This window comes from Tamandua tetradactyla, chromosome 1, assembly GCF_023851605.1.
Source record: "Tamandua tetradactyla isolate mTamTet1 chromosome 1, mTamTet1.pri, whole genome shotgun sequence".
Lineage (NCBI taxonomy): Eukaryota > Metazoa > Chordata > Mammalia > Pilosa > Myrmecophagidae > Tamandua > Tamandua tetradactyla.
In genome coordinates this window covers 164,448,236-164,520,324 of record NC_135327.1, presented here as the reverse complement: position 1 = coordinate 164,520,324, position 72,089 = coordinate 164,448,236, and the positions used below count along the sequence as shown (strand labels likewise).

The window sequence follows — 72,089 nt, the reverse complement described above, 5'->3', positions numbered from 1 at the left end:
GTTATCCAAACAGGAAGAAGCAGCAGGCTTCAGAGAATTGTGAGGTTTGCTCCCCAGTTTTCAGTTACTGCTTCTCTTGAAAGCATTTCCCCTCAAATCATTCTCCAGCTTTACTCTTTCTCTGAATATGGTCCCAGCAGCCTCAATTCGGTTTACTCTTCCTAGAGATTATTCAATATAATTGGTTGTTTCATGGCTTCTGCCAGTCCCTCCCATTCTCTTCCCTCATCACAGGAATTAGCAGGTGATTTGAGGGCTGGAATGTATAAAATGCACAAAAGAGGGTTTGGAATTTTTATATGTGTGGGTTCTAAAAACTTCTATGTTAATCGATACTGGGGGATGGGAAGCAGTGAGAATTCCATGGGCTTCATGTGGGTAATAGCAAGAACAACTTCACATTTCTGTCCTGCTTTGTTGTGACAATAGGCTTACCAGCCCATAGAATTGTTTTCTACCAAACTTTTTCTCCAGAGGGCACAGTCAACACCTGCTTACTTAGTTTGCAATTCCCAGTATAGTCTGCTTTCTGAATTCTCCAAGGTGGTATCCCCTGACTCTGACTCCTTTCTGCAGATGTACCTGTAATATGGGCACTCACCTGGCTTCAAACTGGACTGCTTTTTGATGATAAAATGAAGCCATTTTTAAGGGCTTTCAGAAGTTCCAGGACTATGCTCCATTCCCAGATCTTTCATCACTGGATGTTTCCTTTGAGAAAAATGTTTAAAAGGATCCATCATAATACTAGCCAATATCCATCAGAACCCTTACTAAGCATTGGGCACTGAATGAAGTCTTTTTTATGAAGAAGGTATTATCCCAATTTTTCAGCCAAGGCAAATGATGCTCAGGTTAAATAATTCGTACAAAGCTAAATGGCTACCAAGTGGCAGAACTGGTTCTCTTTATGAAAAGTAATGAGCTCTTAACTACGGTAGCCCCTGCCTGCCAGTGGCTTTCGGACACTAGTGATGGCCTGGGTGAAAAAACATCTCCAACATCTTTACTTCAAATGTAGAAGGCTTGGAATTTTTTCTGCTTCTGCAGATGCAAAAACTCAAAGGGAATTGCTGTCAGTCTCTGTTTTCCAAAAAACAAGACTATAACAGAATGAAAATATACTGTAATCCAATGCAACAAAACACCAGCCACTAAAGCAATACAAATTTTGTGATTAGAGTAATCTCAGATTTTTAGAGGATTCAATGAATTGAATGTCTTTTGTAATTTCTCTTTGGTTTGCTCTTCCCCAACTCTCATCACCTCCTCCAACACGGTTAAAATATTTTTTTATTTGAAATATTAGATTGGGTAGGTGGAATGTGTGAGTAATCCCAAATGCTTAATAAATGATTACACAAGAATTTATTTTGAATTACCTCAGAGGCCTCTCTGTGAACTTAAAGTAGTCTCTGCCAGTGTGTCTTACTTCCTTAAACATTCTCTGTTTAGTTCTTATTTTTGACAATCCAATAGTAATTTTAGTGATTTTTAATTTCTGGATGACATACATGGGACACAAGTTGGATTTGCTTTGCTATTTTTTTTTTTTTTTTTTTTTTTTTGCTTAGGTTAAAAAAAGTTTGATTTTGTTTCTTCAGAAACAGCTTTTATAAGTGATGGTTTCTGGGTAAGAGGATTGTGTATCTGTTACAACAAGTTCAGACAGGTCAAGATTCCTGTTATACTCTCCACAAAGAGTCAGCAAAAATTTTTGGCAACATTTAGAGAAAAAGGATGTTGGTGAGTATTACCTTGCCTCCCCTGAATGTGACATTCTCAGCTTTCTGCTGGTCTTTTTCACAGTCTCCTCCACTCCTAATTGGTAGCATGCAAGAGCTGTAGAAGATTGAAGTATAACCTCTAGAAAAGCATTGACAAATAGGTATAAATATATTTTCTCTCTGACTCTTCCATGTTAAAAACAAAACAAAACTTCATTTTCCTAATTTTGCTTGCAGCAATAGAGTTCTTCTGAATTGCTATTTGTTCATATAAATAGGTGAATGGATTGGACTCTAACCTGGCGTGTTTTGCTGCCACCGCCCCACCTCCAGGCTTGAAGAATTATTCCATGATAAAATCAATTTGCAAATTGTATCCTCTGAGAGTGACATTAACATAATTTATTTTTATGTTTAAGTAACAGGCATTACAGGATCATCTGAGATTTGATAAGTAAGAAATTTATTAGTTTGTACTAGTGACAAGAGTGTTTTGATTAGAGGAGACTGGTATGCTTTTCAATTACGTGCCTAATTTTTAAAAATTCTGAATATATGACCCAAAGATTAAATGACCACCACCACCGCCACCAAAAAATTAAAAAAAACAGTTATATTGCTAACAAACTAACTTTGTATAAAGACTGTAAGGCTAATTATACAACAATGTTTCAGTCTGGAACAAGTGATTAGTTGTCTGATAATTAGTACAGAGTAGCCAGTACACAAACAAATAGTATGTAAAGTCAAAACTTCAGCTTTAGAGTAAAAATTTGTCTAATAAAATCATGAGCGAGGGTTTTAAAAATTGCAATTTTAAAGATATAATTTGACCTCATGATAGTTTATTTAGACAATAGGGCTTCTATTTTCCAATTGTCAGTCATTGGCTTGCCCAAACACTCCCCACTTCATACTATAAACAGCCTTTGTCTACAGCTCCCAGATTAAACATGGAAAAGGGATGAAATCTTTGGGGGAGGAGGGCTAGCGAGAGTGGATACCAGATATTCTTAGAACCCTGATCCTAAAATGTGTACACAGGGAGTTGCCAATTATTGGCTGATCCTTAGCAATATATTCTCTGGAGCAGTTCACCTCCAGGTATAGGTCCTACCCTGCCCTAGACCCTGGGTACAGTCTTGCCTCTATCACCTTGTTTTACAACCATGTTCTTCTCTGATAAGCATAAACATTTTGATTTCAAAGTAAACATTCTGAGTAAAAGCAAAATTGAGGACAGCTGATTTGTTTTCAATGTATATAGCGCATGCCAAGACTTTAATGCACCCTTTTCTATTCCACCATCCTCCAGCCCCAACTTCTACTGCTGGGAAACATCTTTCTATAAGGAGGTCTAGGTCATATGCTTTTGAACTACCAAAACAGGGCCAGTGACTTGTTACTTGTTTTGTTATTATACTCTGTTCTATCACATCTGACTATTTCCCTGGCTCCTTACCTGTTCCCTGGTTTAGATCTGGAGTATGGCCTTACCTTGTCCTTTCCCTGCCCTTTTAAAATGTGACAGTCAAATGCCTCAAGCCCCATTACCAAAGTCTGTGTCATTTCTTGCTCTGGCAGGCCCCCACCCCTAACACAAGGCCTATTTGCTAATGACTGTCCTTTCTGGGCAAGAACTTTTCTTTGCTTACTGGATGGTCCCCACACCTGGCCATCCAATTGGACTATCTGTTCTCTATTCCAGGGCATTTCTGATTTAGCTTACCTACCTTTTGCCAATGGATTGAGATCTCAGTATCCTTTCTCAGGAAATGGAAGCCATGGAATACCATATTAGCACAGATTCCAATAATAGTAAAAACTAGAGGTTTTTCAGGTAAAATCCTTAGTATCTATTCTCCATTTTTAGCCCAGAAATGTTTTAATGTGTCCACATATCTGATCTAACAATATGGTTTTCAAAAATCACATCTTTTCTGTCATGAAGCTCCAAATAGAGTGACTGATTGGAGCTTTTTTCATAGCTAAGTCACATCATTCATGTGATATCTAGTCATTGCACAAAGGAAAAGGATTCCATACGACTGTTGGCCAACCTCCTAAGGTGATGTTTTCACCTCCTTGGCTTGCCGTTCTTGAAATAAATATCTTATGTAATATCTCACCCAGTAGGTTGACAAAAGTGTGGAAGGAGTGATGAGATGACACTGTCTCAATGTCTCCTCACTGTTGTTGAATAGCTAACAGTCTCTATCTATTCAAATGTATGTGTTGTGTGTTTACTATTTATAAGGTACAAAGATAAAATATAGTTCCTGATCTCCAGGTTATACCACCTAGTAGAAAAGTAGCTGAAGAGATTAAGTTAAGCATACAGGGAATATAATGCAAGGTAAAATGTGGTAGGTACCAAAAGAGATGTCTGAGCAAGGAACAATGAGAGAGAATGGAAAAGATAAATTTCACAGGAAAAATGGACCTGGAGAAAGGAGTAGCTTACTGACTCTAGGAAATGGGGGGAAGGGCATTCTGAACTGATAGAGCAGCATAAGCAAAATCATGGAGGTTGGAAAGCAAGGATGGCATTTGAGGATCAACATCTGAATGTCATGCTGACTGAAGGTGTTGAATGAATCAGAAGTTTATATATCAGGCAAATCTTAGTCACTGTGCAGTATCAGAAATACAAAATGTTTTTACCATGAAGGCCACCATGTGAGGACAATATTCTTTTTTATTATTTTTCTAAGAGATATTTATCATCCACTTAACAAACATTCATTGAACTTATTAGACCCAGGGACACTAAGTCATGATATAAAGAGCTCATGATAAAGTGAAGAAGGCAGAATACAGATAGATAATTAGAGCACATCAGTGAAAGATTTCTTATCTTATGCTTATGCTTGAGCACAGGGCACATGAAGGAAAGTGATGAAAGATGAGGCAGAAAGATAATCAGAGTTGTGTTTGCCATGCTGGGGGTTTGCACATTGTTCTGCAGAAAATGGGTTACAAATGAAGAATTTTAAGCAGGTGACTGATGTGATCAGAATTGCATTTTGGATAATTGTCTCTCTAGCAGTGAGCAGTGAGTTGAAGATAAAGTGAGTGAGAATGGATACAGGTAAACTAGTTGGGAGGCAACAGCAGTAGTTCAGGTAATAGATTGTAAAGTGGTCAAAGGTGGAGGTAACATTTTCCATAATAGGGAAAATTCTATTCACAAATATGACTTTAGGGTTGTTCCTGTTAAATAAAAGTCCCTTTTCATCTGCTGACCACATCGATCAGTTTAGAAAGAAAAGTAGAGCTAGAGCTGTCTTTTGGGAGGAGGACATAGAGCTGAATTTGATTTGCATAACAGTTTGGAAAGAATTTGGAATTCCCAATTGTGAAAGAAGGAAATGAGGAAAAATGAGAGAGGAAGCAGAAAGGAAGGGAATAACTAGCAAGAAAGTACAATCTATTATGTGGGATAAAATAGCCAGTGGGAAAAAAATCTCTAGTGGATTGGTGGCCAAAGGATTTTTAGTAACAGTGATATCCCCTGTTCAAATTCAAGTCATTTGTATTGCTGTACTGGGAACCCCACCTTTATTTGCCAAATTTTCATGCAAATGGAATGTTGCATTTTAACATCTGAATGTTACAACACTCAGATATTGATCCTCAAATGCCATCTTCGCTTTCCAACCTCCATGATTTTGCTTATGCTGCTCTATCAGTTCAGAATGCCCTTCCCCCCATTTCCTAGAGTCAGTAAGCTACTCCTTTCTCCAGGTCCATTTTTCCTGTGAAATTTATCTTTTCCATTCTCTCTCATTGTTCCTTGCTCAGACATCTCTTTTGGTACCTACCACATTTTACCTTGCATTATATTCCCTGTATGCTTAACTTAATCTCTTCAGCTACTTTTTTACTAGGTGGTATAACCTGGAGATCAGGAACTATATTTTATCTTTGTACCTTATAAATAGTAAACACACAACACATACATTTGAATAGATAGAGACTGTTAGCTATTCAACAACAGTGAGGAGACATTGAGACAGTGTCATAAATGTTTCATGCAATGTAACATTGAAACTATGGAAATCAAGGAAAAAGAGAGCTGATAGCCACAGTAAGTCAATGTGGTTTGGAATGGGGATGTTAATCATAGGTTGGCAAGATGCGGGCTTGGAGCATGGAGGGAAAGATGACTAGAGCAGATAACCCCCAGTCCCCACAACTACATCCCAGGAACTCTCACAAATCATGTAAAAGTCTTTGGACTATTCAGAGAGATAGAATGAGGTTTCTATTTGACTTTGTCTAGGTCTTAGTTTATATAAAAAGATTTTTTTTATTCATCATGTCAAGTAAAAACAACTCACCAGGAAAAAGTGCCTTTTTTTTTCCCCAAGACATGTTGACCCTCCAACTCTGCACAAGAGCAGCATGCCCACTGTTTGGAAGCCTTGTACTATACTGCTCCACTCTTGGTGAGCCATGCCATTCCATGCCTGCCATCTGATTTCTAGCTCCACTGCCCCCGTGACCTTGCTCTCACTAAGGCCAACAGTTCGAGTGAACACATTCAAGCTCTAGAACTCTGTGGAATTTTATGCTCTTTACTACTCCTTCCTTATTGCCATTCTCAGCTTTTGCCACAGGACTCTCATCTGGATTCTCTCCTCCCTGCCTGGTCATACTCAGTCTCAGTTCTCTGCCACACCCTCCCTGGCTGACTTCATCCAAGCCCACATCTTTAAATGCCATTCATACCACATGACCCCCAAATCCTTAATGCCAGCAGAGATTCCACTCCCACAATTCTAGAAGACACATCCAAATAGACAGGTACCTTAAGACACAATATATTTAAACTGAACTCATCTTTCTCCTCCAAAATCTGCTTCTCCTATATTCTCTATGCCATTTTGTGGCACCACTATCCACCCAAATGGCCAAGGCAGGAATGTGTGTGTCAATATGGACTCTTCTCTGTTGTTGCCCCCTGCCACCTACATCTGTTGTAACTAGAACCTGTGGAGTACAGGCTTCTCAATCTCTGCTCCATCTGTTCTGTCTTCTTTATACCTATACAGCATTCACAGTTCAAGTTGGTGTCCCTTCATTCTTTGATCACTTTAATGATCCCTAACTTGCCCTTCCTGCCACCAGCCCCACTGAGTCTATTTTCCTCTGTTACGTAAGTGATATTTTTAAACCCTATATAAACATCATGTTGCTCCTCCTCTTGAAATCCTTTGATGCCTCTCATGACTTTCATAATTAAGTCCACATTCCATAGCTTACGCTAAGTTCCATGAATCATAACCCATCCCCTGATATTCTCTCAACTCAGCCTTTTATTCAGCTGCAGGAAATTTTCTGAACTTTTGAAATTCATCTCACTAATTCATGCTTCTCTGCTTCAGATAGGCATATATTTTGACTGAGAGAAAAAATGTAAACATGGTAGGTTAGTTAAAACCTGATTTCCAGTTTTGGTGTTCCTCAATTGTGTCTCACAACTCTCCTCTATCAGGGAGTTGGATTTTAGCTCTGGTTTTCAGAAAGCCATTCCTTTTCTGGGCTTTTTAGAATAGTAAAAAGTTAGAATAAACTCAAATTAAGGGATTGGTTGGAACAAATTAAATACCCAACAATAAGGGACTAATCAAAATAATCTAAATATCCAACGGTTGTGGAAATCGCTTAAATAAAATACGGTGCATAATACAATAGTATGTATGCTCCCTGCCCTTTTAATGTTTTCAAATTTTTTCTGAAATAATTTAAAATTTAGCAGAGGCTGCAAAAAAAATACAGACCCCATTCACAGAACTCCAATGTATCTCCACCCACCCCAGATGAAATACCTCAACTTTTATCTGGAAATGTTTTAATCCCTCCCTCATTTTGAAAGATGGTTTTTACCAGATACAGAATTCTTGCTTGGCAATGTTTTGCTCTCAGAATTTCAGATATGTCTTCCCACTGCCTTCTTGCCTCCATGTGGAGGCTTCCTTTATCTTTTGCATTTGACAATTTAATTATAACATGATACAATGTGGATTCATTTGGTTTTATCCTGTTTGGAGTTCACTGAACATCTTGGATGTGTATGTTCATATCTTTCATTAAATTTGGGAAGTTATCAGCTATTATTTCTTTGAATATTCTATCTGTCCCTTTCTCTCTTTTTTTCTTCTTCTGGGACAATGTACATAATGGTATGCTTGATTGTGTCCCACTGGTTCTTCATTTTCAGTTCACTTTCCTTCGTTCTTTCCTATTTCTACTCCTCAGAAAAGATGATATCAATTGTTTTATCTTCAAGCTCACTGATTCTATCTTCTACCAGTTCCAATCTTCTGTTGAGCCCCTCTAGGGAGTATTTTTCTGTTTCTGCTGTCTTCAGCTAGGTTTTGTTCCTCTTTATAACTTCTCTTTGTGTTTATCTATCACTTTCTTGATTTCCTTTAGTTTTTACCCATATTTTAGCTCTTTGAGCATATTAGGACCTTTTTTTTTCTTACTGTCTTTGTTGTAATGACTTTAAAAGACTTTTTAAAGTGTTTGCTTAATGACCAGGATTGATCTTCCTCATTGATGGTTTCTAAAGCTTTAATCTTCCCCTTTACTTGAGCCATCCTTTGTATTTTTGTAATCTTTTGTTGAAATCTGGACATTTTGGTATTTTAATGTATTATTGCTGGAGTTTAGACTCTGAGACATTTGTTCCTTAAGTGTGTATCAGCTAGTATGATGACAGAGCTTTCTTCAAAGGCCAGGAGCGAGTAACAACAAAAAGTGATAAAAGAAGGTAAAAAGAAAACACCTTCCCCAATCTTGGAGATTGGCTTCTGTGAGTGCTCTCCTTCAGGGCTTATCCATAAAATGAATGTAAAGCATTGCCTCGGGCCAAACTCTAGGGACCTCCCTATTTCTTTCTGCACGTGCATCTTGTTTTGAGCATGAGTACGTGTTTGACCATAGGAATTTTCCTTTTTATTTGGTTCTGAATGCCTCCACTTCCCCAGCATTTCCCTCACAGTTCTGGGTTCTGCACTGTGTATCCTACAGCCGTCAATCCCTTGCCTCAGGTAGCCACTTGATTGCTCTCCTATAGTGTTCCGAGCTCCAGTGAGGCACTTCTTACTTGCAGGGCAAGTTCTGAGACCGGTTGTCCCTTAGGCCACAACTAGACAGATTTGGCCTGATATACATGCTCCCAGTATGTGTGCAAGGGTTATTTGGCTCACTCTGGAACAAGGACCAGGGATCCACCCTGGGAGCACAAGATGGCTCCAAGCAAAGCTGGTAAGGGTTAGAGGAGGGACAGTAAAGGCACTAGGAAATCCTGTCACTTTAAGTAACCTTTTTCTTGATTGGGCACATGCCCTGCTACTGCAGTTTGTAGCTTTGAAAAAGATGTTTCTGCCAGTTCTTGCTGTTTTTTCAATGTTTCTTTCAGGCATGGAGTCTTGAAGCTTCTCACTCTGCCATCTTAATCAGGGCAGGCTATTTTCCCCTTTTTGTAGAAAAGCTAATTATATATGTGTACAATATGCATTAAGAATAATTGAAAAGGTCAAACATTAAAGGGTTATCAGTAGCTGGTCTATGTGAGTGGGCTTATAGCAATTCTTTGTGTTCTTTGGCTTATCTGTATATTCTGATTTTTCTTAAGGATCATGTACTATAAAGGAAACTATACAGAAGTCCTATTCTTAATCCATCAAAGTTACCACTACAATAAAAATGAAATGACTGAAATATTAGCTTTTTATCAAATCATTGTTTTCACAGAATTACATTAACCGCATGATTTCTTAGACATTTTCTATACTACCCTTTTTCTGTAAGTGGAAATATCCTATCCCATTCCCCACCCCTCATTCAACTCTTTTTCAGTCTGGGGATGCCTCTATTCTTTAAAAATCCAAATCAAGTGTCGCCTTCTGTAAGATTCTTTCCTTGCCCCCTTGGTCTGTTTTAGATCAACAGTCTCCAGTGAACTATGGTCTACAGGCCAAACCCACCCAATACCTATTTTTTGCACATGAACTAAGAATGGTTTTTACCTTTCTAAATGGTTGGGAAAAAACTCAAAAGAAGAAGAAAAAGATTTTGTAATATGTAAAAACAATAGGAAATTTAAATTTTAGTGTCCATAATATGATTTATTGCAACACAGTCATGCTCATTCATTTACATATTGTCTACAGCTATTTTTTCCACAACCACAGAGTTGAGTAGTTGCAACAGATACCATATGCCCCACAAAGTCTAAAATATCTACTCTCTGGCACTTTACAGAAAATTTTGCTGACCTCCTCTTCAGATGATCAGACTTTCTCAGGTTCCACATAGGAAGCATCTGCCTCTAAATCAACTCTTACCACACATTCTGTAACATAGGTTTCCTTAGGATTTCCCGCAGCTTTGAGGTAGAGTCTCCACATTGACTTGGTCTCCCCAGTATCTAAAACAGTACCTCACACAAAAGAGACATTTGGTAAATAAATACATGCAAGTGTGTGTATGATCCCTCCACTAGAATGTAAGTTACACAAAGACAGAATATTTTCTCATGGGTTCACTAAATATCTGCAGTCTCTAAAAGATTTTCTGGAGCATGGTAGGCATTCCAAAAATATTTGTGGAAGCTGTAAAGTGCATGACTGTTGATAGAGTTTTATAGCTCTGAGGTCAATTATTTTATGTCATGCTATTTAGTGATTGACGAAAATAAAACTCAACCTTCAGAGACTCAGAGAAACATAGAAGACAGTTTTAACTTTGGCATGAGAGGAAGTAGACATGAGACCCTTTCAAGAACATATTGATTTACCCCAGTCTTTAGTGTATCCCAATATGGGCACTTCATCGTGTTATTCTCTCTTCCTTTCACTCACTTTTAGCAACTAACTCAGGGAAGGTATTAAATCAAGATCTTGCTGACACTGAATTATTAAATGATTTGTGGCATCAGGGTTGGTGAAGTGGAGTGACACTCAGCATTCTGGCTCCATTTCAAATCAGGGTGAGGTGTACTTTAAGAGATTAATGTGCACGTATAAATCATAGCCTAACACTAAATCTGGTCTTGGACACCTGCATCTCAGTGAGCTGAAAGCGGAGCTCATAACAGCTCTAAGAGTTTGCATGGAGGATAGACTAAGAACCCTGTCCCAAGCTAAATAATGATAGTTATTATATCTTTCATGTTCACTATACAATATCCTGGCATAACATGTTCTAGTCCTGAAGAAATGTTTTTCCTTAAGATAAATATGCACACTTAGTATCTGACTAAGCATACTTTACTTATTATGAGCTTTAAACTATTTTGTTTCGTAGCTTGAGTGTGAGGTTCCCTATCTTTGCTTAAATTTTGTAACTCCTTGGTGCTCCCTCCTGAGCCCAGCAAGACAGCTTTTTAAAATGTCAAGGAAAGAATATCTATGTCCAGTCACTCATATCTGGTGAGAAGGCCTGGCCCATCTCCTGGTAACACTGGTGCTAGTTTTGGCCTCCTCACTTGAGGGGACTGGTGTTGCACATCCATTCTGGGTTTCGTGCATGGGTTCATCAATGACCCAGTTTATCAGCAAACATTTCCCCCTCTGCCACATCATGATACATTTGGAAGCTGCTCACCTTCCACTCTTCCTCTAGGAATAGGGATTTATTTTAGAAAATCCCTATCCTCAGTGCATACACAAAGGTCAGGGAAATGAATGTTCCATCTTGGCTTTCTATTCTAAATTCACACATACACAGACACGCACACACACATGCACACACAGTCACACTCAGCCAAAAATTCTTTAGTCCAATCACTTTAAAGAGTCTTTTAAAAACTTCAATGTTCGCTTTCCTCTGTTTGAACAATAATAATGCACATGATTGTGAACACTAATGGAAAGAGACAAAAATACTGAAGTCACTGTTAAGAAAATTGTGAAATCTCCACTGTTCTAAGAATGAAGAGCTGTGATGTGGACTGAGTATGAGCTTTGCAGTCAGAGATATACAATTTCACCTGCCACCTTAATCTCTCTGTGCCTCAGTTTCCTCATCTATGAAATGGGGATAGTGCCTTTTAATGTTGTTGTGAAAATTACATGACACAATTTAGATATAGTGCCTGACAGATGATAAGAGTTCGTAAAATATAAGTCACGCTGCCCCCACTTCATGCAGTCAGGAAACTGATTTAGCTCAGGAGCTTCTGAAATCATCTGATTATATCAGTTGTCCTATTGAATAATGGAATGGCTGAACAACAGAAACAGATGAAAGGAAATAGACTCAAGAACTATTGGAGAAATTTTCTAGTAAAGCTCAAAATGCTAAAATCTGTGGGATGCAAAGGATGCACTACTAATTATAGCTCATACAGAGAACTTTAGAAGAGGTTTATAGCTTTCCTACATTAGTAGAGTACTAGAGTGGAGTGAAGGTAATCTCTGATGTGTCTCTCTTATTGTGTCTCTCTTATTTGAATTCATATCTTCTTTCTAGGGAAAGAGAGAAGAGGGGGGAATGTTAGCTGTAATTTCATGTCCACAGGAGTGTGTCATAGATGTTCACATCACTGTTGTGTGGCACCAAAAAAAAAAGGCTGAGACAACTAAACTTAGTCTTTGTCCTAGAAGAGTGCAAAAGCAGACTTAAACAGTGAATCTTTAGCATTCCCCAAAGGAAGCTCCAAATTCAAAGGCTCCTCTTTGAGATGTTTTCCTAACATTTATTTCCTTCCCACCAAGAAACTTCTTAACTTTGATTTTTTTTTCCTTCCAGAAATAATTGCTGTTAATGATAAATTAATGACTTGAACGCTGGGTACCTACCACACTTGTGGGAATTCTGGAGTGTCATCTGCCGTCCTCGGTCTAACCTCACAGTGTCCAGGGAAACGGTGGCCATGTTGGGGTCTTTCATTGACCTTTTTCTTACTATTGAAAGAGGCTTTTATGAAAGCTCTTCATTCCAGTACTTTAAAAAGAGATCTCATTTGATTTTGGAGGGACATGAAGAAACAAAGAAAAGTAAACGCTGTCTCCCTCTTTGAGTTGAGAGTGTAATGTTTTTAATATGCAGCAATGTTACACACACACCTGATGGATGTATCAACTTGCTTAGTTTGGTTTTTAAAAAAGGAAAAAAGCGTCAATCCAAATTTATTGGGATTACAAAAATAACAGCACATTTCATTAATTCATTACAGCTCGGAGTAATCAACACATCTAGAGATATGAAGAGCATCTTTAAATACACTGCCTCTTGTCAATACAAATCTCCTGACATAAAAAAGTTTATTTTCATATTTACAGAATAAGCATGCTGACAGCTTCTTAAAATTCTCTTCGGAATTAACAGGTGAGGCTATTTTTAAAATCAGGGAACATTTCAAAATGAAGAAGGTATTTTAGAAAAGCATCTCACAATGCTTTTTTTCAATTCTGCATCCTCTTCTAAAGACTGTGATTTTATCGCAGAGCTTCTGGAACTTCCACCTACAAAATAGGGGACTTTCTTTCAATAAAACAACACACATGATAAAATAACACATATCTATAGGATATGTAAAAGTAAACTTTGGGAAAGACTCAAATTTTACATGATGTATTAAGTTTTAAAAGCACTTGCAGCTCCATGGTAAAACTTTTGAAGAAGAATGAATCCTTTCAGAATGAAATTATAAGCTCTGATTTTCTTATAAGGTTTTGGAGTTCTCATATGTTAGAGTGTCTTAAAAGGGGCTTACAAAGAAGTTGTAACAAGGCACACCTCCCAAATGGAAATGTACTCAATTGTGTGCCTGCCCCTAATGTTTCAGATTTGTATGCTTATTCTCACATATTAAATACTTAAGATACTAATAAGTATCTTGAAAGGCAGCTTAAGTACCATAATGCAATGGGAGCCAATTCATTTACTAAATCTGTGCCCAAATGCCTGTACTGAGGTTACTTACCCGTTTTAACTGTTTTATGCTGCTTCCTCGGATTGCTTCCATGAGATTATCATGAGCTGATCTCTGTGGAGTAGAAGGTCGGGAACTGTCTTCCATTTTCTTCTCTTGCACTGACCTCAGAGAATTTTTTACTTCCTTTAAGATATTGTTTGGCTGTTTCTTAACCTTTTTGCCTTTCTTCTTTTTCTGTCCATTTTGTAAGGCCCGTTGGGCACTCTCCTGTTGTTTGATGACTTCTGCAATGTTGCGAGTGATCAGCTTTTTCTCTGGGAGTGGAGGAGGAGGAGGAGGTGGTGGAGGAGGAGGTGGTGGTGGCAGCACTTGGGGTGGAGGAGGTGGTGGTGGTGGAGGAGGGGGTGTGGCGACAGGAGATGGAGCATGGCTTCTCACAGTTCGGACTTTCTTGGGAAGTTTGGGGGATGACCAGGGAGAGTGCCTGGGTGATGCATAAGGCGAAGAGCCAGGTGTTCCTCTTTGCCAGACTTTGGTCCTAAGATTGGATCCTCCATCATATCCCTCATGCTGTTTTTGCTCCTGCATCCGCTTTTGCCTCTGTTTATCCATATTTCTTGTCAAAATGCTTGTCATGCTCATTCTTGGTCCTGGGAGCTCAAAAGGGTATCCCAGCCTCAGCAGCGTTGTGTTCTCCTTCAGCAGCTTGACTATCTCCATCTCCACCTGGCTGCCCATGATGTGCCTTTGGTTGTGGAAACGCAGCTCGGTGAGCACCGTGTTTTGCTGCAGAGCTCTCATGATGGCCAGGATCCCCTTTCCTGTTATAAAGTTGGACTCGATGTTTACATTGGTGATGTGCTCATTGACTTTGAGCATCTCTGCAATGGCCATCGCCGCACTGTCATCAGCTCGTGTATTGGCCAGACTGAACGTCTTCACCGTCATGTTGTCCTTGAGGGCTTCAGCAAAGCGAGTGAGGGTCTGTGTTGTGATGTTTTCTATATTGTTCAAATTGACTTCTATGGTGTCAGGGTCATTGTTTTTAATCTTTTCCAAAACTTCCTCAATAACCGTAGGATTTCCACAAGGGTGAATGGTGGCAGGTGACTCTGTGTTCCTTCCACTGTGGCCATTGGTTAGAGTTATGTTTTCTATTTGACTCTTAAACGTCATTGGCTTAGAGTTGTCAGAATTAACACTGCCATCGTTTACTGTTCCGTTAATACCTTTGGCATTTTGAATTGTTCTTTCTTCTTCATCGCTGTCTTCCTCCTCTTCCTCCTCTTCCTCCTGGGACTCCTGCTCTTCCTCCTCCTCTTCAGTGTATACATCCTCAGAAACCTCACTGTTACTTTCAGTAAAGATAAGCTCTTCCTCACTCTCCTCTTTGTCTTCTTCTGCAACCTAAAGAGTATGGTAGGTATCATCACTAATCTTTTCATTTTTAAGTATGTTCTTTAACTTACAAAAGCAACTCGTGGCAAACAATATGTAAGTGTATAACAAAAGAAATTAATAACCTCTTGTTTCTGTTCTTACCCATTCAGATGACCAAGGTGAATATTTTTGTGGCATATTGTTCAACAGCTTTTTCTACAACTGCTTCTTTTGTTTTCTACAGAATAAGTATCCATAATTCAGTTTATTGAGTGAAAACACTATCATTTTGCCAGAGTCAGAAATTTAGCTTTGAAAAACTGCTTGATAAATTTGTCATTCTCTCAATGATTTGACTCCTAGTAAACTGAGAATTTAGCAAGTCCAACTCTTCCTTCTGTAATCACTCCCCCATCTTTATTTCTCCAAACAAAACAAATGACAACAAAACTATGCAACATGTTAATATGTTCACTTTTTTAATGTTCAAAGCATCTTCCCCAACCACAATGAGATACAACTTTACATCCATTAGTATGGCTATTATTAATAATAAGCAAACAAAAAAAAAAACAAATGTTGGTGAGGATGTAGACTAATTGGAACTCTCATGCATTGCTAGTGGGAACATAAAATGGTGTAGCCACTGAGGAAAATAGTTTGCCACCTGTTCAAAAAGTTAAACAGAATTACTAAGTGACACAGCACTTCTACTTCTAGGTATATACCCAAATAATTGAAAATGTGGACACAATACTTGCACACAGATGCTCTTAGCAGCATTACGCAAAATAGCCAAATGTCGTTCAACAGATAAGGTAGTATTACATGCAATGACATATTATTCAGCTATAAAAGGGAATGGCATTCTGATACATGCTATAATATGGATGAAACTTGAAAATATTATGCTAAGAGAAAAATAAGCCAGACACAAAATGACAGATATTGTATGATTCCACTTGTATGAAATATCTAGACTAAGCAAATTCATAGAGACAGACAAGGGATTAAAGATTACTGGGAGCTGAGGAGAAGAAAGAACAGGGAGTTATTCCTCAGTGAGTACAGAGTTTCTGTTTGGTATGATGGAAAAGTTTTGGTAATGGGTCGTGGTGAGGATAATGCAGCCTTGTAAAGGGAATAAAAGTCACTTAATTGAACAATTAAAAATGATTAGTGGCAAATTTTGTTATAGATATGTTACCAAATAAAATTGAAAAAAAAATTCTTCCCCAACTTTGCTTTCAACAGCAAGCAGAGGCACCACCAAAATTTACTGCCCTCTGAAGCGGCAGCCCGGCATGAGGACTCCGACACGCCACACCACCTGAGAGTGGCTGCTGTACCTGGCACTGCTCTGGGAAAGGGAGGGCACAGGGCTGCTGTTTAGGAGGGAGGGAGGTCAAAACTCAGCTCTATGCAGAAAAACATTCAGGTGACCCTTTACGGCAAATCAACTTGAAACCTCATGCTAGAGCAGGGTTCAGTGAAGGGGATTGCAGAAAACCAAGTAGCAACATTAATCACTCTTGGCACTTAGTGGATTCTAACCATAATGTGGAACAACAGACCAGCAGTAGAAAATATGAAGTCATTCACTGCCTCAGACTGATGGTCTTAAATTATTTAGCATGTATCAATTATGAAAGGCTTTCTGGCAAACACAATTTCATTCTAACTTGGTCTGTCTTATTTATAAAACACTCTGTACAAAGAAGCCAAAGTAACTCTCTTCTCCTTTTTTCTTTTTCTTGCTATTTTTTTAAAATTCTTTAAAAAATAAAATCACCTAGAAATTGCTAAGTCTTTTTAGTCCCTTCTCATCTCTAAAGCCTGAGGACCCTCTCCTGTCCCCAGAGCCTCTATATTGGCAGGAAGATTTTTGACCCCAAAGACTCCTGCTGCCTGAGCCATGAGGAGCAAACTTGGGAAAACACTACACTTGTTTAAATAGAAATCTGTCTCCAGGTTTGCTTGCCCAGTTGCTATCACAAAATAGCCTCCAGTTATCCACTTGTTTGGAGTGGCAGGCACCAAGTGATGCCCTGGGGAAGAGGTCAGCCACTCCAGGATGTTTTGTCCTGTCTTAATTTACTCACTTATTTAGGAGAGGAAAGGAGAGGACACTGTGTGTGTGTGTGTGTGTGTGTGTGTGTGTGTGTGTGTGTAAGCACATGTACGATAGAGAGAGATGTAATGCTGGGTGGCAGCTAGCTGCCGGTCACACAGTAAAAACATGAGAAAAAGAGAAGGTGATGGTTCTAGTCAGGTTTTTTTCATATATGAGGAGAGGGTGGAAGACTCATGCAGTGGGGTAAATGGATTACCTGGAGAAAGGAAAGAATTAAACCTAGGTTCTCATCACCTCCACCTTCCCCCCACCAAAACCCTCTACATATCTTCTTATAACATGCCAGCTGGGTTTAACTGTTTCAGTATTTGTAGGAAAAGGGTTTGTCTCAAAATCCAAGATATCTTGCTTTCATTCTACCATTATATCTTTATCCTCTTTGGCTCTTTAAAGACCTTTAGGCTCTATCTGCAAAAGATGTTTTCCACTCAAAAAGTACTTGGGAGGATTATATTCTGAAACTGTTACCCAACAACACGAATTATCATGTAACATCTAAATGGCATTTCTTCCAGAAAACCTTCTTTGACATCACCTCTAACTCTCCCTGCTATGTGCTACCATAGCATTGTATTTCTCCTTAATAGAGCAAGTCACACTTTATTTTAATTACTTGCTTGTTATTCTATTCCCAGTAGACTGTTGGTTGGGTGAGAAGAGGGATTGTGTGTATTTTGCTCACCTAGCACAGGGCTTAGCATGTAGTAGAGCTCAATAATATTTGTGCATTCATGTATTTAAGTTGGCATTAATTAACAGTAGTTCAGAGTCAGGAAAAGTCCCAGGAAAGAGTACTGATAAGGGTGAGATGGTGTGGGAGAAAAGTGACCAATGTGCTTGAAACTGAGGAGTTTCCTAGGGTGTGGGAATTTTAGTTTGAAGATCTAGATAGCTCTCGACAAACTAGGACAGTCATCACTCTGGGCAGGGAAAAATGACACTAGAATGGAGAAAGGTATCCCAAGATGGGTGGTAGGAGGAGGCAAAAACCAAATTTTGCCTGTTCTATAAGTTATTCTGGCACTGATATTACCTATACTACTCCAGACCACTTATATGCCATTGTTCTGTGGTTAACCCTGATCCTGTGCAAAAGGGGATGGGAAGTAGGGGTGGGTGTGAGGAGGGGGTAAAGCAGTAAGGGGTGAGGTGGCAAGGGGCTTGACAGGGAGATGAATAATGGTATACTAGGAAATGGGCAATAACAGGAGGTGGCCAATCATTTCTCCCAATTGTCAATTTATTCATCATTACATGAACACGAAGGCAAAAGGTTTTTTTTTCAGTTCTGTTCTGGTTCTATCCATAAAGAGCTAGTTGAAATAAGAAAGTCACTAAACCTTTTCAGGTCTCAAACCAACTATGGTACAGTTCAATGGTTCTCAAACCACAGATCACCAGGGACCCATTCTCAGAGTGTCTGATTCATTTGGTCTGTGGTAGAGCCCTAGAGTTTGCTGTTCTAAGAAGTTCCTACCTGATGTTGATACTGTTGGTTGGATGCCCTACATTTTAAGAACCCTGGTCTTTGTGCGAACAGACCTTAGCGTAATTTCAGCTCTACTTAGAAGCTAGATTGAGTTCCTTAACCTCTTGTAGTCTCAGTATCTGCAGAAAGGTAAGAATTTAAATGAGAGAATGTGAGTGAACTCACTGGTATCTGGCCTGGTATCTATCAGATACTCAAGCAAGAGGAGCTCTTGGGTCCCTAAGCAATATATGTTGGTGTGAAACCAGGTGGACTGAAGACTGTCATTCAACAGGCATTGAACATGATTTACAAAAGCCTTCATAGAACCAACAGTCTGATAATCAAGATTTCTATCTTCTTCTTTGGGTCCATACTCTGCTGTTCATCACTTACAGTGGTGCTGCTGTGCCCCTCTCTCATCCCACCCACTCCACCCAAAACCCATCCCCAAGCTGCTTTGAATTTTTTTCATGTGGTGGAAATGGATTTACACCTTCTACCAGGAGGCTTCTGTTCGGCACTCCGTGTGATTACGAAGACAGCTGGCCAGCAGGAAAAGTATAGTGAGAGAAAAGTTAACTAGCCTAGAAAGGAATCAAAATTCATCAACACGGCAGTCTCTCTATTAGAGCTGATAAGCCATTGGCAGGGATCAAGGAAACCTTTGGCAGGGATCAGGTGATTTCATCAAACACTGACAACAGGCTTTGCCCTTCATTTCCCATCACTCCCATGACATTATGACATTGAATTGCTTTTGTTGGGTTATTGCTACAGTGTATTGTACATCTGTATGTCCCAGATGTTTGGAGATAATTTTATTCTTTTTATTAAGGGAATTCTTTAACAGCTATCATAAAAAGGTCATTATATTTTATGTATTTTATCACACTTTGGACGCAAACTCCCACATAGGGTGGGAAAAAAAAAATAAGACCTCTTTTGGGAATTGACCAACCCAAATCTTGGCCTGCCACATGTGTCCTTCATTTTTACCTCCCTTTCCATCCTCTCACCACAAGGGGCAACTGTAATCTTGGCAGATTCTGGTCTGATCCCAGAGGCCCTTCCGACGATGATTGACATGGACAAAGCTCACACATATCTTGCTTCAAATGTGTCCCACACACCCTATCATCAAGATCATCTAACAGCTCCTAGATTAATACTATGGACAGCTTGCCATTGGCTTCAGACCATTTTGATTTAGATGACTCCCTGGAGTTTTCCAGGTGTTTTAAACTGTTGCTTTTGACTTTCAGGGATTTTTTTTGATAAGTTTTAGTGCTCTTATTGTCATTACTTGTTTTCTTTTTTCAGAGCACAGACTTCTGAACTTCCTTCTGGTAATGACTCCTTTGGCAAATTCCAAGTAACCATTTACTGGACAGTGAGCGAGATCTTAGTAGACCTAAGCTGTAATAAAAGCACATTTTCTGGCCTCAGAATCACCAGTGTAAAGAAGGAAGTGCTCTCAGAGCTCATCTACACGGGTGTACTTAGGTCAGAGCATGTGTCATCATCATAAAATTCTATGCCATATTTTGTGTATATAGACACATGCACTTGTGCATTTTTTTGATGAGACCGTCCATAACTTTTGTTAAATCTCAAAAGAGTTCTTTTTTGAAAAAAAATTTATTGTGGTAACATACATACAGCATACAATTTCCTACTTTAACTACTTTCAAGCACATACTCTAGTGGTATCAATTTCAGTCACAATTTTGTGCTACCACTACCACTATCCATTATCAAAAATTTTCCATAACCCCAATCAAAAACTCCATACCCATTACACATTAACTTCCCTCTTCCCTAGTAACCCGTAATATACTTTCTGTCTCAGTGAATTTGCATATTCTAGTTATTTCATGTAACTAGAAAGTGAAATCAAATAGTATTTGTCCTTTAGTATCTGGCTTATTTCACTCAACATGTCAAAGGGACTCTTGAGTCACAAAAGAAACTCCAGATCCAACTCCCTCAGTGGGCAGATGGGAAGTAGAATCCTGACTAGGTGACTATCTGTCAAGGTCTAACAACTTAGTGGCAGTGCAGGGTCAGACACAAGGACGCTTAGCCCTCAGTCCCGTGTATTTCCCAACACCCCACACTTCTTGGTATTGGAGAAAAAGAACAGTTATTTTTACTTTAGCCACCAGCTCCATCAGAGTAACCACAGATCTCATTTTTGTCTCTAAAGGAAGAAATATATTTACTTAACTGAAAACAAAATCAGAAACAGACATCATGTCACATCACCAACTAATAGCTCAAATTAAACTCGTCTGATAAAATATCTAAACCTGCACCTTGGTTGTGAATTATTTTCTCAGCCAAGAATATTTTCTTGAAGCTACCCTTTATAACCAATCAAGGAAACACAGCTAAGAATTTTACATACTCCAACAGGTGGCCCAGAAGTTACATGACTGAGCCTGAGAAATGTTTCGGTAGCAGATACAAATGAGTTTAAAGAAAGGAAAAGTGACCAGGGTTGAAGAGTTAGAAAAACCAGAGATATCTGGGTTTGGGAGAGGGGTAGTGGGAGCAGTCAAGGAATAGTCTGGAGAGCCTACCTTTCCACACTCCCCCAGCCTCTCCTTCTCCAAGAGTTTTTGGGACTCCTTTTCCCAATAGGCCATCAGTGCCTCTCTGCTGAATGTCCCCGTGGGTGTTTTCTCAGTCAGGCTCTTTTGCCTTAGCCCCACAGGAAGTTTGTGATCAGGTTCAATGTCTTCCAACTCCCTCTCTAGCTCCTTCAGCTCCTCAGCTGACAAAGAAGCAAGGAGCTCGTCCTCATCGATGGACTCATATTTGCTAAGTCCTCTTCTGTAGCCAAAGGTAGACATGGTCCCTGCTTTGTCAGACCCAAAAGGAGCTTGAAGAACTAGGCATGCAAGGCAGCCAGAAGCAGGCAGGGAGGCAAGTGAGCAGGCTGGTCAGCAGCTGGTGCTAAGAGTGGCTGTGATAGCCTTTTAAGAGTGATGATACAGGGCTGTGACAATGCAGAGAGGGGTGAAAGCAAAGGCTGTTTTAAGCATCAGACGTCAGCTAGACATTTGAACACAAAGAATGTAACATCAGTGGTAGCTGGAGGTCTCAGAACCAGTGGGGATTATTGACATACTGGCCAGGGCCATATTTAGCTGAGCCTGATAGCTCAAGAGGACAGGCAGGCAGTGTCAGAGAGGGAGTTACACTCTTCCTCTTATTTTGTATTCAAACAACAAGGGAGTAGAGTTTATTTTGAAATGGACTCGCTGCCACCACCATGGCCATGAAAAGATTCCTTGATTATAATATTAGGGCTTCAGAAATGACGCCACATGGCTGTATGGGCAATTATTCTGGTTTTCCTATAAGCATATCATGGGTGGCATTGGTGGGGACAGGCCATAATAACAGCACTTTCTATTGTTATTGTGTTTTGCAGTTTGTAAAGTACTTTAATGTTTTCCTAATCATAACAGTAGTCCTGTGAAATGAGTAATATGGCACTCGTGTTATAGAATATGGCAATTGAGGCACCGAGAAGCTGAGTGAAAAATATGAGGTCAAACAGCAGAACTAGATTTTTCCCACTGTACAAAATGGCTCTCCTTTCCTCAATATGGGCATTAGCTAAAACTAGATTTGTGAATAGAAGTCCCAAAAGGGAAACATTAATGGGTACAATTAATTGAAGTAAAATAATTGTACTGGTATAATTTCTTGAAGACTGACACTATGCCAGCCCAGTGCAAAGCATTTTACATATTTTGTATCATTTAATCCCATAATCTTTAAGGTGTATATCATTACCCATAGTACATTGGTATAGACTAGAGAGGTTATGCAACCAGCCCAGGGTCACACAATTAAGTAGTAGAGCTGGAATTTGTATACTGATTTGTATCTGGGCTTAAAATTGAAGAGAGGCTAATTTGAAGTTTGTATATGCAGATATTTTTATATATGTGATAAAATATAAGTATGATTTACAGGACCTCATAAATATAATGCCATGTTGGCCTATATATATAAATCTATTACAATGAATATGCATATTTGTCATACATGTATAGTATACAATATACAATATTTTGTTTATCCATTCAGTACTTGGTGAACATATGGATTATTTGCAGATTTGGGCTATTATGAATAATACTTCTATGAAAATTTGCATGTAAGTCTTTAGATGGTTGTATATTTCCCTAATGACTAATGATGTTGAGCATGATTTTATGTACTTATTGACCATTCATATATCTTCTTAGGTAAAATATTTATTTCAATCTTTTGCCCATTTTTAAATTGCATTGTCTTCTTATTGAGTTATAAGAATTCTTTTTATAATCTGATCACAAATCTTTAATCAGATAAATGATTTGCAAATATTTTCTCCTGTTTTCTAGCTTGTATTTTGGTGTTTTTTGAGGAGCAAATGTTTTTAATTTTGATAAAATCTATTTTTTTCTTCTACTTTCTGTGCTGTTGGTGTCATGTCTAAGAAATCTTTTCTTTACCTAAAGTCATAGAGATTTACTCCTACGTTTTCTCTAAAAGTCTTACAATTTTATCTTTTACATTTAGGTCTTAATTTTGACTTAATTTTTGTGTATGTGTAAAGTAAAGGTCTAAGTTCATTTTTTTGCATTTGGATATCCTATTGTTTCAGCATCATTTGTTTCAAAGTTTATGCTTTCTCCATTGAATTGCCTTGACACCTTTGTAGAAAATTAATTCACCATGAATATATTTTGCTGCTCTATTCACCTGTGTGTCCTTATGCCAATACCACACAGTGTTAATTACTGTCGCTTCTTAGTGAACTTTGAAATCAGAAAGTGTAAGTCTTCCTACTGTGTTCTTTTTTTCAAGATTGCCTTAGCTAAGTATTAACATCTTAACTCAATATCGTATTCTGCCTCCACAAAAACTATGACTCTTTTCAACAATGATAATGAGAGAGGTTATAATAAATTGGAAATGACAAGTTCACTGGGTTTCTTAGGGCTTGTAGCATATGTAGTTTTGGTGTAAACTCTATAGTGACACATCTTTTTATTTGAATATGGGCTTGATTTTTGGAAATGACATCAAATCACTATAGATGAATCTGATGAATGAGCTGGGTTATTCAGTGTATTCTCCTTGTTCAGATTATAGGTGCAAAAGATAAATGATGATTCAACTCAGTAAAAAAATGATGTGTTTTGTGGAAATGAAAGATGAGAACCAAATACAAGTAAATGATGACCCCTGTTTATTCTTTCAACAAAAATATATTGGGCATGAATGATACACTGACAACTATGCAGGTTTCTGTGTGTATAATAATGGACATGAAAATAGTGAAATTATGTTTCACTCTCTCTCTTTTGTATTTTTAAACTTCCCATAAAGTTCTTAATATTATTTTTATCCAGTACATTTTATTTGAAACTCTAGTGAGCACCCATTCATTATGTGCCAGATTCTAACCTAGGTGGTAAGGTTAGAGCAGTGAACATAACTAACCAACCAAGTCCCTTTCTTTCATGCAACTTACATTCTAGTTGGAGGAAACTGACAGCATATAAATAAACAAGTAAATATCAGACAGTGAAAAGTTTTGTGGAGAAAAATAGGCTAAGAGGGAAAAGGGGAGATTGAAGGGTCATAGTTAACGTAGGAGAGATCTCTCTATAATGTGACATTTGAGCATAGTTCTGGAGAAGTAAGGGATTGATGCAAGCAAATTATAATGCACATTTAATGTATCAAATATTCTTAGAATCACAGATTCTCAGATTTCAAAGGAACTGTGAAAAACATTAACCCTTTGTCTAGCATTTCTATAAGTGGTTATCTAGCATTTGCTTAAACACCATCTAAAACCATACATTTCCAATGGCTCATTCCATTGCTGGATGGTTCAACTCATTAGATAATTCCTTCTATGAGTTGAAACTGATCTCTGTAAAAATAAGCCCATATATTTTAGCTTTCTATTGGAACTACCTGGGATAAATATAGTCTCATGTGAGTTTCTTCCTTCAAATCATGTGTGGCCCACAGATGACTCTAAAAATGACTCCAAAAGAGGAGACACTGAAGTGTTCTTCCCTGTAGCAGCATCACTGAAAAAAAAATGTGGTCTCTCAAGGACACCAATTTAAGAGCAATAGTCATTTAATTATATATAGATATATTTAAAAAATACAGTATATTTGTTAAAAATCACTCTTTTGATAAAAATCACATCTCATGGATGAGCTAGTTCACTAGATCCCCTTTAAATAGTCCCCATAAACTTTAAACCCATTGGAAAAAACTTCTATCAAGTGACAAAACATCACCACCTGACCCTGGCTAGACTTAAGTACGATGAATGATTGATATCTCCTTACAACCTTCTCTACACATTGAGAAAAAAAATCCAGTCAGATATATATTCCAAGCATCAGCATTTTCTATTCATGAGATTTTAAAAATTGGTTGCATTGTGCTTTTGTGTAGAACAGATTCTAAAGTCTACTCTAACAAGACTTTCAAAGATCATCCACCTTTGGAAAACAGAATGAAACAAAAAGCCCTATCATGGGGAGAATTGTTTTCGCGGTTCTTAATTCACCATCAAATTCCATCAGATACACAATCTCCCAGTATATTGGCAATTCTGTTCTTAGTGAGCCAGAGCTTCCTCTTTCAATCATTTCTCTTCTTTTGGTTTTCCCTATTATTCGTTTGATTGTTATTCAACACAGATTTATCAAGTACCTGCTATGGGACAGTCAGTGTACTGGAAGCTAGGATTACAGACAGAAAATTAGAAATTGATCCAGTCCCTGTCCTCAAGGAGTTCATTGCTGTGGGAGAGAGGCAAATAATGACAAAGCAGTACAGTGAAGACTCCAGCCCAGGGACCAGGGAGAAGAGAATCATGAAGTACAGACGTAAAAAAACATTGCTTTCTACCTGGGTGGGATCAGAGGACACCTCACAGAAGAGTAAGTACAGAAGTGCGGAGAGCAGCCTCTTAACAAATGCACAGGAATATGAAAAGTGCAAAGAAGAGGGGGCATTGTTGAGCATAGGGATGGGACCAGCAGGAGATGAGGCATGAATTGTCCTGATTCATGCAGTATTTGAAGTAGGTATACTTTGGAATCTTGTCCCCACTTTTATTTTTAACACAGCCACCACCATTATGCCCTGTACGTGGTAAGTGCTTGTAGATATTGAACATTATTGATTCAAAGGGCTCTATAGGCCAGGTTAAGGAGTTACTAAGTGGAAATTTCTAACATTAACCCATAGCTATCATCCCAAACCAGTTTGCCTTTTTAAACACATGTGACTCTTAGGCCTAGCAAGTGACCTATCAATGAAAACTCAGCAAGAGCATTTCAGTACAACTTGTCAATAACTCTCAAAATTAGCAATATTGGCTCTGCCAGCAGACCTGATATTTCAATAAACAGTATTTCTAGGCAGTGATCAGAAGCCTCCTAAGTCCACATAATGGATTCAGCCTAATCCTTTACAAGGCAGGAGACACCACTTTCTGAAGATGTGCTGTGTTTCTTATGCAGTTTTGACAGCTAATGCTGAGTAGGTTTTCTTACTTTAAGAATCCCCAAATTTCAGGGTTAATTCAATAATTTGAGGAATTGTTCATATTTCAAACTCTTTGCACAGATATTCCTATATACAACTGCAGTGTAATTAATTAAATGTATTAAATGAATATATTTAATAAAATCCTCACTTTTACTCATCCTCTGCTTTATTCTAAAATGGGTCTTTATGAGTTTGCTAGCTGCCAGAATGCAATATACCAGAAATGGATTGGCTTTTAAAAGGGGGGAATTTATTGAGTTGCACATTTACAGTTCTAAGACTATGAAAATATCCCAATTAAAGCAAGTCTATAAAAATATCCAAATTAAGGCACCAACAAGAGGTCACCTTCACTCAAGAAGGGCCGATGAAGTTCAGGCTTTCTTTCTGAACTGGAAAGGCACATGGCGAACATGGCAATGTCTGCTAGCTTTCTCTCCAGATTTCTTGTTTCATGAAGCTCTCCCAGGGGCGTATTCCTTCTTCATCTCTGAAGGTCTCTGGTTGCCGGGACTCTGGCTCTTGTCATTCTCTCATTATTGTGAAGCTTTCTCCAAAATGCTTCCTCTTTTAAAGGATTCCAGGAAACTAATCAAGCTCCACGCAGAATGGGTGGAGCCACAACCTTGTGGAGATAATCTAATCAAGTTCCAACATACAGTGCTAAATAGGGTTTAAAAGAAACTTCTGTTCCACATGGTGGGGTCAGGATTAAAACATGGCTTTTCTAGGGTGCATAATCCTTTCAAGCCAGCACAAGTCCTTGTCATTCACAGATAAAATAGGCAGGGTTTGAAAGGGATCCCAAAGGTCCATGACCTATAGTGATATTGTCATACTGAGCTAAAATTTGAATCTTCAGGCTCAAAATTGTTTCATGAAACTACCTAAAAAATCTCCATCTGATGTCTCACTGGCACATAAAACTCAATCTGCCCCAATCACAATCTTGGTTTCCTTCTTTCTACTTTTCCTACTTCTACATCCCCCTGCCCCATCTTGTGCTGGTTTGAATTTGTGGACCCCAGAGCCATGTCCTTTCATCCTCATTCAGCATTGCTGGGTAGGAGTTTTTAAATTATCATGGAGATGTGACCCACCCAATTGTAGGTGGCAACTTTTGAATAGATTATTTCTATGGAGGTGGGTCTCTACCCATTCAAGGTGGTATTCTAGTTGTTTACTAGAGCCCTTTAAGAGGCAACTATTTTGGGAAGAGCTCCAGAGCCCATGCAGCCAGAGGCCTTTGGAGATGAAGAAGGAAAACACCCCCGGGGGAGCTTCATGAAACAAGAAGCTGGGAGAGAAAGCTAGAAGATGCTGCCATGTTTACCATTGTGCCACTCCAGTTGAGAGAGAAATCCTGAACTTCAACAGTTTTCTTGAACCAAGGTATCTTTCCCTGGATGCCTTAAATTGGATGTTTCTATAGTCTATCATTAGTTAGGACATTTTCACAGGTTTTAGAACTGTGGATTTGCAACTTAATAAACTCACCCTTTTAAAAGCCATTCCATTTCTGGTATATTGCATTCCAGCAGCTAGCAAACTAGAATACCCCTCTTCCCCATGCTTCCATATTTCTGAAAATGTTTTCCTCCTCCACCCAGTTGCCCAGCTTCTGTGTTACCTTTGGCTCCAATTTCTCTCACCTCCATCATCATATCCAATTGCAAGGCCTGCGCTCCTATAAATAGCTGTTGAATTCTTATATCATTTCTGACTATTCCCCTTGTTTAAACTTTAGCCTTAGCTGCTAACCTCATTTTCTCAGATGATTACAACAATTGACTAGTAGTCTCCTTCAAGCATTCTTGTTTGACTCTTCCCTTTTCCACAATATAACCAGAGTTGCCTTTTAAAAACAAAAATCTCATCACATCATTCCTTGCCTAAAACCCTTGTATGGCTTGCATTGCCATTCAGACAGTATCTCTAGTGCTCTGCTCTGGTCCCCCTCAAATAAGGCCCTTCATAACTCTCCAGTCTCAACTGAGCTCACTTCCTTCTATTCTCACACAAGCCACACGGGGCTTCTGGACACACATGTCCTCCATCCCCAGACACTGCACGTGCTCCTTCCTTTGCCTGGAATGTCTTAGCCTCTTCTATCCTTCTTAGGTCATAAACAGCACTCCCTAAGGAGGATTCCCTGATGTCTCTGGCCAGCTTAGCTCTCCTGTCGCCCACAAAACTCTATTCCATAGTAGCACCACACTTGGGATTGCTTGTTTCATGTTTGTCTTCTCAAGGAGGCTGTTACCACTGAGAGAAGAGTTTGTTTACCTCTTTCAACATCCCCAAACCTAGCATACTTATTAAGTGTTCAGGAGGTATGTTTTAAAAAATAAACAAGATGAGTTGGAGTGTAGGCAGGGAATCCAGGTCTTGTGGGGACCTGGAGATTATACAGTGTTGGGGGCCTCTTCAAGAAAAATAATTTTAAAGTATTAAAATTAGGTATGGAACTGAGTGTATTTAAAACAGTAATAGAAATAGTGGCAAATTACTGGACCCTATGTAAATTGGGTTTCTTTCTTCTGAGATCTTTTTGGGCAGTTTATCAGAAATGCCCACAGAGAAAAACTACTTAATCATAGTCTGGCTTCTCCATTATACCTCAGGACACTCTGCTGCTCCTGGAAGCCCTGAGCACTCACAGGAGTTGTAAAGCTGAGGCGTCATTAGCTTCAGGGTCAATCTGCCTGTGCGGGCAGCCCCTAAGCGAATGAATAGACTCACCAGGTCCTTAAGTATTCATATCTCAAGGTGGTGTTTTTATTTCATAGATGCCTTCCTTGTTGAAGTTGTCCTCAATTCGCTGATGTGGAAATGTGGAAATCATATGCTATAATGTTATTCACAAACGTAGGGAATCTGGAAATTCTCAACTTATTCTCACAAATGTCAAGCATCTATCTGCTACTAACAAGCTGTACCTTCCCTCCGCTCCTGCCTTTTTTTGTTTATTTCTTTTAAGGCTGACTTAAATCTGTCTCACTTAATCTCTCTCAATCTACCAGGGCAAGGTTGCTTCCTGAAATAGATCTAATGGTGTTTCCCATTTGCACAGAAAGGTCTGGGTTTTCAACATTTTCTATGGATGGTTCGTACCAAGGTTGCTGAACCGAGCCCCTAAGGAAATGAAGCTTCTGACTATGCCTAGTCTGTCCACAGAGAGAGGCCCCAGGGGGAATGTCAGGCAAAGGTCAGGCTCTGGACAGACAACAACCAAACAAGCCACAGGGATCAGATGAGAACTGGCAACTCCTTTATCAAGTATTCATTCTCAGGCATGGCAGCCAAGAAAATCTCCTAGCTATGCCAGCTTGTGGTCATGAGCATGAGTCAAATTTAAAATTATTAGAGCTATTTATAATAATAATATCTTACAATTGTATAACATTTATTGTTAATAAAATGCCCTTACATTCAGCAATATGTCAGTTAGTCCCACATAGTAATATGGTCTCCATTTAATTATTGTATAGAGCTACTACTTACTGTGTGCCAGGCAATGCTTGATGAAATGGATACTTTAACCTCCATTTTACAAATGATTAAAATGGAGTCTGAGGTTCCGAAAGGTCAGTCAATCTCCTTAAGTATACTTAGCTACTGGGTGGAGAACATTGCTGTGATCCATAAGCCCAAGCTGCTTCTCACCTTGAGATTTACTAGTTTGCCATCTTAGAATGTATCAGAAGGATGGAATAAAGCATGAACATTTGTAATAGAGCATCTAATGTTTTGCTTTGTATAAACCAAATCATTAATTGTTTATTGCTCTAATTTGGGCTTGTAAATATAAGTCACATGCAAGCAAATGGGAAGGTAGACTGACAATGTTAAAGTTGTAAAGACAAAAAATGATTTCCAGGAAAACATTTCTAAAAATGAGGAAGGAATAGTAAACTTCATCAATCAGATCTTTCCTTTTATACAGCAAATCACTAATACATAATTCTACTTATGAAGGAGGTTACAGATTAGAAATGTCATCTGAAGTTCTAATAAAGGAGATTTTACATAGGGTGGACTAGAGGGTCTGAAGCTTTCATTGAACATGTGATCTTACTGAATTAGTTTATTTGCAAGTTAAGTTCAACACTGAGTGTTGATATTATAGTTTGGACAGATTTGCTCACTGTAGTATTAGGAGAATGAGGTGGAGGGTGAGACCCAAGACATGAACCTTTTCCTTCCTCAGATTCATGACAGCTTTCCCTTTAGAAAACTGCAAGTCCTGCAGGAAAGTGATTACCTTAAGGGCAGAAAAGCTGAGATCTTGCTATAGAAGAGGGGACAGGAAGGTGAATTTGATGTCAACATGCCTAAAATGGGTCAGTCTGTGCTTGAAATCTGGTATCTGGCTATTGAACTTCTTTCACCATTACATCATGAAACTAAAGGCACTATGTTTTCACAGAGACTCACAGTTCCTCCCTAACTTTTACTTTCATAGTTCCCCTGTGTTCTCCAGATCAGTAAACTTTTTTAAAACTTTTTTATTGTATATAATAACATATATACAAAGCAAAGAAATAAAAAAGCAATAGTTTTCAAAGCACTCTTCAAAAAGAGGTTACAGGACAGATCCCAGAGTTTGTCATGGGCTACCATACAATCTTCCCATATTTTTCCTTCTAGCTGCTCCAGAATATAGGAGGCTAGAGGGCTACTTTTTCATCATCACAGTCGATGTTTTTTTTTCCTTTTTTTGTTATGAACAATAACATATATACAAAAAAGCTATAAATTTCAAAGCACAGCACCACAATTAGTTGTAGAACATATTTCAGACTTTGACATGGTTACAAATTCACAATTTTAGGTTTTTACTTCTAGCTGCTCTAAAATATTGGAGACTAAAAGAGATATCAATTTAATGATTCAGCATTCATAATCATTTATTAAGTACTATCTTCTATGTATAATTCCACCACCACCTTTGATCTTTCCGTATCTCTCTTTGGGGTTGTTTGGGCTGTGGCAATTCTAAATTTTTTATATTGGAAGGGTTTGTCACTAATATGGGCTAGGAAGGTGAAATTATCTGATGTTCTGTAGAGGCTGGGCTAGGTTTCAGGACTTATCTGGATCAGGGACCATTCTGGAGGTTGTAGGTTTCTAGAAAGTTACTCTAGTGCCTGGAACCCTTGTGGAATCTTATATATTGCCCTAGGTGTCCTTTAGGATTGGCTGGAATGGTCCTGGTTGGAGGTTGGCAGGTTACGATAGATAGCAAGGTCTACCTGAAGTTTGCGTAAGAACAACCTCCAGAGTAGCCTCTCGACTCTATTTGAGCACTCTCTACCACTGATACTTTATTAATTACACTTCTTTTCTCCCTTTTGGTCAGGATGTAATTGTTGATCCCAAGGTGCCAGGTCTGGATTCATCCCTGTGAGTCCTCTCCCATGTCACCAGGGAGACTTTCACCCCTGGATGTCATGTTCTACTTAGGGGCAAGGGAAATGACAGAATATTTACCGTCTTTGATTTGCACCCTAGAACTCAGTTCTTTGTGCCATTCTCCTCATCCCCTACTTCCTCCTGGCTTCCTGGCTATTACATGCCCAGGGAATCAGACCTGCTTTGCAAGCTTGTTAATAAAGACCCATCCCACAGGTAACATCTCTTCCCAATTCATGAACAGGACAGGATACCTTCAGTTTTTAGCTCTTCAATCTATATATTTTTGTGTGTTTGTTTTTTAATGATCAAAACAAGGTGAGGAAATCATATTACAACCTGCCTGAATGTGTCAGAGACTGAAGAAGCAGTCTGCAATTTGCCTGACTTGTGAGCCATTAAGAGTGGTAAAAGCAGCAGGCTTTGTGCTGCCCTTGAAAGCCTTTAATGGTCTTATCAGTGGAGCAAAACTAATAAATCATGTGTTGCTAGCACAAGAACCAAGTGCTTTCCAGTTACTTTCCTCTGAGCCAGATAATTCCTTTGTTTAGCTTGGCCACCTAGCAAGGTCAGGTCGTAACCATGGCGTCACTTGTCAGTGACAGACATGTTCCTCCTATTCTTTCTTTGTAAGTAATTTACTGAGGTATAATTTAAATATTGCAAAATCCATTATCTTAAGTGCAAAATTCAATGAATGTTTTAGCAAATTTACAGAGTTTTTCAGCTACCACCACAGTTGAATTTTAGAACATTCATAGATCTCTGAAGATCCCTTATGCCCATTTGCAGAAAACCTTTGTTTCCACACCTCTGGCCAGTATATCACCGATCTGTTTTCTGGTCTCTATGTAGTTACCTTTTCTGGACTCACATATATATATGGAATCACACAACATGTGGTCCATTGTGTCTGGTTTCCTTCAATGAACATAATGCTTTTGAGATTCACCTATGTTGTAGCATGTTGCATGATAGTCTTGCATTGTATAGATAAGGAAAATTTTGTTTGTCCATTTGTCAGTTGATGAACTTTTTGACTATTATGAATACTGCCCTCCTGTTCTTGATGAACAGAAAATGGGTGGGATGGGAAAAGGTTGGGATTTGAAATCAGGAGTCCCAGGTTAAGTCCCAGTTTTGCCCTTTATTAACTTAGTTAACTGTAAAATTGGTTTTCTGATCTATAAATGGAGGTAATTAACCCCTTTCCTGCCCTACCCTTTGTAAATTGAAAACACAGGGCAAATAAAAGACATTGTTATTGCAGTAGCCCTTCTACAATGAACTAAAATGGACTACGTGTTTCCCAAGACTCCTTCCATATTCATAGAACAAATTTTGGACTGCAGGAAATATCTACCCTTTTCTTTTGTGGACTTGAGATTTTCACCATCTTTCTCTTGCCAAAGCCTGTTCTCTAGAAGGATTTTAATATCATTCTCCCTCTCTAAATTATATTTGTATTTTAAACCTTATTTTTGATGATCAAATAAAAGGCTTTGCTTCCTGTTAAAGAAAGGGTTTTCAGATACCGTAGGATCACAGTAGAAGGTCACGTTCAGTGTAGTTCAAGTTCAGATTTCATCAGGGCACCTTCCAACTCACAGATTCGATTTGGAATCCTGAGTTACTTCAAGTGATTGTGAATGAGGCTACTTGGGGCAGAGTTGAGCTCAGGTTGAGAAACTACCAATAAGTCAAAGTCTAAGCAAATCTTAGCATCCTCCAGTAAAGGTGATTAAAATTGTCATTTCATTGAAACAATATTAAATTAATTGTGGTAACTAAATTGCTAGAGGGTGTTCAGACATTCAGGAAGATAAATTGAGGTCCACTGTGTGTCGGGCCTAGTTCTTTGACTTCCACAAAGCATTAAAAAAGACCTTCCTTGAAAAACCAGTGGGAGCTGCTTCAAACAGAAAGAACCAGCTACTCGTATCTTACATTTACTTAATTCAAAGGTAAATATCACAGTGAGCTCCCTCCACTCCTTCTACCTAAGAAGCTTTACTTTCAATCTCATTGAAAAATCCCCAGGATGGAAGACTTGCAGGGAAAGAGAAATGGCTGCTCCCAGTTTACTAGAGTCTAAAGCACAGAATGTGAGTAACCGACAAGTGTCTCCGGTGAAGTCACCGACCAATACAGCATTAGAACTCAGGTGCTCCCAGTGCCTAGATTCAAATTACTAGACTGTCTCCTTCCAAAAACAGCAAATCCCCAGACATCTGCCGTACTCTCTGAGGTTGCATAACATGAGCCACCAAGGGCAAGAGAGTCTGTTCCTTCTACACAACTTCTCCCCTGAGAAGTCCTTTCTTCCCTTGTCAATGATTGATGATCAGGGCTCTGCTGATAAATACACGGAGTTTTATGTGATGGGAACAATTTTCTCCTAATTTTTTATGTTCTGAATTATCTCAAAGTGCTTATAGATGACAGTGAGATGCTATATATATATATATATATATATACATCCCTAATAATATTTTTAGTATTTGCAGATCTGAGCAAGGCCATCTGCAGATATGTACTACAAGAGCAAAATTCTTGACTTTTGTAAGTCTCGCATTACCTCTCCACTATGTAATAATAATAATGAGAACTTGGGTTTCACGTGAATTTATTCTGTGTTGGACAGTGCTTATACACTTATATCTTGTTCAAAATCAAGCGGCTAATAATTGGCAGAGCTAGGTTCAAATGCCAGTTTGACTACAAAGCATGTCTTTGCCTATTGCATCCCATATGACTTTGCCATAACACCCATAACGATGTATTTATACATTCATGTTGTATGTGTTTATGCCATATATATGTACTTGTGCATGTATAAGTATGGATATATGTATGTAATGTTTCATTTTGTTCCAGAAATAACTTGAAGCAACTTCGGATTTTTGCATGTCCTAAATAATTTCTGAACTGGGTGGTGACTCTATACGCAAGACTAATATAACTTGAAACCAAAATTTGGACAGGAGTTTTTGGTATAAGGTCAATGGCAAAAGAAAAGCTTAAGTATGTTCTCTATGTCATAAAAGACTCCATTTTGTTTGGATCTTCCTGACTGTCTGATTAATATGAGCCGAATTGTCAAAAGCCTGCCTTAATAGGGATCTCAGCTACAAATATTTGTTGCACAAAGCTTACACAATCATTTTCATGCCTGCACTGTCATCTACTGCCTGAAAACATGTCCTGTGACCGATTAAACTGATTAAATTATGTTCTTCAGGGGGCACTGAGTTTCAATGTGTTTATTGAAATTATTTTTAGCCAGAAATTGAGATACTATCTAATGATTGTCTGCCGAGAAACAAAGCATACAACTAAGTGAGAATTCAGATGTTTTTTTCTACTCAGATTCACTTTCATATGATACAAAACAAAACCCACTGACCGAAACAGTCACAGTCATCTTGCCACCATGGGAAGTTGGCATCCAAACTCTCTCATGTCAATTATGCAGTGATTAAACAGTCACCACTGTAGAAAGTTTGACTTTTTTTAAGGCTCTTTGGGGAGGAGCAGTTTTTGCCCTCTCCAGGATAAAGTATCATATTCTAAGAGAAACAGAGCCTTAATTACACGTAAATTACTTGCCCCTCACCGTTTGGGCCCCTTAAATATGCTGCTAAAAAAATCCCAAATACAGTGAGAGAAAGATCAAATCTGTTTGCATATTATGATTGTGACAGTTTTGTAGGGTACATTTTCTCCTAGTTTGGAAATATGAAAATAACCATTTTTAAAACCTATAGTATGTGCAGTTAAATTTATATCTTTACATTCAAATATTTCTTGAATGTATTTACAAAAAAATGCATTAAAAGAAAATATCAAACTTTAGTGCATTAGAGTTTATTTAATATCCGAAATATCAAGTGTATTTTCACAAATTAAATAAAATGTCAAGGTTTCAGAATATTAGAGATTATTCAATATATGAAGCATCATATAGCAGACTTACATCTTCATTGTTATTTATTTAGAGCAATATTTATAAGAAACAATGCATTGCAGTCACAACTAAGAAAGCAACAGAGGAATTATGAAATACTATATGCAAAACATAACAGTTAAAACTAAATACAGGACTGTTTAATTTACATAAAATATCCTTTAGAGAATATAAGAGGTTAAAATTACAGTTCCCAGTTCTACAGTTATTTTTCATCCTTATCTTTCCAAGAAAAAAAGGACAATTTGAAAAATTGACAAACCAGTGAGGTATTACTAGTGAAAGAATGTAGTAATTTAAAATAAAAATAAATATGATGAAAATAAATATGACTGACATGATTAAAATATAAGGAAAATAAATATCAAATAATTACATTATTAAGATCTCATAACCAATTCAGTGATTCAAAACTATCATTTCAGCATGAGATCACTGATTTTTTTTTTTTGCCTGGGTCTTTTATAATATTCACTCATTTAATATATTCAACAAATAACTAACGAACTCCTTCCATACTCTAGGGAATGTGCTCAATCAATAGGAAACACTGGAAAACAAAACAGACATAGACCCTGCCCTCAAGGAGCTTACAATCTAGTGGACAAGACAGATGGGAACATAGGCACGTGTAAGATAGCATGAGAAGTGCTGTGCTGTGGCCAACCACCCCAGAAGAAGTGACATCTAAGATAAGACCTGTAAGGTAATGGGGAGTTGATCATGTAAAAAGAGGCGAAAAGAGAGCTGCAGGTAATGGAAGAAGGAACTGCAAAGATGTGCAAGAGAACATTGCCAGAGTTCTCACCTGCCATGCCAGAGACCCAGGTTGATTCCTGGTGCCTGCCCATGTGAAAAAAAAAAAAGACAGAACATTGCTTATTCTATAGAGGTGGTTCGAAAACAAAGGTTCTCAGCTATTTGTTGACCCAGAATGAAATTTTCACCCATCAATGGTGAAATGAGCACGGTAGGGTAAGTCTTAACAAAGCTAAAGATACTTAATTTTTTTTTTTTTTTTTTGGGGGCATGGGCAGGAACCGGGAATTGAACCCGGGTCTCTGGGTATGGTAGGCAAGAACTCTGCCTGCTGAGCCACTATGGTCTGCCCAAGGTATTTAATTTTAATGACCAAGTTTAGAGCCATCTTATTTTCTGGCATTAAACTTGCCCTTCTTTTGTGAAATGGCAGTGTTAGTAGTTTTGTTTTTTAATAGATGACTCCAATTTTAAAATTAACGAAACCAAAACTACTGCCATATAAAACCTAAAAGTACAGGAACCATTCTTCAAAGAATAAACTTCTAGAAGGGGTGTTTAATACAGTTAAAAGGAAGGGGAAAATGGTAACATCAAGAGATCAGCTAAAAAGGAGGGCAGGAGTTTCATCATGAAGGGATATATAAGAAGCTTGGATTTTATCCTTAGAGAGATAGGAATGATTTTAAGCAGGGGACTGACACTGATATTTGTAAAAGAGCTTTCTGAGATGCTGTGTGTAGACTGTGTGTTGGCAGGGAGGCCAGTTAGGCAGCACTGTAGTATCTCAAGTAAAAGGAGATAACAGCCAGAATTACGGACTAATAAGTGGGACTGAATAGAAGAAGATGATTTCAAGAGACAAACTTAAGGTTTGTTGACTTGTTATACTGTGTAAGTAAAACGAGGGCAATGGGTTTCAAAGCTGATGTCCACGCTTTTCCTTGGAAGGTGGCGAGTTCATTTTGGGACGTGTTGAATTTGAGCTGCCTTCTTGTTCAAATGTCCATATGGCCAATTGTTTATATAGGTCTCAAACATATAAAGAGTTCCAGATACAAATTTTGTAGTTGCCAGCATATAGAGAGTAATTAAAACCATGGAGGTAGATGAAGCTTCCCAGAGAACATAGCATGAGATGAGAAGGGGACCGAAAACATATTACTAGGAACAACTGCATTAAGGAATTGGCAGGAAATGAACAACCCAGTAAGGAGCCGGGGTGGAGCAGCAAGAAGGTGAGAGGGGAATCAGGAGAGCAAGGTGCATGAGAACCAAGGAAGGAGGGAGAAGGCACAGCATCAAATGCTGCAGGAAGCTATCAAAATAGGGACTGAACAATGCTTGCTAAATTTAGCAACAAGGAGGTTGTTGGGGACCTAGAGGAAAGTAGTGGAAGGAGCAGAAGCCATATTTCAGTGTGTGAACCTGTAGGCAGGAAGGATTCTTTCACACAGCGTAGCTACAAAAGGGAGGACAGAAATGGGCCAGCAATTGGCAGGATATATGGGTTTGAGAAAGTTTGTTTAAACATAGGGGAGACTTCACTATGGATAATGCTTTAGGTAGGAACCACTAGACAGGAAGGGTTTGAAGACTTGCAGCTAGTAAAGACAATCAATAGAAATTCAAACACAGAATATTGACTATCTTACAAAATGACAATCTAAAGTTCTTTTAGGTTATAAAACACTGTGTTCCCTTCAGAACATGCAATCCACCTATAAAATTGTCACTGGATTTCAAAGCACTCAATGATATCAAATAATTGCAAAGCAATTCTCTGGGGGTAATACAAAAAGAACACATTTTAAAATATCAGTTTTAAATTATAGCAATTTTAGCTGTTGACCATACAGATCATGCTCTTTAAATAATATGTATCTTCGAATAGTTGGTGGTAGAGGAAGCTTCTCCATTGACACTGGCTGGCAGAGTCGCTGGAGTCCTATAAGTCTTCGAATTTTTAACCGGCACAAATGCTTTAATGAACAGGGATTCTCTAAAATGAGTAGAAAAAAAAAACCACACACACACACACAAGCAAAAAGTGAGAATAGCATTTGTAGATTGACCTGTAATATACAGACTGTTTCAAAATAACATAAATAGAACCATTTTGAAAAAATATATATGCATACTTTAGTAACCAGTGGCTTTAAGTGAAATTCAAATTGTAATTAAGCATTCTAGATCACTGTCCTAGAACATAAACTCCCTGCAGGCAAAGCTTTAGTTTGTCTCTATGCCGAGAAGACGGGCTGGCTGTGTTCAACTAGAATTTGTTGAAGGAATGAATGGAAAGCAAATATTTTTAAGAAATATTTCTTATTTTTTTTAAGAAAGCAAATATTCACGTCTCCTCTTTACTTTTTAGAATTGAGTATTATAGAAACACATTAGTTCACTTCTCTCTTCTACCAATATTTCTGATGAGTTATCCTGAAAACATCTGATACCAAGTACTCCATACATCTGTGATGTTTTCCAAAAACCTCCCAAACCTTCTCAGATATGTGATGGTGGCCTTTATTTTAAATTCTTACTTTGGTATCTGTATTACAAATCCCATACCATACAATGTATGGTTTTGAACTATAAAAAGGGCAACATAGTAAATGCGCTCAGATTCTGGCCCAGAGACTCAGGTGTTTGAGTTAAAATCCTGCCTCTGTCGCTGAGTAGTTGTGTGACTGTGGGCAAGTTACTTAACCTCTGTGAGCTTGGTATTCTCAACCGTGAAGTGCAGGTAATGACACCTACGTCATAGGGTCGTGTGAAGACTAACCAAATTAATTCATGTAAAATATTCCAACAGGTCTTGGTATATTGTCATTACTTAATAAATGTTAGCTACCACTTAACTCAATAATAAAGTGATCACATTTCCTTTACATTTGAGATTATCGGTATTCAAATTATCTATTTTATTTAAGCCATGTTTTCCAAAAATGATTAAGGCAAAATCATTATCGCAAAATAGGTAGGTAATCCATTTCTTTAAAATAAAACATCATTTCATTTTCTTCCCTGACAAATAGACTGCCTTACATGTACTTGTAGGAATCCTGACATCCAGTGGTTAACTACGCTCATAGCAATCAGATGACTTAACACTTTATACTTACAGTAATGTATAATTAACAAAAAACCCTTCCTAGTCTTATTCTTATTTGGATTGTCTTTCCAAATTCACCAAAATTGATGATTCCTCTGCAATAAAAACACATGATGATTAATTCCCATTTAGAAGCAAAATGTGTGCTCTTTATGATAGAAAATAGTGTAGTATTGTAGAAGATTCAAATCCTCATTATTTTCTAGCTCCATGACTTTGGGAAACTAATTTATCTAAGTCTTAGTTATTTGTACTCCCTTGTGATTTCAAAATGTTTTTGACCTTTTACTTGCGAAATAAAATACAAATAGAGAAACGACATAAAGCAAATGTCTAATCTGTCTTAGTTTTATAAGGCTGTGTAACAAAGCCTTATAACAAAACTGGGTGGCTAAAAGCAACAGAAACTTATCATCTCAGAGTTCTGGAAGCTGGAAGTCCGAAATCAAGGTATTGGCAGGGCCATTCGCACTCTTAAACCTACTATGTGTTTCCTTTTTTCCATACTGACAAGACCATGTTTCTCTCTGGCGGTGGCTTACCAGCAATACATAGCCTTCTCTGCCTCAGTTGTCACATGGCTTTCTCCCCTCTGTCTCTCTCTTGGTCTGTGTCAAATTTCCTCTTCTTATAAGTCCAGTCTTATAGTCCAGTCATATAGAATTAAGGGCTCACTCTACTCCAGTATGACCTCATATTAACTTGCCTAATTCGATCTGTCAAGATTCTATTTCCAAATAAATTCACACGCTGACGTACTGGGAAGTAAGACTTCAATGTATCTTTTTTGGAAATGCAACTCAATCCAAAACAAGCTTCATAAGTAATCTATTATGAGGTGGACACTTTTGATTACCTCCCAAGTCATGGAATAGAACTTCGCCAGCCACCCCAGAATTCCCTATCTCAATCCATCCGAATGTCCATCCCTTTTTTCCCCAATAAATAACCACTATTCTGACTTTTATAGCAATCATTTTCTTTAGCGTTTCATCATCTAAGTGTGCTATCCTTATGCTAGCGTCAAGCATTGACAATATGTTTTAAAATTTGACATATCTTCTAAGTCTCTTTTAATATGCTGGTTCTCCCCTCTATCCACTTCTTTTCCTTTCAATTAATCTCTGAAGAATCCAAGGCCTCCAGGCTGTAGTTTCCCATAGATGCACTTTTGCTGATTGCATGCTTGTAATGCAGTTCCATGTCCCACTGTTTTCTGTATTTCCTGCAAATTGGTAGCTGGATTCAGAGGCATGATCAGACTCAGATTTGATCCCTTTGGCAAAATTAGAGCTGGAGTTATGTTCTTTCATTAGGGAACACATAATGTGATATGAGCAGCAATTGATACTCAATGACTATTTACTAGCTTTCGGGAGGCTGCAAAATGGTGATAATCTAATGACAACATTTCTTTTTCATTTATTTGGTATACTTTTTTTTTAACTTTATGATTCTAGATTTACTATAGCAAAAGGATACAAATAAGAAGCCAAGAAAAAGATGTAAAGGATGAAGTCTGAGAGGATTTCAAATGCAAGTTTCTGTGTCCTCGCCATGTGAAATCAGAATGTGTTACCCTCCTAGCACAATGATGTCATTACAAATCATGGAAGCTCCTATCATTTGGTAAATGTTTATAAAGGGATGCTTTGTGCTTATCTACGTCTTTATTTCCAGTAGTAAAAATCATATAGAATGAAAGAATAAATGCTTGAATCTTTCCCTGTATTTATTAGTTTTTAAGATAATAAATTGACTTTCTATCATTCTCGAACCAGTATTTTTTAGATATCATATATTTAAACATATTTATGGGTCAAACCATTGAGAGAATTATCCTTGTGAAGCTTAACTTGTCCCATCATTAGCCAGCGGGAGACTCTTCAAGGTGGATTCCGAATTCTTTTGCTATGTTCTCTGAGTCTTGGAGTGTCTCTTTGCTATCTGGTACAACCAGTTATTCCAGGCTTATCTTGTGTCCAGGATCACCTGGAATCATCCATTTCTCTAAGAAATCCTGGCTTCTTTTTGTAAGAAATAGCATTTCAAGGCCATAATATGGGTGTTGGGGATGCCCATTGCTGCTCATCATTATTTCTAAGCCTATTGAATGGACAAAGATACACACACATACACACACACACACACACATGCACACACACCACATATTTTCAATATAAAATAGTTTCTGAGCTTATAGTGGAACTTCCCACTCTAATCAGGATTTTTCTTTAACGTTCTGTATTACATATGTGTTTCCTTTTTTCCATGCTGACAATACTGTTTCTCAAGGATACAAAAAACAATGGAATTAGAATATCCCATAATTACTCATTTACTGAATATATTTCTCATTTTCACAAAAAATACTTATATTTTTCCACCATCAGTATAATTCTGAGATAACCTCAAAAATTTTTTGCATGTGGTCTCCCTGTTTCTCTTCCATTTAAAAAGAGCTAGGCCACATCTGCATTATCTGAAGGATGATATTCGAGGAACAATATTGCCTGGGTTCTTGTATGTTATCAAAAATTTGTCTGTATTGATAAACTGAAAGTCATCTTTGTTGCATATGTATCCATGGCTCACACTTTCTTTCCATGGGCAGTTTTAAATATGCCACCTCATGTTCTAATTTATTTATGTATTTGTTTGTTTGTTTTACATGGACAGGCACCAGGAATCAAACCCGGGTCTCCAGCATGGCAAGCGAGAACTCTGCCTGCTGAGCCACCATGACACTTCATTTTCTTTTGCCATACGGCATTTCTGGTGAAAAGTTCAATAATGATCTCTATTTTTCCTTTAAGTCACTTGCTTTTTTGCTTGCATGCCCAAAGTATGCATTAATTTGTAACTTACTGTTTAAATATTTCTTTTAAAGACAGAAAGTTTTTCTTGAAATATTGTTCTTGTATTTGTTCTGTTCCTTTGCTTTGATTTACTTTTTCAAGGAATCCTATTGTTCGGTTATTGGCTTTCCATTGCCTCTCTTCAAATTCTTTTGAAGATGCTGATGCTGACTTTCAAATTTTAAAAATCTATTCCTTCATTTCTGTTTGAGTTAAAAATTTTTCTTTCTTATCATCTTTTTCTCTTAGTATACAATAGCAATATATAGCGATATACAGTACTTTGTTTCTGATATCTTTCACTTAGCATGTTTTTAAAATTATTTTTTTTCTAAATTAAATAGTAGGTTTACAAAAAATCATGTAAAAAATACAACATTCCCACATTACCCTATTGTTGACATTTTGCGTTGGTGTGGTACCTTTGTTACAACTGATGAAAGAATATTGGAATGTTACTTTTAACCCTAGTCCACAGTTTACATCAGGTATATATTGTCCCATATACCACCCTACTATTAACACTTTATGATAGTGTTGTACATTTGCTATAATTTATGAAAAAACATTCTTATATTTGTACTATTAACCACAGTCCATCATTCACAACAGGCTTCACTGTGTTATACAGTCCCATGTTTTATGTTCTAACTTTCTTTCTAGTAACCTACCTGAGCCAAAACTTTCCCTTTCAACCACATTCTCAGACATAACTTAGCACTGTTAATTACACCCAAAACAATGTGCTGCCATGGATTACTACTATCCATTTCTAAACATTTACATTCAACCTAAATAGAAATTCTGCACAAATTAAGCATCAGCTCCCTTTTCTCTACCCCATTCTATCCCTTGGTAACCTATGTTGCAGATTCTAAATCTATGAGTCTCCTTATTCAAATCAGTTCATATCAGTGAGATCATAGAATACTTGTTCTTTTGGTTCTGGTTTATTTTACTCAACATAATATCCTTAAGTTCATCCATGTTGTCTCATTCATTAGAACTTCATTCCTTCTTACAGCTGAATAATATTCCATCATATGTATATACCACATGCTGCTTATCCATTCACTGACTGATGGACACTTTGGACGCTTCCATCTTTCAGCAATTGTGAATAGTGCTTCTATGAACACAGGTGGGCATATGTCTGTTTGAGTCTCTGCTTTCAGTTCTTCTGGGTACATACCTAGTTCTGCTGGAATTTTGATTGAGATTGAATTACATCTATTAGATCATTTTGGGGAGAATCGGCATCTTAACAATATTGAGTCTTCCAATTCATGAACATTGTGTATCTCCTCATTTACTTCAGTCTTCTTTGATATCTTTCATTATTGTTTTGTAGTTTCCTCTAGCCTTAGTTTTTCATTTGTAAAAATGGACATTATTCTTAACTCTGCAATTCATGAGGATTTCATGACATGCTTTATATAAACATTTCAGATACTTTACCAAAATTTACCATGTAATAGAAATAATATGAAAATACTAACAATTTAGTCTTGAATACAGCTAAATTTACTAAGTTTTTTGAATCTTCTAGACACTATGCTAACCACTTTATCTGCATCATTTCTTTGAATCCCTACAACAAGCTTATGAGGTAAATGCTATCATAGCTTCATTTTGCAGTAGGAAAACCTAACCATAAAAAGGATAAGTAATTTGCCCAAAGTTATGCAGCTAGTGTGACTATCTTTATCATTTTACAGGAATAAAAGATTCTTTCCCTCGAGTGGAACAAAACTGGAAAAATAAATTAATATGTGTGAAAATATCAGCCCTGAAAGACATATGCACCATAAAACTCAGCAATCCTGCTCCTAAGGCCAGAATTCCAACTCATCCCAGGTCTATTTAGCCCAAGAATTCAATTTCTAGGGCTCATTTTACAACATTTCCCATAAGACTCTCTTAAGACTCATGTTTTCATTGCCACAAGTCTTTTGCTGTAGAACTTATTTCAGAAGAGTCATTTGAGAAGAATCGAAGCTTATCTCTGAAACTGCACTGAGTTGAACTACCACTTTTTCCTGAGAGTCAAAGTCTCTATCGCTCCCACCAGCCTATATCTCTTGCTACTACAGTCACAGAGTCCAAACTCAGTTTGATTAAATTATTGGGTGAGACTCTGCAGTTGAAACTAAATGCTTAGATGAGAACCACTATATCACTCATATCTTTTAGACAGCTTCATACCTAACGAATAGGGTGCTTGGATCATCTCAACATTTCAGTATCATTTCCTTGACTGTAAAATAAAGTTAACCGAATTTAATAAAAGTTGCATGATTCCAAATAATAGGCTGTTGTAATGTTATGTTAGCAAATTTAAGGCCTATTTAGACACACTGAGTGCCAGATTATTTAAATTTTATGGAATATTCTATGATGCTTCTTAATGCTCCATGAAATTGATAACCAAGTAGATTTTTGTTGGGGGTTAAATCATGTTCTATGGGTGTGAACCCATTTCTAAGTAGGACCTTTGAAGATGTTATTGTTGAGGTGTGCCCAAATCGAATGAGGGTAGGCCTTAATTCAATATGGCTGAGCAAAGGAATTAGGACAGAGAAGGAGAAGCCACAGAGAGTAGACAGAAGCTGGATGTGAATGGAACCTGGTGGAGAAAGGAGAAAATGCCACCATGTGTATTGCACTGTGACAGAAAAGCCATGGAACCCCAAAGATTGCTGGCCAGCCAGAAAACGCGATCCTGAGGGAAGGAAGCTTTTTAGCCTCTGAAACTGTAAGCCAATAAATTCCTGTTACTAAGCCAAGCCACTGTAGGGTATTTGTTTTAGCAGCTAGAAATTAAAACAATTTTGAAAGTTCATTTTTCCAATCTTATATTTTGGAAAAGCAAACGCTTCAATCTTTGATTTTTTTTTTCTAGTGTCTATTTATGTTTAGGGTAATTTGGATGCATTTTTATTGAAGCTTTTATAATATAATCCAATTTTATAGTTAGAACAAACAACTTCCACCTAGAGAAAAAAAATGATCTGTCTAGAATATAAACCTTTGATGGTAGCAGGTGGACAGTAAAGCATGGAGAGCATGTTAAAAGGGAGATTCTAATTCCTTCAATTAATTTGTTTATTCTGTTAGTATTTGTTGAGCATTTGCAATTTACTAGGTGCAATGCTAAGCCTTGAGAATACAAAAAGAAAAACAGAGAATACAAAAAGAAAAAATTCCTGCCCACATAGCAATTACAGTCTACATATTGTATGATATTATCAAAGTTAACGTCAAGAAAATAACTTTTAGTCAGATTGTTAGTGTAGTTACAGTATACTCATTATATACTCAAGAGTTGGAAAATACCAAGAAAACACAAAATTGTATTTTTTACAAGAAATACAACTTTCAAGAAAGTATTTAGAATGATACAAAAATGGAAAATTCTGAAAATTGAGTAAAGTAGCACTGAGAAAGTATTAACAAAAGCATTAATAAGCTTCCCCCATACATACATATATATTTTTTTAATAAAAAAAATTATAGGCAAAATTTTCTCTTTACCTAGTATTTGACGGATTTCTGGCCATTCCTTCTGTACTTCAAGTGCAGACTTCAATTTAGCACACAGAGGGACATAATCCATGTAATCTATTAATATTCGAATAACGCTGCCTACCAAATGTTTCATCCAGGGAACTGTAATAAACTCACAGAACTGAAAAAATTAATGAAATTTGACTTAGAAGTACTTTTAATATACCATTTCTACAAGCACTCAATTTTGTTATGAACATTTACTATGCTTAGTAATTTTATCTTGGCAGTAAAAGGTATTCCCCTGCCACATATAATAAAAAAAAAAAAAAGAAAAAGAAAAAGAAATTGCATATTTCTGAGAAACTACCAGTCCTGAAGAAATATGCTTGACTTTAACGTGATGATAGTCAAATAACATGGAAAAATCATGCTTCTTCCATCTAGCCCCAACAGTCCATTGAATAAGCAGAAATCACTAATTGCATATATTTGCACATTCTACACTCAATGTAAGACTTCAATTTAAGAAGAAAAAACAGCATCTTTTTGGCTTAGCTTTATATTTATATTCCCATAACAGTCCTTACAAACAAAACTTAAAAAATGAGAATATAAAAGTTAGAGTTGATTTTCTTTTCTTGTAATATCCCCAAATGAGAGAAAGTTTGTAAGAATTAGGGTGATGACCCATTATGAGGAAGAAAAGGACGTAACTCACCGGATTATCTTTTATTACACAAGATGTCCATCCTGGCAGGACCTCTTCCTCTATCTCTGACCACACAAAAGAATTTCCAAAAATGTCCCCATGCATACATTCAAAGCACAGCTCCACTTGATAGCCGTTGTTCAGTAACAATCTAAGCATTACTTCATCATTTAGCGCATATTGAATGGCACTGGGGAAACGAGTGTCATTCACGTGCATAAAATAACAATTAACATTAGCTCCATGTGAGAGGAGCAGCATGACAATTTCATGATTATTGGCCCTCACTGCCACAAGGAGACAGTTGAGGGGATCTAGGTTTGGATCTGCACCTGCAGCCAGAAGGACTTCTGTGCAATGGATATCATTATTCGAAACTGCAAAATAGAGTGCAGTCTTCCTCCTGTCCTCATAACTCTTGGAAATATGGTCAGCAAGTGGAGTGTTGACATCAAAACCATTTTCAATGAGTAGTTCTAGGCACTGTACATTTTGTCCATCTGCTGCTGAGTGAACTGGTGTTAGTCCACTTTTCCGGATTGCATTTTTGGATGTTACTGGAATAAGATATTTCAGCACACTAAAAAAAAAAAAAAAAAAAAAAAGTCAAATATCCACACAACATGAAGGAAAAACCAAGAAATAAGTAACTCATTTTCCTCACTACCCATGTGAATATGGTTTGTTTAGTTTCCTTTATTTTTTCTTGATGACCTTACACTAAAGCATTTCACCTTGGCCCATTGACTTACAATTTAATCTAGTTTTGACTTAGCTACCCCCTGTCAACATTTCTGGGGCACAAGCTGGATCTTAAATGTTTCATCCCGGAACTGTGGTTCCTCAGAAATCTTGATCATCTTACAATTTTTTTCTGAACGGCACAATATTTTTAAGCAATCAATGCTACTTAATAAAAAATATAAAAGTAAGCCCATCTGATGCCACAAAAGAATGCTTCATTATCTTAACCATTAGAAACAGGGAATCTAGGAAGTTAGAGCCGAAAATGACTTTGTAAATCTTTAAATCTAACTCCTATTAATAGAAGAGCAATGAAAGTCTAGAGAGATGAAGGACTTTCCCAAGATCACAAAGGTTGATGCGGATAAAGGGTTGAGATTTAATTCACTACTCCTCTTTATTGCTTCCTGAGCAATCTATCCTTTAATATTGCCCATGTCCATTGTGTCTGCTTCCATATAACTTGTAATCGAACTATTGGCCAAAAGGAGAGTCTTTATTATTTCACCAATCTTATATCAGATCAATTGCAGTAACCAGTCGAGACCAACTGAGGTAACTGCAGTTTGTATTTGTAAGTACATGTGATAAAGAGCTGTGAGTTTCACATTTGACTGGCAAGTTTGACGTGCATGAGAGCAACAGCAAGGATCTCTTGTGTCTAATTCAGAGCGACGATGTGTGAATTTATGAACACTGGGAGTCAATCCAGGTGAACTTTTAAAACCTGTCACTTAGCATCAATTATATATCATTGGCCACTTAACTAATCTGGCTACTGAAAGCCATAAAGCCTAACTAGTTCAAAATTTTTGAATTATGATGTATATTTAACTACCTAAAGCCATCTTGTCATGGTGGGATACTCGATATTGTGATTATAAGCTTTTATTTATGTGTTGATTGAGGCAAGTTTTATGATTTAAAAATCTACCCAACCATTTATATGGAACAAAGAAATATAAATTTATGATAAAACTTTTCTACTCGATAATATATTTAACATTTTACTATAATATTTTGGAGATTTAATAAATACCTGGAATGATACTGATAGTACTGTTAAAATTTTTAACCCTTGTCTACAGGGAAAGTCATGAACTCCCCCTTCACCTTTAGCTTTTTGTTAAACACATTTTTAAAAGAAAGCCACTCAGAGCAGCTTGTACAAAATTCCCACTTATAACTTACTTCCTTATAAAAGAGAATCTCTTTTCATTAGAAAAGTAGTATATGTTCATTGTGGAAGTTATAAAAGGACAAGAATATAAAAAGAAGAGGAAATAAGTTCTAAGCATCTAAATACAACCGTTTGCAACCATAATTATTTTGTCTATATCTTTTTGGATTTGGGGGCTGTATTACATATAGAGAGACTCGCAACTACACTAGCTATACAATTTTGCATTATTTAACTTAAAATTATCACCCTATGGTTTATCACTCACAGGTAATGACCCTCGTAGGCAGCTCGGTGTATGGGAAGATGCCCTGCTCTGTTAGGTACATTCCCACTTCCTCCGTATTCCAGCAGGAGGGAAATGCAGTCAGGATTGCCGCCTCCTGCTGCCTCAAACAACACTGATGCCCCATCGTCCGCCAAAGCAAACACATCACCACCTGGCAGTATAAACACACATGGTGTAATGATAAGTGGACAGGATTATGAAGACACTCCTTTTGAAAATGACCTGCTGTTTTCCTTTCTTGTTAGGACTTAAAAGTGCAGAGTTAAGAGCATCTGGCATTCTCAATGTTTTCAAAAAACAGTTATGCAGCATGTTTCATTTTATTTGAAAATCTTCGGGTCACAAACAAATCTGAGAAATCAACAGATCTATTTTCATGATATACAAATGCTCCCTGGAAAAGGGAGAGTTAGGCTTTTTAATTCAAAGACAACTGTTAACACTCTTTCAGTTCAACAAATAATTACATGCAAACACTATGTGTGACTCTGCAGAATCCTAAGGACCCTAAGATGAGTAAGTCTGACTACCTTAAGGAGATCAGAGGAGAAATGAAACAAAATATCATCAAAGAATTCAAACTGTAGAACATGCAGGTGGCTTTATGACCAGGAGGCATAATGTAGGGGAAAGAGGTCTGTGTTTGAACATAGCGCTGCAAATTAATGTGAGAGTTCAAGCAAGCTATTTACTTCTATGTATCTCCATCTCCTCATCTGTAAACTGGCTTAATTCAGGCCATTTCATAGGGCTCATTTCATAAATTAAAGAAGGTTGTATTGGGGAGCCTCAAAAATGTTGGGGTTTTTCCTCCATAGAGGATTTTTGGGAAATTGTATGGTCCTAGATTTCATGTACAGATGAGGAAATTGAGGACCAGGTAGTTAAGTGACTGGGCTAGGATCACACAGCTAGTAAATGGCAGAAACCAGTTAGGAACTAGATCTTCTTGCTCCTGGTTCTGTAATGATATAAAGTACTTCTGACATTCAAAGGAGGGCAATGCCACAATTTGTTGGGGAGAATTAGGAGGAACTGTCTCAAAAAATTGACTTTAAATTTTTCTGGAGGGTATTTCATATGAGAGCAGGGGCCTGGCCCAAATCCAGACAGAGGGAACACCAGGCATGTTTGGGAATGCCAGCAGTCTCTTTTGGCTGGAGTATAGCATATAGGTTGGAATAGTGAGGGGTAAGCCTGGATAAACATTGCAGGGTTATTCTGTGGGGACCTGTGCATGATTCAGTGGGGAGCTACCGAGGATTTTTTGAATTGTTGAGACTATTGTAGTTGTCCTTTAGGGAGAAGAACAGAGTGCAGTATAGGATATAGATTCTCTGACGGGGAGACCAGAAACCAGGAGAAGGGTGAGGATGCAATCTCACTAGTCCAGGGAAGATGCAAGAAGACATGATCAGGATGGCAGAAGGATTGCAAAAGAGGGCACCAATGAGAGAGAAGCTTTAGGGCCTGGCAACCACCTGGATGTGGGTAAAAAGGTGATGAAGGAATTAGCAATAAATCCAAGGTCTCAGTCTTGGTTGAAAAAAATTATTATATCAGGGAATGGGAAAAGAAGAGGAATTCATTTTAGGAGGAGATGAGTGTGACATCCTGGCGAGTCATCTATGGGAAAATTGGCTGTCTCTAGAGAAAGCAATCAAGGCTAGGCATGTAGATGTGTTGAACTGAGTTGTGGAATAGGGGTCTATGGAGGGGTGGCAAGTTACATTTGGGGGAGGAAGAGGAGCCAGTAAGGAATGGAGGAGAGGAGAGGCAAAGAAGCAGGAGAAAAGTAAGAACAGTACATTCATTCTCATATACCTTTGTGGATTAGGTGTTCTAGCACATCACAGTGACCATACTCAGCAGCGACACCTAACGGTGTGACTCCAAATCCGTCCCTCAGGTGGACATTACCTCCATGGTTTAGCAGCAAAGCAATGATATCTTTGCGGCCTTGTTTAGCTGCTTCATGCATTGCTGACCATTGCTTGACACAAGGCTGGTCGAGGCTGGTGTTATGTTTAATCAGAGCAGACACCATATCATAGGAGCCATTCTTTACAGCTTGAAAATGAGTTTAAAAAGTACAGTCAACAACAGGCATAGTGACACCAATACCTTAGATAGTATTAAACTAATTATCAAATTTAACATCAAAATAGATATTAGCTTGTCCCTTTCCTTCTACAAAGCCTATATTTCTATTTCTCATCCCAGAATTTCTGTTTATGGAGTGTAAGTATGCAAGATGCTGCTGCTTTTTCTTCAAGACCCTGATAAGGGGTAAGAATTTCATGGAAAATAATGTCCATCATCTAGGATAGAGTATTTTGCATACTCTTTTTTTCAAGCTTCAATTTCTTCATCAACAAAAATGGAATTACACTAGGGATGCATAAATTAATTTATGTGAAATACTTAGTACAGTGCCCTGTCATACTGGAACCTCTGTAAATGTTAACTATAACCAGTAATAATGTGATTCATTACTCCTAGGACTCTGGAGAAACATGTATAAACAATGTTTATCAATGTTTTTCCCCTAGAAACAGGTTTTTTTTTCCCACCAAAGATGGAAATAAGTATTAAATAAACTTCTTTTCCCCATACTCTTAATGGGTGATTACCAAAAGGACTACTTAGAATCTACGTAGGTCAGTTTTTTACTCTGGGCAAAGTGTGCCAAAGCTAATGAGCTATGATTTAAGTGTTCACCAAATCAGATTTCTCTCTTCCCATTTGCTGGCCCCTAATACCCGAGATTATACTGTTGAATGTTTTATTTCCTTTAGATTATTAAGAAATTGTTTTTATTTAAATGTAAATACTCTTGAAAGCTGGAACACAGTTTTCCCATCCACAAGTACAATCTTAGAAAAAGAGCAGGATGAGTGCTACTTTCTGCCAATGGGGGCATGGGGGGTAATACAGTTCTATTTATTCCTTCAATCATTCATCCAATTTATACTATATGAAAGGCACTGTGCTAGGCATTGTGGATATCAGAAAAAAGACAGACTTGGCTCTCACTCATAGAATTTACAGTCTAGGGTTGAAGATTGCACTGCTTTGATTTGAAGGGAAACTCGCAGTCTGGGTCTTTACTGGGAAAGCAGGAGGGGATGTGAAGCCACAAAGAACATCCTGGACAACCAGGAGGCAGAAGGGAGAAAGGTTCTAAGGCCAGAGTAAGGCAAAGGACTCCAGACTGCTCAGTAGGAGGATACAACAACCTGCCTACCTCATAGAAGACATATACCATCACCGCAGTGGGATTGCAGTTTTTCTCCGGCCCACTCTCTAAAGTCTAGTGACAAATGCCTTTCTCTGAATCGCCCAGCTGCTACTAGCAGCTCTAGTTACAGTTAATTACCTCATCCTAGCTGCTGTTATAGCAGAGTAAACATTAAGCAAATTAAGTGAATTAAGAGAAATGGGTTCTCATTTGTCTTTTCTAAGTAGAAAAACGCATTACAGTGATAACCTCCTCCCTCATAATCTTTCCTTTTGTCTGACTCAGAGAACATGCTGATCAGAGATATTTGTTTTCATGAAGATAACAGCATAGATAGGCCGTCTTCAACTTAAATTTTTTCAAAATCAAAACTTCACTTGCAATTTCATTTTTTGAATGAAGAATATAATTCCTGTGGAAATAATACTCTAAATGATGGGGAACCCCTCCCAGACCACTCACAAAAACATTCTTAAGCAATAAATGGCTGAAATAATAAACACTAATATTAAGGCACAGTATTTGTGTAACATAACTAATTCAGTAAAATACAAAAAAAAATCACAATTTCTTAAGTAAAATATATATATTTTTTCAATAGTCATGTTTAAAGAAAACCAGACTTAAATTAGAGTTTAAGGTATTAGATGAGGAATTTTGCACACATTCTAGGCATTAATGCTTAAGAATTTGCTGGCAGTTTTCCTTTTTATGTTTATTTTCTTTCAGTTTTTTCAGTGTATGCATTTTGCTAGTGTAATTTACTTGTTATCAGCTACATGTTGGATTATTTTCTAACTCATAAAGTATACAGAGAGAAGAGATTATTCTGAGGTATCTCTATAAGGATTGGAAGATTGAAAGAAGAGATGGGGTGAAGGGGAGGTGTATTGATTTGTGAGAAAGAAGCTGTCGGGAATAAAATTAGCTGACTGCAAATGCTATACGGCTGTGAGAAATGGAGGGGAGTGGAATTGACGCGTTGTGCCAAGCAGATCCCTGGGCTTGCTGCCTAGGTAGGGGCCCCGCAGCCAGGACAGTCTTGTAATTACCCAACTGCAGGACGGAGACATCACTTCCAGGGTGGTAGGCAAAGAGGGAGTACCAGTGCAAAAAATCCCTTATGTGTGTCAGATCATACATATTATAATAAAATAAACAATACTCAGCGAGGGCCTGTGGGTAATATATCAAATACCATAAATAAGTGCCAGACCCAACTGACTGACAGGGCAGAGGAACTATAGAGGGATGAAAAATGTCCTTTTTTGTCATTTAAGGAAATTCCATAGATAGAAAGATGGTGGTGTTGGGCTAAGAAAAATGAAAATGGCATTGCACAAAAAAAAAAGAACAGTAGTTTTCCTTTTATCTCTTTTCTACAAGTTAATGGACAGTGAGTTGCAAATTTCAAAATAGCTCATGGATTCAAAAAGAAAACTGAGAAAGTACCATGGATGATCTATTTCCCTACAGAACCAAAAAGGACTTAATGTGGCTTCACGGTGAAGGCTCTGGAGAAAAGAAGCCAAGGAAAGTCTCTCTCTTTAGATACGAAATGATGAGGACCTAAGTGCATATCCTAGTTTGGAATTTTTCTTTCAGGGCTTTTGTCTTCTCTTTGTCATTACCATTTAGCTTTCAAAACACTTAATTTCCAAATTTTAATTCTATTAACTGCTGAAAACAGTGATATAGTCCCTTTCCCACACTTCAGATATTCCTAGAGTAGAGAATTAAAACCAGCATATGAAACTTTGAAATGCATGTAAAAATGCTCTGATTGGGATATTTACCTTTAAAGAAAAAAATTTAAAGGAAACAAATGGGTGATAATCATGATTTAGTTGTTCCTTAAGAATTAAGTGTATTAAGAACAACAGGTGGGGAATGAGTCTATATTTGCAAAGTCAAATGGTATATAAACTCAGGAAAAGTGTGTCTTTTTTTTTTCTTCAGAAATTAAACATTATCTATAGAAACAACTATGAATCACATGGATGTAACTATGATATATGCTGGCCTTAAAATAATTCATTAGCATATTATTAGTGGTGAACCTACAGGCAAATATTTCCAATTAAAGCCTGCTCAAGAAGAGAGTTAGGATTTACATGTGAAAAGCACCATGTTGTTGCAACATAAAGGCACCATATTCACATTCTTAGAGATGTATGAATGTATTCATAGAGATGGCTGCTTGTTCCTCAGTGTTCTTGCTACCCCTCTTCCTTTAGCAACAGAAACCTCCAAGTTTAAGGTCAAATATCCTGGCCTCCCTTGCACCTAGCTGTGGCCATGTGACAAAGCTTGAACTAATGGGATGTGAGTGGAAGTGGTGTGTGCAATGTCAGGGTTATCTTCTTAAAGGCAAAGATGCTTTTCCTGGGCTTCCTGTTTCCTTATTCCTGCTGGCTGTGAAATGGTAACATCTGGAGAAACCCTGGAATCACCCTGACAATCCTGGGTCACTTGTTTCTGAAATGCTGTGTGAGAGAAATAATCTCTTTCTTTTGAATTTGGTTTTTGTTTATCCTCTGCTTCTGTGGTTGTGAAATAATCTTATCATTTCTTCCTTCAGCCACATATACACAATTTAGTAATTGCTTTCCTTTCTTGACTATATATCATATGGCAGAGGTTTTACATAAATGTTCCCCAAATTTATAACAATTCTGTATGGTAGAAGTCTTGTATTTCCATTTTACACATGAGGAAATGGAGCCCATTGCAGGCAATTAACATGATTGCAACCTCCCAGCTGGAATTTGAATTCACACTTCTCAGGTGATGAAGACTGAATTCTAACTGCACCACCCTAAGTCCCTTAAGAGAAAGGAAATGTTTTCTTCGGTTCTTGAAAGTTAATCTCCTCTCAAACAGATCTGACAATTCTTATTAGTCAACAAATAGTAGGATGCACAAGATTATGAAAAGCTAATCAAGGACACCTTCAGATTTACCATCATTCCTTTGCTGTGTCACAGTTGATAGCTTCGTTGCAGCTGCCAAGTTCTGCCTCTGTGCTCAGAATCTGCTGACTTCCCTCTCCTTTCTAGCTTGACCTGATCCTTCTGAAGTGCACCCCGATGCCTCTCTTTTGAAACCCCCATTCTGCCTCTTTCTTCTGGCTACATATAGCACACACAACCCTCCTATGAGCTGTACCCTACTTAGAAAATGTTCCTTTAGAACTGGCACTGCTGACTTCATAAATCTCCTATTTCAGATCCCTTTTGGTTAGTTGCATTCTTTATAATTTGGTGCCAAAAGACATAGCCATGTTTTACATTTGACCTCATTATGGAATAGGTACATAAACTACTAAGACAGATGAGATAGTGGTCAGTGGGGAGCTCAGGAAATGAAAAGAGATGAGGTCATATAATTCTAGCTAAAGCATAGTGGTTTCCAATAAATACTTACTATTCACTATATGTCTCAAACTATAAACGTTCTAGAAAAAAGGTCATTTACCAATCAGAAGGGGCGTCTCTCCTTTGTTATTTTTGGTGTTGGGCCATACTCCCTTTTCCAATAATGTTCTTACATTTTCCTCCAGACCAGCTTTGACTGCCAAAGTCAAGGGTGTTTCTCCATCACAGGTCTTGAACTCCCAGATTGTCTTATAGGATGCTGAGATGTGAAAGCATTGTATTGAAGACAAAATTTTTACTTAAAGAACATCACATAGATCAGAATAACTCAATATTATATACATTGGATTGAGCAGAGTCAAATGATGAAAAACGAAAAACTAAAAGGAGATATGACTGAAGTTTGCCAGATGATGAGTATAAGTAGATACAAGTGGACTTGCTCATCAAATTGACAGTTAGAAAAAAGACATGTGTTGTTTTGTTCTTTTTGCATGGTCAGGCAGCAGGAATTGAACCTGGGTCTCTGGTATGGCAGGCGAGAACTCTGTCTGCTAAGCCACTGTGGCCTGCCCCAAACATGTGTTTTGAGTTGTTTTTTCAATGTGTTGCTAATTCTCATGACTGAATAGCTACCATTATCTCCTAGAACATAGAACTAGGAATAACACTGAAGAGTGAAAGATAGGGTCCTCTTGAAGTGTTTTGTAAGATGCCAAGGTGTGAAAAACACCATTGGAACATTAAAATTATTGGTAATGCTTAACACTGGTTGATTTACTACAATATTTGTTAATTCTTACATTAAGAAAATATTAATATGAGAGCAAATATTGTAATGACTTCTTCCTATACTATGTCTTTTGGAACCTGTTAACTCTAGAGTTAATTCAGGAGGAAAGGTTAAAAACTAGCTTCCAGAAGAAAATAGCTTTATATTTAATTAATCCATGATGTACATAAACTCTTATTACTTTTAGACAATAACCACACCTTCCCACTAATCTGTGACATTTTAAGATAGAAGGATACAATGGGTGAACCCTGAACCTGGCAAAATGTGCTCATTTTTGTATTCTGAGTTTAAAACTTGAGTAATGCCTTTTTCAATTCTAAATTTTTCTCTGCTGTTTTTTTCTTCCTTGTGATATTCATTAGGAACACCTCTAACATCTAGATTTTTGCTCTGGCTTGGTTAAAGGGGTTTTGTGTTCCCTTACCATCCAGAACAATTTCAAGTATTTGTTGAATGGGTTGAACAACAGCTTCATGCAATGGGAACCATCCTTTTTCATCAGCTTCATCCAATGCGTATTTATATTTCACATAGTCCTGCAGTTCAAGAATGTGACCTAAATTAAACACATGGGCTGATACATTTCTGTCTTGGCAAGTTGGAATCTGTTATCCATTCCATCATAGACAATACACTGGTTTACCTTGCTTTATGGCTTCCACAAGTTTTCTGTTTTGATCACTTACGGGTACAAATCTACTAGAGAAAGAAAAATAAGGCATATGTATACTGTTGAGATACTTAAGGAAACTGAAATTTTAATTATGTTGAATTTTAGTACATAGTTTTAATCAAGACCTACAGTTAATGAACTTACCTGATTTTATATGCTTTAAAATGTAAATGTCTAAGAATTAGATACAGAATATATTTATGATACACTGGACTTAAGACTAATACGAAGATGCAAAAATACGAGATTATAATCTTATCTCTGAGATTAGTTCTAAGCAATGAAAAAGAGTATACGATTAGAGTTGGAGTCAGAAGACTGGGTTTGGGTGACAGATTGGTTTTGTGATCCTGGAAAGGCCAGTCAGCTTCTGGATCTCGGTTTCTTCATCTGTAATACGATGCAAGTAAATAGGAAAACCTCTAAGACTTTCTCCAACTTTAAAAACTCCATGCTCAATAAATGCTTGCTACTCTGAACTTAATAACTGCTAATTAGATACTTTACCTTTTCCATGTAAATTTAACATACTTGGAAGCATATGTTCTACCCTGCATGTCAAAATCTTTAATTAACCAGTCCACAAGTAAAAACAGGCTGTGTGTTGAACAAACCTCCAATCCCTGGTTTACCAGATCACAATTTAAACTCTTGGCATTCTCTGGTGTGTATGTGTGCATGTATGTGTGTACATGTGTGTCTTATTCAATGGAAACAAGGTATTGCCTAACAATTTCTTTTAACTCTATTAAGCAGAAACATCTGCTAGCATTGTAAGGTTCTGAATGCCTTCCTGGGGTCTCAAAGTCTTAGAATCTTTTGGAGAGAAGGGAAAATTTAAAAAGCAGTAGATTTAAATATAACCTTCCATTTTAAAAAGGCACAAAAGGAATAATTATAAAGCACCAAATCTATACAAAAACACTCCTAAATTTCAGAACACAGAATCCTAATTTAGAATAGAATTTTATTATTTGCAATTTTAGACTATAGCTCCTGTTAAAATAAAGTGTTCATTTTATGTATATTTTAATTTGTCAACCTCCGTCATTTGAATAGCAAATAAATAAATAGACTGTGGCTATATATTACTTTGTCATATATAACAAAAGCCCACAATTTTTTCTGCTATCCATTGAACTCACGGGCTAGGTGGGTTAACAATATCCTCCACATTTTAAAGATGCTCAGATGGAATATGTAACACATAAAGGGTTACCTGGGTCTGCAGCAGAATGAGTTCTAGAAAACAAAGACTTCTGTATACCTGAGTATATAAAAATTACATTTGTCAATTTGTTCAAATTGCCCAACATCCTCCTTAGAAAATAGGCAACCGAATACCATGGCAAATTCAACTAGGAATTTCCAATCTGGGTAATTTCCTTTTTCCCCAAGAGGTGAGGATTTATGGAAGAGCAGATTGCTAAAAAACAATGCACAATGGCCCTTGTAAACGCAAAACACTTCCTGCCAGGCAGGAAGGATAAACTTTTTTCTCAAGGATTTTTTTTGAGTCAGGAAATGTTGCTCATTTTGTCTTACAACAAAACAAATGCCTAAAGAAAAATTTTTTGCGGGCAGTCCATTTGAATATTACCTTTCAGGATAAAATGCAGTCTTGCTGGCTTCAATGGATTCTTGAATACTGAGCTGGATATCATAACTCGTGAGGTGGTCTTCATCAACCTCTTCACTAGTGTCCATGCCTGGAAGCAATTTTAAAAGAAGCCAATTTTTGTTGTCTGCTCTGACACAGAATAGCACATAGAGTTAACATGGAGAATTCAAAATACAAAACTAAAATACTTCTACCTTTCCTCAGTCAAAAAATACAAATGCAGTTAACATTTTAATCTACATTCTACATAAAGCCCATTCTATTAGCTTAAAATGTTCCAACTTTTGAAATCTTTAAGTACATGGCCTTTGAGTGTATTTTTTATTTTCTTTTCAGTAGTGGCTAGAGTTTGGGCACGTAAGAATTCACTTTAATTTTGCCCCATCAATCTTCCCAGACACTGCTTAGAACTCAAACTAAGAAGGCTAAGACAGTTGCAGTAATAGTGATATTTTTTCACATTCTTTACTATCTTTATTCTGTTTCTGCTATGTTTGTTTATTTGCTAGTTTATGCCTTTTTTCATACCAGCGATTGTTTGAGTTGGTTGCCCTGAATTGCAGTTATTTCTGTACTTATGCTCAATTTCTTCTAACAGATTCTTTGCTCTTGGAGGCCAAGGGTTCTGCCTCACTCATCTCTGCGTTCTTTGCAACTAGAAGGTACCTGATGCAGGGAAGCTTCCAAACAAATATCTGTTAAAAGGCATGCCACAAATGTACTGGCCTGGCCTTGCCCTCTAGAAATTTGATAGGGCAGAGAAAACACTAAGAAAGCCTTAAATAGAAGGAACTAAGAACTTCAACTACAGTGCTTTTGAGAAATTACTGTCCAATCTCACATAAGAAGGAAACAGCTTTCAAAATTCCAAAGTTTTAAAGAAAGAAGGGAGACAGTGGTCTGACTAAAACAGTCTTGAGTATTTGGACTGGAAATTGTCCACGGAATGCTGTTCTTCCTGACTGGCTCTATTGGGTGGGATAGATCCATGCTCCCTGGGTACACCAGGAAATGTACTTCTATGGACTTGTACTACCTGCTTTCCTGGCCATGGAATGATCCTTCCCAATACCTTGGCAATAGGGCATCCTAATATAGGAAAGCCACAATTAGGAATAAAGCTCAGCTTTATTAAGTGAGGCTCAATGGGAAACAGCAGCAGGTAAATGAACCCTACAAGTAATTGCAGAGTAAAAATGGATTCTTATTTTTGAGGAAGAGTCAAAAGCAGAGAGGTTTCTTGGGCTCACGTATATAATTTATTGATGGATATTTTAATTATCCCTAATCTACCCACTTATTTTGACCATATCAGTGTGATAGGAATGGTTGTGCAATATGTGCACTATAAGAATGTGCCTGGCTGTAGAAATACAGCCAAGTCTTGCCTACTCAAACTGTGCAGTCTGGTGCAGCGCTATGTCTTCCCTGAGGAGGAAGTGTTTTTTTTTTCAATTTGCACCAAGTGCTGTGGCCTATAGTAGTCCTAAACTGTAGTAGGCATTCTTTAAACTCAGGCAGTCAAACAAGAAGGGGCTTAATTATTTAGAGTTTGGAACCAAAAGGACAATAGATAGACATGACACCATTTACCCTCTTTTCCCCATTATTTTCCCAGGGTGGACAGTTTTCAGGATTTGATTACTCTTTTTCATGAAGAATAGAGCTACAGTGGTTGTGATGTTAATGATGCTTCTTGGACCATTACATGGCTTCTGCTGGGTTCCCAGTGTCAGTTTCTTGGCTTGTCTTATGGGGGTGATTATAAGGTCTGATGGGGTCGCAGAGATCATTTGAACAGTTGAAGTTGAGACAAGAACCATCTTAACTCTATCCCCAGACCGGGGACCAGTCCTCCCCTAGGAACCCCCACCCTTTCTCCTGTCTAGGTCTAAACATTACAAGCTGCTGCTCTTGTTTGGCCTGTCTTCTCTGAAGAGATATCTCAAAATGCAGATTATTTCTCATTGACTTATTTCTTCCAAATATCATATTAGAGGAGCAAGTTTCTCACATTACACTGGATTAACAGCTTTTTCTTATTGTGAGAGAAAATTTAGTAAAAATCAAAATAGTTCAGCAGCTAGGTTGACTGGCCAACACAAAATTATTTGTGTCTTTTTGTGTCTGTTTAAATATGTATATTTAAAACATATTCTGTATATGACGCTTTCCACTTCTGTGTGTCTTTTTCATGGGAAGATAAACAAAACAGTATTCCATGGACAGCTTCCAACAGACTGCTTGACACCTGCTTTACCCCTTCTCTTTCTCCAAGGTTTAGATAATCTCGAACTTTAAGGACAGCTCTAAACTCTGATAGCCAAATTTCCTGATCTGGAGGCAGACTGCGTAAGAAATCAAGGGTATTATTGTAATTTTATTGCTCATTTTTCTTTACTGGTGATCTTATTAACACCTTAGAACAGAAAGGCTAGAATAGTGATAACATTCAGTAACTGAACCTAAGATAGTAACAGCACTAAGCACGTTCCCTCATGCTGTCATCTCCCAGTCACCTCAAAGGCTGAAATGCCCCTAGGATCTTAGTTTCCAAGTAGATTCTAATGGTATTTTATTTTTTATTTATTGTTTATTAGTTCATTGTCTGTCTCTTCCCCCTGGAATTTAACTCAATTAACTCAATAAGAGAAGGGACTTATTCTGTATCCCCAGCACATGAAGAAGCCCCCATTTCATGGTTTGTGGTCTATAAATAAATGTGTGTTGAATGAATGAATAAATGAGTATATAAATGAACACTGGAACATAATCCAGCCTCTGCTTTATTCTTTGAACTTATCATTTTTCTCAGGTATGGACTCTGTGTTCCACCTAAACAAATTTGATTGCCTACTTTGTTCTTGGCATCATTTTCCTCACTTCCGTGATTTTGCATCTTATTGCTCTTCATTAGTGAAGCTCTCCCAGCTGTTCCACACCCATGGCCCGTACTGCCTCAAGTCAACCTCAAGGTTCTCCTCCCAGGGAAGCCCTTGCCGGAATTCTCTTCTTTTTCTCTTGCCTCCTTTATCTGTACATATCTCCTCTTATGTAATATTTTTTCTACTAACTGGATTTTATACTCATTTTTGTATTTGCTTTGCAGGTTCTTCCCATATTTGTGTTTTGTGCTCACGCTGACTGTAAGTTTTCTGAGGGGAAAAGATCTTACTTTCTTATTCCTGCATATCTTTTCCTTTTATTCTCACTCCTAGCCTACTATAGCAAACAGCTGTCCTCACTGGTCACTGGAAAAAGTTGTTGACTCATTACAGGTGGAAAAACACTAAGTCTTTCAAATGGCACAATTAGACGATGAAGTTAAATCCGTGGCATTGCCTGCTGCCTCTCTCATGAATATTACAGTGGTGATAGGGGGATTGCATGGCTCTGCGATTAGTAATGGGATACAAAGCCTTTCACCTACTTAAATCACAGGCTTAAATCTAACTCCGAAATTTGGACTTCCAATACAAGAAATACCACAGGATGGAACACTCTTTTAGTGAATTGAGTTGGTCTATGGAACTTTTCGAAAAAAATATACTTTTAACTACTATTCAAAAAGAGATTATCTAACACTCTTAATTGATCTGTATCCTAAAGATAGCGGTCTGAAAATAGAGGGGAAACTGTTATTAGATGGAACAACCCATAAAACATTGCAATGCTATCTGTAATGTTTTACTGAAATCTTGGGCTGAAGTGAAGATCTGTGTGAAAGATATAATAAGATTTCAGACAATCAAAGGATCGTCAGCGGGATGCACTTAGAGATGTCAAGATGGCATGAGATAGGCAGGATGAATGCTATTTATCTATATGTAAAATAAAAAATGCCCAGGACTCAATCACATCTGAAGGCACACAGCAGTCTATCTGAAAGCATTTAAATAAAACCCTACCCAGGAGTCTAGAAAAAGCTAAACAATATTTTGATATTCTTCAAGACCTATTCCCCACAGGTGTACTACTTCTCAGTTTAAGGAAATTAATTTCATTTTTGAATCATAGTTTGCAATTTAGCATTCAATCTGGTTATGGAGAAGCCCACTAATGAGATTCACTTTCTTACCTTAAGTGATTTATAAAATAATTGTACCAATTATGTTAAACAATTAGTCTTTTCATTTAAAGCACTAGTAAACCTAACTTAAGGTCAGGAACCCTTTTCTAAAAGATATGGATTTTCTCTTCAAAAAGATGCATACCCACTCAAAATTTTGCATACAAAATCAGGGAATTCATGGGTCCTCTATAACTCTTTCATGTAATCCATGTAAGGAACCACTAAATTAAAGAATTCTAAAGTCTATTATTCAGATATCAATAATTATTAGTTTACATTATAGATGGGCTGAGTAAAATGCTAAAATTAGATAGTGGGGAAAGGGAAAGCTTAGCGATCATGTGAATTCTAGAATATCTTTGGTGATGATAAAAATTATGAAAACAATAACAATCACACATTATTGAGTGTCTGCTTTGTTTCAAGAACTATGAAAAGCATTTTGTATACATTGCCTCGTTTTAAAATTTCACTTCAATTTTATATTGTAGGTATTATGGATTAATTTTGCACAAGGGAAAATTTAGGCTCCAAGAGGTTAAAAGACCTATCCAGGGTCACAGAACTAAATAGAGTCTGGACAGAGTAGGAAGCATATTTGTTTTTAAGGTCTTTCAGCAGTTGCAAGAAAGCATCTTACTCTATTGCCTTTAAAAGAAAATACTTTGATCTTGCACTTGGCTAGCTCTTGCTGACAATACTTCCAAAAATAATAGATAGCTTCTAGTGACACATACATCTTTTTATTTGGCTCCATGCAATCAGACTTAGTGTTGTTTAGGATGGTCTGAAGTGTCCTAGTTTGCCTTCATCCTGCCCTTTTTGTCTCAGAATCTAAAAATAAGTATCTCCCTTCCCAACCCTGCCCCAAAAAAGGATCAATATACAAGCTGGTGCCTGGCTGAAATGGTCAGGAGGTTGGATGATGTTGTAAGTTGAGAATGATGCAAGAGTGAACATGAGTACAGGACATGTCTCTGCACTGGATTCTCTACATTACCTCCAGACCATGATCCATGCTAACTCTTTATTAAGGTGATTGGCAAGTCTGTGAGGCCCACTGGAGCTTCCTGTGAAACATGAGTGTTCCTACAGCACAGGTTCAAGGTTCCCCTTGTTTTTTCCTGAACAAGGGGCTTATATAACTTTGCTCCCTATAAATTGTTCAGTTAACTTATTCCTAATCACATCGAAGTTTGTTTACCCCACCTGCCCTCACATAGGCCCTTGGATATAACAAAATTGAAATCATCTCTCTGGATCCAAGGAGGGCTGGTCTCAAGAGTATGGATAATGGACAGTTGCTTCCTGGTACAAGAAAGGACTTTGCATTCATAAATATCACACTGCACCCAGCACCTGTCACATCAGTGCAATTCCAAGAGAAGGAATTTTACTCTTTAGAGCTTATCATTCTATCTTCCAGTATCTTTTTAAAATGTCAATAGCATTATACGTGGCCCCAGTATAGAACCAGGATTCCTTGGAATAGTTCCTAGGGAGGGGATGGGGCTGAGAAGACGGCAGAGAGTCCAAGGCTGGGTCTAAAGGTAGTGATGAAAGAGGGGAAGGAGAAGCAGTATGGTAAAATTTTGTTTTCTTCACAATTCTATGCAAGGCCAGCCCAAACCCAAATCCCGAGATACTGAAGAAGATGCAGGTTTCTGCCATGTGGAATGCAGGAACCCGGGTCCTCTACGGAATTTTTCTTTTACCTTAAAGCTACTATGTACTTGAGTGAAGAGTTCATCTACAGAAGGTCCCAGAGAGGATCTGGATTTGTCCTAAGAGAAAAAGGGCAATAGTTCAGAACATTTCCATTTTCTGGTTTGTTTGCTTAAGAAAATACAATTGTTATTTATAAATGAATGCTTGCTTTTTTCTGCACCTTAACCATTTATATGTTTAATTTTAAGGCTTTATTGAAGTCAGTACGAATGGAATTTTATTATAATTTTGACTTTTATTTGACAGCGACGCACTTTTATTTTTCAGACAGCTGTAGTTCAAAGTGACAAATTAAATAAATGGCTTCTACAGGCTGTTTGCAGCAACAGAGGCAATGGCCTTGAAAAGATCTCAGAGAGAGGTGTGACTTTGAAGAGGGCTGCAACACAGTCACAGGTAGCTTTCACTTGCAAGTAAGACATTACAGTGATTCCCTTTCTATGGTATTTACATTTTCTTTTAGAGAGAAATTCTGTGCACGACAGGCAGAATTAGACTAGTTTAGGCAGCATTTGTCTTTACAGTGCAATGTGTTCTGTGGATAATTTTAAAACAGCCACAGACACACGTGCGGGCACGCACACACACATACATACATACACACAAACAATATTAAACAACATTAATTCAGAAAAGGTGCATTACTCTTATGTTGGCGCAGGGAGGTGCAACTCAACATTTTAGAAATGATGAAAAGGCGAAATGAACATATTGGTCTTTAGACACTAAGCGTAGTACCTGGCAGGTTATAAGATTCAGTGAGAACCTGTTGAAGGAAAGAAATACTGAATGATCAAATATGTATTATTATTAAAATTAATAAAAGAATAGATTAACCTTGTGTTTTTTCTCTAGGTCAAAGCAAATTTGTGCCAAATTCACTTTTAATTTCAGGACTGTGAATAATTAGTGCTTAATATCTATATAAATTGGTTAATTTGATAAAACCTATCGTACTAGTTTTCCTTATCTCTAGTTTTGCTTATGAAATTAGAAATTTTTACTCAGCACTCTTGATTTCTAAGTTAAATTATGACAAATGTAGGAAGATGCATGCTAGCTTTTGAAATGACACAGCAGTATAGAAGGAGCTTTCTGTAAATATGTACATGGATTTCTAGGGTAATAAAATGTTACAGAATAGAAAAGAGTAGAGTGAGCGAATGACCCCAAAATGGAAACTCACTAATAGATGTGCCCTTATCAGAAGGTAGCATGATAATATGATTTAAAGATAGCTCTACTCTGTATCTGCATTTCCATATCAAGAAATCTAACTTATGGAAATAACCATAGATGTGGAAAAAGATTTGTACATAAGACTGTTCACCTGAGCATATTTAAATTGGAAAACACTATAAAAAAGAAAATGCCCAATGATAGGGAATTTATTTGAGTCATTATTGTATATACAAGCAATAATACTATGTAGTTATTAAAATTCACATCCTTGAAGAATATTTAATGTTATGGTAAGGTTTGTCATATTTGAGAATGAAGTTTATTAAACCAGATACAACCAAACACTTTTTATGGACTTTATAAAGTATATTTGCTTTTTTAATGCAATTTATATGAGATATATTTACACACCAAATAATCCATCCAAAGTATACAATCAATGGCTTACAGTATCATCATATAGTTGTGCATTCATCATCACAATAAATTTTAGAACATTTTCATTACTCCAAGAAAAAAAAAAAAAGAAACAACACCCAAAGCATTCCATACCCCTTCCCCCCACCATTATTTATTTTTTGTCCTTATTTTATTACTCAACTGCCCATACACTGGAGAAAGGGAGTGCCAGTCACAAGGTTTTCACAATCATAGGGTCACACAATAAAAGCTATATAGTTATACCATCATCATCAAGAATCTAGCCTACTGGATTGCGGTACAACAGTTTCAGGTATTTCCTTCTAGCTATTCTAATACACTAAAAACTAAAAAGGAATATCTATATAATGCATTAGATAACCTCCAGAATGACCTCTCAATTCTATTGCAAATCTCTTAGCTACTGAAACTGTTTTGTTTCATTTATTTTCCCCCTTTTGAGCAATATAAGTAGCCACTCTTCAGGAACCAAGATTGATGTTATGGAGCCAAAGCTTACAAAGTCCTTCTGTGAAAACTAGCCTGGACGTGGCTCACAGGGCTGGGTCTTGCAGATGGAAAGGCAGGTCACTTCCTGGCAGGCCAGTAACCTTAGAACATTTCAAGGACCTTCATAGAGAGGAATTTGCCCAAATTTATAGATACTTTAGGTGAAACCTGGTGGAGAAAAGTTATTGACTTTGGGAGGGGCAAAAATTTGAAAGATAAATGTATTACCTGAGTCATGCAATTAGAGTCTTGAGTACCTATGGAGACAGTTTATTTTACAACTACAGAAGACCAAAAGTTAATTTTCACTAATCCATGGCACCACCTGATGAAGGTGTGGCCAGTTACTGAAAATCAAAAAGTTGCACGTGGAGCAAAGGTAATGGAGTTCAATAGAGACGGTAGGGTTTAAAAAATGAGTGTGATTATGACTGCTGAATCATTATATTGATATTTCTTTTAGCCTCCAATATCTTAGAGCAGCTAGAAGTAAAAGCCTAAAGTTGTGGAATTGTAACCCATACCAAACTCTGAAATCTGTTCTACAATTAATCATTGTGGTGTGCTTTGAAATTTATCGCTTTTTTGTACATATGTTATGTTTTACAAAAAAGAAAAAAAAGTCAGTTATGTGATAAATGCGCAGCTGATGCATAAATGCACATATGATGACATTGTGAACCATTGATTATACACTTTGGATGATTACATGGTATGTACATATATAATATATATTGATAAAAAATAAATAATTACATATTAAAAAGCTGTACTTGGTTTGCACAACTAACTGTAGAATGAACGAAATAAGTTTTGACTATAATAACTAACTACAATAGTAATAAAAATTAGTTATCTTTAGACCTTAAAAAAAGTGTGGGTCTCATGCATACTAATGTTTATTCTCTCTCTAAAAATATTTATTCCTGGGCCTGGTGTATTTTGCTTAGCATGATAGAACTTCCTTTCTAGTACTCAGATCAAGCATTGTTCCATTAGAAACACATTGAAACAATAATTAGCAGTTGCATTTTTATATCTTGTCTTGAAGTCAATATATAATCAAGATATTAAGTCAAGATATCAAATGCTAGAGGCAGTCAAGTGCAGTGGTAGAGCCCTTCTGTTCATATCCTGGCCTGCTTGCTGTCTGCTGTATTTGACTTGTTGTAAGTAATCAATATTACCTATTATTATTCTGGGATTGAATTCCTTTGGGGTGGGGTTGTAAAAGTCTAGTTCCTTATTGGCAATGTTAGTTCTATTCCTATTCCTCACCCTTGATCAGGCACTCGGGCACACCCATTATTTCCTTCTCCTTTCTTCCTGGAACCACTAAATTTCAGAGTTTATGACTGTCAGTTATTCCCACTCCACCCTTAAATGCCATTTACAACCTGCCCAACAAGTAATTGTCCAGCCTCAACTTGAACACGAAAATGACAGGAACCTCACCTGGATCTCCCCACGCAACCCTTCACTTTGAACTTTAACAATTAGGAGAAACATTTAAGTTAAATTCAACTCCTCGAAACTGTTGGTCCCAGTTTTTTGTTTGAGAGCCACACTAAGAAAGTGACATATACCTCTTCCACATGTGAGCCCTTTAAACATCTCTCAGGAATGTTTAAAGGTGTTTCTTCATATGACATGATTTCACCTCCCTTGCCATTTTGATTGCTTTCCTTTACACATATTTGACTATTATCTATCTCTTTCTAAACGTGAGACCATGGGTTTTGAATGCAGCATTCAGTCATAGACAGACCAATATAATATTAACTGTGTGCAACCAACTCCCTTTTCCGGGATACCATAGATCTGGGAATGTAACCCAAGCTCAACTGAAATTTTGAACTGTCAGGTAACATGCTTACTTTTTCCCACATTGTGCTGTGCAATTCTGTGAGGACACTTTGCTTCTATCACATCTCATCTGCTTTAGATTTAACAATTCTCCCAGTTTGCTAAGATCTAATGTATTTTCTCTGCCTTCAAATACTGTGCTATTTGCAGACTTAATAAGCATGATGTTTAGATGCCCATTTATTCCATTGGTAACTACCAATGTTGAAGAGAAATCAGCACAAGGCAGAAGTCTCTGAAGTTTAGCATCCTTTGAGAAGAGCTGTTTATCCAGTTACAAATCCTTCCAAAGACACTGCCATCTAGTATTAATGCCTCCCTTTTTGGTAACAAGACCATCAGGAAGAGATATTGTGAAATATCTTGTTGAAATTCACATGCATAGTATCTACTATATTCTTTTGCTCTACTAATTGAAAAAAGAAAGGAGAAGAGTTGACCCACCAGCTCTTAGTGATCTTCTTCCTAAGGATTTGCAAATCATCTTATTCATTCATTCAAAAATATGTTTTCCATGTTTGTTATGTTCCAGACAGGGTGCTAAGACATACAGAATCCATGTTCTCAAGGAGTTTGCTGCCTTGAAGTAATGTATTCTAGACTTTTCCCAAGAAACCACATTAAATATCTATCCTTCTCCTCCTCCTCCTCATCTCTCCACTCCATTACAAGGTATAGCACAAAGCCATATTTGTTATGTTGTTCTATTTGTTATATTGAATTTACTAGTTATTATAACATTTATTGAGTGCTTACCTGTGATAGTTATTATGCTAAAGTACATTACACTTATTATGTCATTTAGCTTTTAAGCATACTCCCCTCCTCCTATTTTATAGGTGAGAAAACTGAGGCACATTATGGCTAGGTAATTTGCCCAAAGTCTGCACATCTAGTGAGTGATGGAGATGGGATATAAACCCAGTTATCTGACAATAGAGGCCACACAGGCTTAACCACGCACAAGCACTGATAACCCAGCTACTTCAATAAAATTAATGAAAAAGACAACTCTAAGAGTTCTCATTTTGAAACCCAAAAATTCATAGTTCTCAGGAAAAGTTTCTAAAAAATTTAAAAATAATAACCAGCACACCTATCCAATCATCCCAGTAGAAAGCGAAAGATTTCAGGCAAATTTTCATTTGAAAGTAAGGTACTCCCATAAAAACAGCTGAAATATAAAATTACATTTTACGACAATAATTTAATGCCGTCAGCACAAAGCGATGATATGACTTCCCCTGTCCACATCACTACTATTTCATGGAAATTAAACCGTTTTCGATGTAGAGCGCTTCTTGAAGTTGTCTGTTCATGTAAGAATCTGATATGTGATGGTATCAGATAAATTTTCAGGCCTTTGCAACCTCAGGATTCTATGACATGATTTGTAGAAGCAAATTTCCATTCTATAGGGTTTTTTTTATTCCATCTAACTAATTTAAAGGAATTTTCAGTCTGAGCAGTATGCATGTATCTTTTGCAACAAGTGCTGAAAAGGCCTTGGTACAGACTTATTTTAATTATTCAGAGAGAATTATTTTTTTTTCTCAGAAACCAGGGGCCAGTAATGACAGCGATGTGATTCAATAGTATGTAGATAGACACTTCCTATAAATATATTTGTTCTTGATCTGTTTTTCTCATGATAAAACTTTTTATTATACTTAATAAGTGTCCAATTGAGTCGATATTTTATTAACAAACCAAACAACCCTGGCTTTCTTCTATAATTAAAAAGGCCCTAGAGAGACAACCCCAGAGGTGATCAGTCTGGACAGTAATGAGTAGCTACTGCAATATGTATTTCCGTCTGTTTAAAATATTCCCAATACAAAACTACTTGTTAAGCTAGTTGGTGAGGTAAAGATCAAATATTTCATAATCTCACCTTTTGGAATGATCATCTTGTCATTCTTATCCAGGGATTTGCCTTCCTAAACCAGAGGAAGTGTCCTGGAGCCAATGTGTTCCTCTGTGAATCTAAAATTAAGTATCCAGTTGGTGGTTAAATTAAGATATGACCTTGTACAACTGAAACATAAGCAGTTCCTGGCTCACAGCAAAGTATTACCCATGACTTCTCTAGACCTCATCAAAAGAAACACAAGCCCACAGAGGTATAAGATTATATGTGTCCTCATTGGTTCAAAAAGCTCTCAAGAAGACAAATTACCTGCCAACTCAGCTGTGATGATGGTTTCTGCTGAAGGAACAAAACAAATCATTTTAGAGAGGTTTTCTGGAGGCTGCTCTTATGCAAGTTTCAGCTAGATATTGCTAATTACCATGGTTTGCCGACCCCCAACCAAAACCATTCCTGTTAACCCTAAAGAACACCTACCACTCCAAGATTCAACAAAAATTTCACGCACTAAGATTACTTCTCAGAATCCAGATTACTTTTCTAGGCCAGATGAGCCTGAAACCCAGAGGGGCCAGCCTCTCCAAGAACTTCAACTGGTTCCATCCCCTATTTCATATTATCGACATCCTTTTCCAACATGTAAAAGTTAGAATGGGTGTAGCCCCAACATTCCTAAAGATTGGAAGAAGGATTAAGGGAGAAGGAGGAGTTATAACAGAGAAGATAGGATTTAACATATGAGTATGACAGTGGAATCATTATATTGATATGTATTTTAGTCCTATCATCTTGGAGCAGCTACAAGCATAAACCCAAAATTATAGAACTGTAACCCATATCAGACTCTGAAATCTGTACTATAACTACTTGTTGCACTGTACTTTGAAATTTATTGCTTTTTTGTATATATATTTTACAATAAAAAATGTCTTGAAAATTTACCTAAATAGAATTTTAAAATATTTTAAATGATTTGTTCAAGACAAATCTGTGAATTTGTGGGTCTGCAGAGCCAAATCCACTTTTAATGAATTTTAGCAAACACTATTTTTTTCATTATGTTTTGGACTTATGTAAAATCTCATAAAATACAATATTCTTGTTATGCCAATTTGCTGTCTTTCATTTGATTTGCAATTACTAACTGCTAGTTTGATAAACAGATGGAGATACCATGAAATAGTCAGTGACATTTCATCTGATTAAGAATTTTTAGCTCACGCTAAATCAAGTGTATTTAGTTTTAAAAAAGTGAGTAGCAGACGTAAAGCAAGAAGAAAATAGGATTTTCATTCGGGAGGGTTGTATGTTTTCTACAGGAAAAAAAAACAATTAAGTTCAGTGTCTTACTGATTTCTTAATGAAAATAGTCTTCCTTAAATGTGTTTTGATGTGACTATCCTTTGATTTATTTAGGTCCCTGTCAGCAATCATGAAGCCATCTGGCTTCTGTCCCCACCGTTTACTAACACAACTCTTCTTAAAGGTCTCAGTGAGCTCCTAGTTGCCGAGGTCAAGAGATACTTTTCAATTCTTATTTTGTCGGCCCCCCTTCGGATTTGCTGCCATTGAGCCATCCCTCCTTCCTGGAGTTCTCTACTCCCTACGCTTCTGGGAACATATTTCGTTTTACCTCTTATCTCTCTAACCTCTTTCTTCATACTCGGTATTAATAAACAAATGCATGGATTGTAGTGAATTTACCAGTTGTACCTCAAAATCTGAAAAACTGTAAATGTGAAAACAGAATTCCTATTCCTTTTTAGCTATGAGAAACAGCTGTATTTCAGTCATCTTTGAAGCAAGGTCTGAGGAATATTTTACCTTTGTATCAGTATGAACCATGTCTTGAAATAGTTCAGAATGAAGGCTAGAAGATTGTGTTCATGTTGTGATTAATTTAATTTGTAATTTTCAATAAGAATTCTTATACAACACAACCAGCATTTATGAAGCATTTTGTAAAATACCTTTTTAAAAGAC

The 72,089-nt window shown here is 37.3% G+C and overlaps 2 protein-coding genes across 6 annotated transcripts; both read right to left on the bottom strand.

The window, feature by feature from the left end:
* Window positions 1-9,841: 9,841 nt before the first annotated feature.
* On the bottom strand, window positions 9,842-21,654 carry LMOD2 (leiomodin 2). Its single transcript, XM_077121178.1, has 3 exons — window positions 21,191-21,654; window positions 13,672-15,030; window positions 9,842-13,210 (listed from the first exon to the last, which is right to left on the bottom strand). Exons 1-3 carry the CDS (start codon window positions 21,461-21,463, stop codon window positions 13,184-13,186), a joined length of 1,659 nt encoding a protein of 552 aa, XP_076977293.1. The 5' UTR covers window positions 21,464-21,654; the 3' UTR covers window positions 9,842-13,183.
* Window positions 21,655-35,477: 13,823 nt separating this feature from the next.
* On the bottom strand, window positions 35,478-70,240 carry ASB15 (ankyrin repeat and SOCS box containing 15). Of its 5 annotated transcripts, none has more exons than XM_077120818.1 (12): window positions 70,131-70,240; window positions 64,997-65,024; window positions 64,246-64,314; window positions 58,438-58,546; window positions 56,808-56,863; window positions 56,589-56,720; window positions 55,469-55,627; window positions 50,575-50,820; window positions 48,730-48,901; window positions 46,547-47,117; window positions 45,853-46,006; window positions 35,478-38,344 (listed from the first exon to the last, which is right to left on the bottom strand). In XM_077120818.1, exons 4-12 carry the CDS (start codon window positions 58,542-58,544, stop codon window positions 38,172-38,174), a joined length of 1,770 nt encoding a protein of 589 aa, XP_076976933.1. In that variant the 5' UTR covers window positions 58,545-58,546; window positions 64,246-64,314; window positions 64,997-65,024; window positions 70,131-70,240; the 3' UTR covers window positions 35,478-38,171. The 5 variants fall into 5 exon arrangements, with proteins under 5 accessions (XP_076976933.1, XP_076976857.1, XP_076977011.1 ...); XM_077120963.1 differs by lacking the exon at window positions 64,997-65,024 and adding an exon at window positions 39,471-39,555 and having other exon boundaries at window positions 38,242-38,344; window positions 70,131-70,234; XM_077120742.1 differs by lacking the exon at window positions 64,997-65,024 and having other exon boundaries at window positions 70,131-70,234.
* Window positions 70,241-72,089: the final 1,849 nt, after the last annotated feature.

Excerpts from the sequence above, each read along its gene's own strand:
- ASB15 (XM_077120818.1), bottom strand. The coding sequence starts at position 58,544 with ATGGACACTAGTGAAGAGGTTGATGAAGACCACCTCACGAGTTATGAT. Across the intron at positions 56,864-58,437 it reads ACTGCATTTTATCCTGAAAG|TAGATTTGTACCCGTAAGTG; the intron begins GTAATATTCAAA and ends TTCTTTCTCTAG. Across the intron at positions 47,118-48,729 it reads GCCTACGAGGGTCATTACCT|TGTGCTGAAATATCTTATTC; the intron begins GTGAGTGATAAA and ends TTTTTTTTTTAG.
- LMOD2 (XM_077121178.1), bottom strand. The coding sequence starts at position 21,463 with ATGTCTACCTTTGGCTACAGAAGAGGACTTAGCAAATATGAGTCCATC. Across the intron at positions 15,031-21,190 it reads GGCTGGGGGAGTGTGGAAAG|GTTGCAGAAGAAGACAAAGA; the intron begins GTAGGCTCTCCA and ends CATACTCTTTAG. Across the intron at positions 13,211-13,671 it reads GCATAAAACAGTTAAAACGG|GTGGAAGTTCCAGAAGCTCT; the intron begins GTAAGTAACCTC and ends CCTATTTTGTAG.